The 72,089-nt window shown below is 41.8% G+C and overlaps 1 protein-coding gene across 1 annotated transcript; it reads right to left on the bottom strand.

Annotated features, from left to right (window-relative positions):
• Nucleotides 1–30,976: 30,976 nt before the first annotated feature.
• Nucleotides 30,977–32,404, bottom strand: MAGEH1 (MAGE family member H1). Its single transcript, XM_061137489.1, has one exon. The coding sequence runs from the start codon at nucleotides 32,169–32,171 to the stop codon at nucleotides 31,512–31,514; it is 660 nt and encodes a 219-aa protein (XP_060993472.1). The 5' UTR covers nucleotides 32,172–32,404; the 3' UTR covers nucleotides 30,977–31,511.
• Between the last annotated feature and the right edge of the window lie 39,685 nt (nucleotides 32,405–72,089).

The following is a 72,089-nucleotide window of genomic DNA, read 5'->3' as shown; positions in this document are numbered from 1 at the left end:
TAAAAAATTTTGCTTTTACAATGAAAATAGAAGCAGAGACACTTAATCAGATTATGTGAATTGGTTTTTATTGTCATTGTGGAATGGCTAAATACTCTACACTCCATTCACAGGAATTAGGGCTCATCTCTCCATGTCAGTTTTTGACCCACATACAACACTCCAGTCCAGGGAACTGTGTCTAAGTTACATCCACAACCCTTGTTTTAGTGTACCTGAAGAACTGCAGTGAATCTTGGCAGGATTCCTTGGAAAGTTTGTTCTCCTCTTCCCAAGAGGAAAGAATCTTACACATGTCCCCACATATTTCCAGGAAACAAAGGCCCCTTGGACCCAGTCCATTCAGATCTTACTAGGTTCTCCAGGGAACAGTAGTAGAAATTGGACACTAGTGTGTCAACTACCGTCTTCACCTTTGGGAGTCCCTGCCATCTCCTCTTTGTTTTCTATTTAAGGAAGGAGCAGTCCCACCTGACACTTCTCATCTAAATAGGCTCACTAGTGGTGGCAGAAGCCAAGGGTAGTCAGCGTGATGGTATCACCATCTGTTGCTTTCGATATTGGCTACTTTCCAAAAGCAAACTTGTATATGGGGACATATTTGAAATAATAAATGCAAGTATTTGCCATTATGTTTACAATAAGTATTTTACCTTCTAGCAGTCACAATGGCCCTGGGATGGGGGAAAGTGTCTACGTCCCCTTGAGAAGAAGGATGCCATGATATGAGAGTTAGGTCAGTGACTCTTGAATAGAAGAAATAAAAAATCATGTTTCCTACTCAGAAGTGTGGGAAGGGGAGAGAGAGAAATTGGGTGGGAGGAGGGGAGAGGAGAGAGAGAGAAGAAAATCAGTTAGATGTGTGTGTCCTGGCACGTTCCAAAAAATCCTGTAAGTAATGACATTAGATAGATGGGAAAGCTGGGTACAGAGGTGGCATGTGCCAACAGCACTGGGCCCATCATGATGATTGGTAGATGAAAGATTTTCTGCAGCCTGTGAAGACACTTTATTCAGAATGGATAGTGAGAGAACAGACCTATGTCTGCACTCCTGAACCTTCCTCGGCTCCCATTCGCTTTAGAAGAGATCAAGAATATCTCACCAGTGTCATGGAAGGGTACAGGAGGCAGTTGCATGTTTGTTGCTGAGCACAGCAGAGGCCCTCTCATGGGGATGAAGGGATATTGGAGCACGTTGGTCTACAAAGTGGGGTGTGTGCACACATACGAGGTGGCTAAGAAAAGTGACTGAGGTGTCAGAAGGAAACATTAGAAAATCTAAGCATATAAAAATCACATATTTTTCAATTTATAACATTAGTGTATGTTTTATGATGAGTATTGCATACTAATATGTGTCAATGGTATGTAATTTGTAAATTGATATACGTATATTGGAGGTATGTGCTCAAAATCTTTTATTACTGGTGCATGTATTAGATTCTCAGGCTACTGTAGCAAGTTACCGCGAACGGTTGGTGAGAACATCAGGAATATGCATTTTCTCACATTTCTGTAGGCTAGAAGTCTGAAGCAAGGTATTGGCAGGGCCAAGCTCCCTCTGAAGGCTCCAGGGCAGGGTCCTTCCTTGCCTCTTTCTACCCTCTGGTGGTTGCAGCAATCCTTGGTGTTCCTTGGCTAGTGGACATTTCACTCCAATCTCTGCCTTTGTCTCCACATGGCATGCCCCTCCATGTGAGTCTCTATATTTGATGAAGACAAGAGTCATACTCAATTTAGGGTCCACCCTAATCCAGTATGGCTTCAGTTTAACTAGTTACATCTGCAAAGGCCCTTCTTCTAAGTAGAGTCACATTCTTAGGCTCTGGATAGGCATAAATCTTTGGGGGCACACTATTCATCTGAGTCAGTGTGAAGTGAAAAGTGATTAGAGACTTTTGTTTCAGCAATTACTACACTGGGCACCCTCATTGGAGTCAACTGTAAGTTGCCACCAAATCTCAGGGGGATCCACATGTCTAACAAGAGAGCAGTCCAACAAGAAATCAGCGTTCATGTTGCATAGGCACATAAACAGAATCCAAAAGCAGCACTCAAACTCTGGGTAACTCTGTACTGCCCCATGATACAGCTTAAGTGGAATCATTTCCACCAGTCACCAGATATCATTTTATAGAGGAGAAGAGGAGATAAGTAGAATTTAGTCTTGACTCAATAAGTGCTGAAATGAAGCAGCCAAACTGGAAGAGCCTGAAGAATCTTTAATCGTGAAATGTAAGTGGCCATCCCACGGGAGTGTGTACTCAAAAAGCAGGATTATTTGTGGGAAACAAAGCTGTCATTTTGTCTTTGCACAACAGAGCATACCATATTAGGTTTTTTGATTCTTTTAACAGATAGCCTGTGAAAATGGGCCTCCCTCTCAATTTATGGTGTCTATATCCCTCTAGCGGTTTCAAGCTTCACCTAAAAATTGGCACCTCTCATAACATATGCATTTTGAACCAGTGCACAGATGCCATTTAATAGGGACCTTGCATGGCTCTGCATAAGCTACCCAGCTTCTCTGAGGCCAAGTCATCTCATCTGGAAAATGGGGGATTATAAACCCCATTACATAGGGTTGGCCTGAGGGTGAAAATTATATAATACAAATATAAATACACACCTAGAGCATAAGAGATTCTCACTTACTATAAACTGTAGCTATGGGTTGCATTCCTTTCCTATTGAGGAATCTGTCCCAGGATCAGGGGGAGAATCCTGTACCACTTTTGGGGCATCCTAGCACCTCTCCTGGCTGTGCTACTGTGCAATTTACTCTTAGCTTACTGTTTCATCACACGTGCCCCCTAAACTTTGGTGATCTTCATATTTTAAAATAATACCTCACTCATCTTCGTTTAAAGACGAGTGAGGCAATATTCTGCTGTTGACTGATTTCCCTGTGGGAGCACCTCAGTAACTTAAAGGTTTACATCATCACTATCATTGACATCTTTTTCACTAGCTGTTCAAGAATATTCATTCATGCACACATCTAATAGTTTTTGACCATTTATTATGCATGAGGTACTGTTCTAAGAACCTGGGATAGAGCAGTGAACTAAGCAAGCACACAAACAAACAAACAAAATCCTGATCCCATCCTAGTAAAATAATGATGAGAGGATTGACCTGTGGACAGTCCCTCTGGCCATAGACTCTGCAGTGATTTCCAGAGAAATCAGATAGGAAAGATGCTGTGGCCAGCACAGCAGGTTGGGGTTGAAAGTGGTCAACGAACAGTTTGGGAAAAAGGAACTAGAGACAGAATTAAAGTTTTAAAAATGGGACCGGGAGACTCAAGACCTCTTGGATCAAGAGCCTGGTTCCTCGGAGCCACATCACTTTTATTTAGTGTCTTGGCACACAGAAAGCATCTGTTGTGCTACGATAAAATCAGCCTCTTGTGTCCCTGGTCATGTCTCTCATTTTACTGATTACTTTGAGCTATCTTTGTTATTTTCTTGTACAAGAGGTATCACCCAGCTGGAGGTCATAGACCCACATACACTTTGGGAAAACATCTTGGTGTGTGAACAAGCAGCGTTCTGAACTTGTGCTGACCTGGCGTTTCAAGGTCCACACTATGCTTCTCCTTAGCTTAGCAGGGCATGACGACCCCCAATTAATCAACCCGATGTACTTTTGTTTAGATTATACTGTATTGCTATATTTTGCTTTTATTCTTTTCCCACGGTGTTTTTCTCATGGCTTAGCCAGAGCAACAGGTGGCTGATTATTAGCCCCTGCACTTCCCCCTTTTTGTTCTTGTAGCAGACAGTATGTCAATCTCGCGACTTCTTTCTTCTTTAGTTCTCAGAGGGCTTTTCGCGTACATCTGAGGACTAAGCAGAAGATTATAGTGAAACAGCAAAACATAGCTAGTGTTCCAATGAGACCACCTCCCACACCTTTGATCCACTCGAGAGGATTCAATGAGTTAAGGCCCTCTGCTATCCCTTGAAGTGTATCTGTACCTGGTAATAGTCTAAGAGAAGCATGCTTCATGTCAATGATTCTTGCTTGTAGCTTTTTGATATCTAGAGTAAGGTTATCAGCCATATGGCCCTGCAAGTGCCGTCTAACATTTTCCCAGGTGTGTTCAGATTGGTTATATTCCTGGGGGGTTACACAGAAAGTAGTAATGCTCGAGTCACAGTTTAAATGTATTTGTAATTTAAGATTTTGTACTTCTTCTCCTCAGAGTAGCACTGTGTTTTCTAAATCCACCAACCTGTTGTTAATCTGCTCATCTATATGGGTTTGGGCTCCCCAAGCAGAACTGGCACTTTTATGCCACTCCTGCACAAAAGTGGTGGTATGCACCATCTGTTGGAGAGCTACTCCCGCCACTGCCGCTGTGGTGGTGATGGCAATAATGCCCATTATGGCGGCAATAAGGAGCCCAATAAAACATTTGGATCTCTTCAAAATAGAATTTAGTAGCGTGAGCAAAGTATGCATGTCAGGGGAGAGTTCCCAAGGCCTATTTTGAGTTACTGGCAACCAAACTCCTAAACGTCTACGTAAAATCACATAGGAATGGTTAGAGTTGAATAATGAACTGTTCAAGCAGGTACGCAGTTTGCAATCCTGGCAGGTTACGTTCCTTTCTGTCTCATTAATAGTTATAGTGCCAATCATAATCACATATGGATCCCTAACACAGGCTTGAGTATAAAATGTCCAATTTGTTGATGTACTGAATGACAGAGTATAATTCGTGGAATGAGAATAATTTCCATCCCAAATTTGATATTTTTTCAGGCTTTAGGCCAACTTCCGTATTTCTGTTTGAGCCCTACCTAATTTGAGCTGTGGCTGTGGCAGAGACATGCCACTGCCATGCCAGATAATGGGATATTCTGAATGTGCAGTAATATTAGTGTGATTGTATACAGGCACCTGCCAATGCAACTTCTTATAAGGACTGCAGGATGAGTTATGGTGTGAGCAATTAGAGACTGCATACCCCTTAGGGGACCAGTCCCAGACAATTCCATAGGAACCATTAAGTAAGATAACCTCTCAGTCCTGCGAGAATTATCCCAGTGTATTTGATCTTGTTGGTCGGCCCATATGCATCTGCTCTCACACAAGGGTCTATCTGGCTTGATTAAATTATTTTGATCAGTCTCTTGATACACAAAGCTCAATCCAGGAAGTAAATGCAGCTGAGCCTTAGTGTGATTTCTATTCAAAGAATTTACAGAAAGTCAAGCCTGCATTGATAGATTAAGACAGCCCTGGTCAGCACCCAAGCAAACAGGCCATGTGTCAAAACCAAAAGTACTATTGAAAGGGATCCCCTCTTCCTTTTTATGAATGGGCAAACGCTTGTCTTCTGGACCAGGGATCCAGGAGGAGTCATGAACATAAACAGGGATAGATATGTCACCCTAATTAACAGGTCTTAGCAATGGGGGATTAGGTACATAGGCCCAGTAGGTATAATTCTTTGCTTCTGCCAAGCCAAGGGTATACTCACTGCAATGGTTATCATGGCAAACATAGCCATGGTCAGGTTGCCTGGAGTCACTGTTTCTGCTCGGTTTTACTCTACAAGCTGGAATCCACACAGGTTCTAGACCTTCTCCTGGAGAGATACAAGCAAACCCTCTTCCACATGTAATTAACTTCCCCGGTGACCAAGCATCTGTTAGTGGATCTTGCCACCAAATCACAGGCTTAGTTGTGTTTGTGGATGTATCCTGAAAATGTCACTCAGCTGCAGCTTCCATAGTTTGTGCCAAAATATTCAAAAATTGAGAGTAAATAAAGCTTTATTCACTATTGCTTGTTGTCCTATGGCATCTCCCCCCTTTTGTTTTTGTATCCCATGTTTAAGTGATTGATTAGCCCTCTCCATTATGGCCTGTCCTTGTGGATTACAGGGAATGCCAGTAGAATGTTTTACAGACCAAATTCTAAGAAATTGTTGGAATGCTTCACTGGTATAAGCAGGGTTGCTATCAGTTTTTATAGCTTTGGGTAGTTTTATAACAGCAAAACAGGCATATAAATGTCTTTGTACATGTTTTGTAGTCTCACCGGATTCAGTGGTGGTCCATATAAATTGAGAGAATGTAGCAACAATCACATGTACATAAGAGAGCTTACCAAAGGAAGATATATGAGTTACATCCATTATAACTATGGATTTTATGTGGAACTGCATACCATCAATGTCCCCATCACACATTTGATAATGTAGGGGACAACACCTTTTGAAACAGGCAATATAGAAAACAATACAGCTAGCAGTAATAGTAAAATCATAAGTAAGAACTTAAGAACTTCCATTAGGTATAGCCCAGTAACATCTCCAGGTCATCTGACTTAGTTTGTTAAATGCCTATAGCCTGTTGGTAATCTCCTGGTTGTAGACCTTGAAGCATCTGATCCTCATTCAAAGATTGTTTACTGAGCTAAGCTTTAGAAACAAAGTCAGAGTGTCCTTTTTAATGGGGAACCTTTCTAATTTAACTTAATGAGTGCCCTTTTTAATTTAACTTAATAAAGCCTCTTAGCAATGTAACATAACCACAAGGAACTATCTAAGAAGTGAGTCTTAGTGAATACAGGCCTTAATTAACAAAACTAGAACTTAAGATTCAGAGAAACATGTTAGATGTCATAGGCCTGACATCAGTTGGGTGGATATTTCTTTTAGGGCTCCCCAGTATATTCTGAGATTTTGGTATATGTCTGGATACAGCCTTTTTTACCTTGATGAGGCTTTCAGAACCCAAATGTCTCCAATTTTTGGAGAGACGAGGCAGAGAGAAAAGAAAAATGTTTTAATTTTACCCACAGGTGTAAATCACTAAATTGTTTTAAACCATCAGTGACTTGAGGAGAAGAGCTTTTTTTGTATCTGAAAACAAAGATTAGAAGCCAGTAATATGTCAGACAAAAAGTCATGAAAATTGTAGTCATATTTAGCAGTCTGTTCAATCTCATGTAACCAATCTCTTTGTTTTGTGGTCCTTGCCTGACGACAAAGGACATCAGGGAAAGTGAAGGTCTCCAAGAAGCTCATGAATTTTTTGCCAGTGTCTGTATGACCTGTCCAGCAAAGTGGGTGCCAAAAATGTCACTGGAGGTCGCAGAAAATGCATTTTAACCATTTATTTTTCACTGTGAGGTATTAACCCTGCAGCCAGGAAAGGCTTTATCCTATCAAATAAAAGTGAGGTTTGTCGGGGAGCCGGGAAAAGCCAAGCAGCCGTCTTGGATTTCCCATAGCCCTGACTGTTTGGTTTATAGCTATTATTTATCCATTTTAAATTTCCTGATGAGGGGTTAATTTTGTAGAAGCAGAATGAGCTTTGTCTATGTGTGTCATAGTCTCCATGGATCACTGTGAAATAACACTCATTCATTTTATCAAAGTAACAAAAGATTTTAAAAGCAAGTATGAATCCCTTAAAGACAAATTTACATAGTCTGTTATCAAAAGCCATATTCCAAGAAAACTGTTCTTTTAACAGGAAGAGAAAAACCAAATTCCGCACTGGTACCAGCTTATATTCACTGTGAAGCAACAGTTATTTACTTAGTCAAAGCAACAATAAGACTTCAAAGGCAGTTTAATGTCTTTTTTTTTTTTTTAGAAAGAGATTTATTTATTTATTTATATGTATTTTATTAGTCGGAGGCTAATTACTTCACAACATTTCAGTGGGTTTTGTCATACATTGATATGAATCAGCCATAGAGTTACACGTATTCCCTTAAGAAACTTGTACCAGGCACAAAGCTCTGTTTTCACTTGTCATAAACCATTTTTTTTTACATTTTCTGTAGTCATCACTTCATTTATCTATTTAGAAAATAGCCACCTATAAGTTTAGATTTACTTTCTTCTTCTCTTAATAGACTGTAATTTCATTTCTCATATCTTTTTTACTAAAAACATAAATCTTATTTTCCTTAAGCAACCATGAACTGTCTTTTATATTAGCATGTTGTAGACTGGTGAACATAAGTACCAGTTTTAATTTTTAAAAACACTTTTTTTTTTAATTTATAGAGAGAGAACATCTCAGGATGGCACCAAATATATTTACTAATAGTCCAAAGTCTCTTTAATTTCTCTGTTAGTGTTCAGTAATTAATGTTTCAAAATCTTATTTTATTTGGAAATGACCTAGCTATTTAATAAGAGTTATCATTTAGTTTAATACAACCCTAGAAATTTAAGTTACCCCAATCCTCAGAGATTATTTTAGATAGACATTTCTATTTTTAATAGAGTTTATCTAAAAGTTTTCCTCTCATTTATATTTACATATTAAGTTTTGTCACTCAGGTTACTTTCCTTGTTGACAAATTTAGCTTACATTAAATCTAGGTACAGTAAAAGTATTACACGATGTTGATGACTCAAGACATGTCTTTATTAGATTAGCAAATAAACATTAATGTTAGATATGTAATGTTGGATATTTTTCAGTTCACGTGAACCTGAAATTAAACAGAGCTCATTTATAAATTAACCTCATAGTATCCAAAAACAAAGACACACACTGAGACACAGATAAATTTGGACAGTTTTCCACTTGAAATTTAAGATGTCTTTTTGCCCTTTCTTCTTCTTCTTTTTTTTTTTTTTTTTTTTTTTTGTCTTGGTTTGAGTTCTACCAATTTGTTCATGGCTGGAGTCCCAGATAGAGTGGACTGTGTATTCCAAGGACATGATAAGAGTTAACCTCAGGTTTTTTTCCCAGGCCTGTTTTGGTTTCTCAGGCAGAATTGGAGCTCCCAGAAAGTGTTTTAACAAGCCAACTTTTTCTTAATTGCATGTGCAAGAAGAACCGGTTTTGCGACTTGCAAAAAGATTTTATTTTAACCAGTTTTCTCTGCAGTCTAGAGAATATCATGGCCATTCAGTGTCAAAAATGTCATCTCTCTTTTTTGTAGTCATAGTTTCACAGCATAGCTAAAAATTAAACCAGGAAATGTTCTAATTGGCTCTGAGGACCGGGGTAGCCTGACTGCTCAGATGTTGTCCCAGCAGGGATTGCCTCTCTGTGGAGCTGAGGTCTTCTCTTGAAGTAAAGAAAGCCTGTCCTTTAACCTCTATTTTCTCCCAGGCTCTTACGCAGTATCGCCTCACCTGTTTTATAGCTTGATCTTCCATAAGCACTCGATCTTGAATTCTCCCCCAATTTCCACTGCCTCTCAATTGACCTAAAGAGATGGGGATCTGCCTGGCTTGCTTATGAGCCACCAAACCCAAATGGGAGCCCTCAGCTAGTCCCTGCACTATTTCCAAGTTAAAAGGAGAACTTACTCCATAGTTCTGAACAGCTTGCTTAAGTTCCTTTAGTATTTTGAAGGGAATCTTGTAAGGCGAGTGCAGAGCAAAAGAGAGCAAGCTGGGCAGTCAGGCAAGAAAAGGGAAATTTATTAGAGGGAAAAGAGAGGGTGTCTGGCCCTTAAGGAGAACCAGCTCTCTCCCCTTCTGATGGGGTCTTTCTTATACCCCACCAATGAGAGATTCTCTGAAGGGATGGTTAAATTTTATCCTGTAGTTGAGCCCTGTGGTCACATAGCCGGAGGTCTGGAATCTAGTGGTCTCGCAGCTTTGAGAAGATAGGTGCTAGTAAGAAAACAGAATGTCAGTTGGGCAATTTGGTCAGTCTCAAGGATCACTGTGATCTTATTCGTTGTTTGCGAGGTCAACATAATGAGCCATCTTAACAATGAGACCCCATGCAGGCCCTATCATTCCAACCTTTTTGATTTAGGATAAGGGCTGAAGGTCAATCTTCTGTAACTGCTTCCTGTGGGACAGGGGCATTGTGGGAGTAAGATAAGAAAAGTCAGGAATGTGGGTCAAGGGGATATGTGTGGGGTCGAAGTTTTTGATAAACTGAATGAGTTAGAAGTAGCTCGTGGATAGTTCGGTTGGTGAAGGCTTGTAAGGGGTCCCGAAGAAATTTTGAAAAAAGACGCATTAAACATGGGCCAAAAGTTAGAATGAGGCTAAGCAGAAGGAGAGGGCCTAGAAAAGATAGCACCCAGAGCATCCAATTCCAACTGCTTAACCAGTTTTCCCATGAATTACTGAGGTGTTGACATAGTCTCGAGGCCCTGTCTGTCAGATTTCTTGCTGCTTCCTTTACAACGCCTGATTTATTGGTGTAGAAGCAGCAGGCTTCCTCCAAAAATAGGGATAGGCCTCCTTTTTCTGCTGTGAGGAGGCCTAATCCTCTTCTGTTTTGGAGGACCACGGCTGCCAGGGAACCTAGCTGGTTTTGGGTAGTGATAAGGCTGTTAGCTATTTCTTCTAGGCTGACAGTGAGGTCTTTAGAAAGGCTTTGATGGTAATTTAAAGAGGTTGTGAGTCCTGCAGTCCCTGTCCTAATCCCAGCCACTATTTCTAAACTGATTAATAGAGGAATGAATTGATTTGCCTGTCTGGGTTGGTTATGAGTTAGTGGGGTAGGAAGGGTCTGATTGTTAGAAGCAATGGAAAAATCTGGGGCCAGATATCTGGGGGCAGACATACCTGGGGCCAGAAATATATGGGGCCAGGTATAGTGGTATAGTTCCTAGTTGGGGGTAAGAATTGCTCATTGAATTTTGTCTGGAAAAACAGAAAGGAGCCTGTTGTTGTAGACGAACATTAGAGGTGTTGGGTCCTCCTATAGTTGGCCCTTTATGAGTAGAAGTGAGATCTGTAAGGAGGTAGGTCAGTATCTTGTCAGGATTGTGAATTTGATCAATTGAATACAAATAAGGTATGCATGATAAAAAGAGAGATTCTCTTCTATATGTGTGATAAAGAGAAGTGTTTACGTGAGTTCATTTATCTGCAGAAATGGGGAGTGCCGATCCTCCAGGCAAAGAGATGGATAAACAAATCCGACAATCATTGGCCAGAGTCGGGTTTGAGGTATTGAGTAAATGATGGGTCAAATTTAGAGTTCCGAATAGATAGGCAAGGTTTGCGGCAGGGTGAGTTATAGGCCGGATATTAATGTGAAGCTTGGACTGTAAAAGAAGAGGAAGTAAGAGTACAATCACAATGTGATGTCTCATGTCTAAGGGGAGAAAATGATAAAAATAAGAATCCAGGTGTAGAAATCAATGTGGGTTGGTGTGAACATTTCACGCAAAGATGGGTTCGATAAAGGACAGAAATGGTATGGACCTAACAGAAGCAGAAGATGTTAAGAAGAGGTGGCAAGAATAGACAGAAGAACTGTACAAAAAAGATCTTCATGACCCAGATAATCACAATGGTGTGATCACTCACCTAGAGCCAGACATCTTGGAATGTGAAGTCAAGTGGGCCTTAGCAAGCATCACTACGAACAAAGCTAGTGGGTGAGATGGAATTCCAGTTGAGCTATTTCAAATCCTGAAAGATGATGCTGTGAAGGTGCTACACTCAACATGCCAGCAGATTTGGAAAACTCAGCAGTGGCCACAGGACTGGAAAAGGTCCATTTTCATTCCAATCCCTAAGAAAGAGCAATCCCAAAGAATGTTCAAACTACCACACAATTGCACTCATCTCACATGCTAGTAATGTAACGCTCAAAATTCTCCAAGCCAGGCTTCAGCAATACGTGAACTGAGAACTTCCAGATGTTCAAGCTGGTTTTAGAAAAGGCAGAGGAACCAGAGATCAAGTTACCAATATCTGCTGGATCATCAAAAAAGCAAGAGAGTTCCGGAAAAACATCTATTTCTCCTTCATTGACTATGCCAAAGCCTTCGACTGTGTGGATCACAATAAACTATGGAAAATCCTGAAAGAGATGGGAATACCAGACCAACTGACCTGCCTCTTGAGAAACCTGTATGCAGGCCAGGAAGCAGCAGTTAGAACTGGACATGGAACAACAGACTGGTTCCAAATAGGACAAGTAGTACATCAAGGCTGTATATCATCACCCTGCTTATTTAACTTATATGCAGACTAAATCATGAGAAACGCTGGGCTGGAAGAAGCACAAGCTGGAATCAAGATTGCCAGGAGAAACATCAATAACCTCAGATATGCAGATGACACCACCCTTATGGCAGAAAGTGAAGAGGAACTAAAGATTCTCTTGATGAAAGTGAAAGAGGAGAGTGAAAAAGTTGGCTTAAAGCTCAACATTCAGAAAACTAAGATCATGGCATCTGGTCCCATCACCTCTTGGGAAATAGATGGGGAGACAGTGGAAACAGTGTCAGGCTTTATTTTTTGGGACTCCAAACTCACTGCAGATGGTGACTGCAGCCATGAAATTAAAAGACGCTTACTGCTTGGAAGGAAAGTGATGACCAACCTAGATAGCATATTAAAAAGCAGAGACATTACTTTGCCAACAAAGGTTCATCTGGTCAAGGCTATGGTTTTTCCAGTGGTCATGTATGAATGTGAGAGTTGGACTGTGAAGAAAGCTGAGCACCGAAAAATTGATGATTTTGAACTATGGTGTTGGAGAAGACTCTTGAGAGTCCCTTGGATGGCAAGGAGATCCAACCAGTCCATCCCAAAGGAGATCAGTCCTGGGTGTTCACTGGAAGGACTGATGCTGAAGCTGAAACTCCAATACTTTGGCCAACTCATGTGCAGAGTTGACTCATTGGAAAAGTCCCTGATGCTGGGAGGGATTGGGGGCAGGAGGAGAAGGGGACGATAGAGGATGAGATGGCTGGATGGCATCACCGGCTCGATGGGCATGGGTTTGGGTAAACTCTGGGAGTTTGTGATGGACAGGGAGGCCTGGTGTGCTGCGATTCACGGGGTCGCAAAGAGTCGGACACGACTGGGTGACTGAACTGAACTGAACTGAACTCTATGAAATCTCCCTGGAGTCAAAGATCAGTTATAAATAGTCAAGGGAGTAAAGGGAGATCAGTCACAGTGGTGTTTCCAGGAAAGGTAAGGGCTTGTGTTACTATGTGAAGGAAAGCAGATAATGAATTCATCTAGGCTGATCACAGTATGAGGAGGGCCATGCCCCCCAAAACAAGAACTATAGAGAAGTAGGTAAAACAGAGGGAAAGCTTTTGAATGATAGTCCACTCAGGGGGAGATACAGAGTTAAGTCCTATTTTGAATAGGGTAAGTAGGGGAAATCCCAGTCTAATTAGTAATCAATACAACTGTTTTTGTTTTATTTATCGATATTTTGTTTTTGGCTGTTCTGTTTCTTCAGGAATTCAATCCAGTCGAAGCCTGGAGTGTCCCAGAACAGTGCTGGTGTAGCAAGGAGCATCTGAGTGGGAAACGTTTCTTGGCAGAGATGACGAGTCTCCTTGGGCCCCCTTTAATCTAGAGATATGAAACCAAGAGGAATGATCTGCTAGTTTAGCACCTGTTGCTTGGGGTAGAATGACCTCAAACGAACCAGTCCACTGAGGCTGAAGATCCTTTCGGTGTAAGGTTTTAAGCAGGACTCGATCCCCGTGTTATGAGTTATTGTTATGTCAGCTGAATTCGTTTGATGAGGCTTTGGGAGAGAGAGCGATCTGCATGTTCTCCTATGAGGTATCTAATAAGGTTAAGGGTGGGAAGATAATCTCCCAGCAAGTGGCTGGCAGTAGGGAAGTGACCTAAGAGAAAAGGGCGTCCATCAGTTCAGTTCAGTTCATTTCAGTCGCTCAGTCGTGTCCAACTCTTTGCAACCCCATAAATCACAGCACTCCAGGCCTCCCTGTCCATCACAAACCCCCCGGAGTTTATACCCCACCAATGAAAAATTCTCTGAAGGGATGGTTAATTTTTATCCTGTAGTTGAGTCCTGTGGTCACATAGTCAGAGGTCTGAAATCTGGTGGTCTCGCAGCTTTGAGAAGATAGGGTACCAGTGAGAAAACAGAATGTCATTTGGGCAATTTGGTCAGTCTCAAGGATCACTGTGATTTTATTCTTTGTTTGCTAGGTCAATATAATGAGCCATCTTAACAATGAGACCCCATGTAGGCCCTATCAAATCTGTTTGTGTACAGCCTCATACATCCCATTAAGATTATTAGGATCTGTCCCAGGAGCTATCCGTTCATGTATTGTTACTGGCAATGCCATAGTCATAGTCTCCAAGTCACCCTCCTGTCCAGCCCGCCAAACACCTTTCTGGAGGGGTGAAAGAACTGATGTCTGTCATAAGGAAGGAAGAGCTTGAGCTGCTCCAGTGGTTAAGACAGGAGGGGGAGGGAGAGGAGGCAGAGGAAATTCCGCCTTCTCTAAACAAAGATGCAGAAGGAACAGCTGCTTTAAGAGCCTCCTGCATTTTTTGCTCTATCCCCTGGGGCTCTGCATAGTCAAGTCCTCCCTTTGATGGGGTTTCACATTCATCTTCACTCCCTTCTGAGCTTTCCCGGGTCTGAAGAGGTTCTAAAACAGATTTTATCAGTGCCCAAGTTGACCCAAGAGATACAGGCAAAGAAGTTTCTCTAATTCACTACCTACCTTCTCCCATGTTCCTAAATCTAAAGTACCAAGAGAAGGGAACCACGAGCAACGTTTCTCAACGGTTTGTAAAAGCTCCAATAGCTGGCCCTCACTTATATTTGTTGCCCTCGCTTTTAAAAGCTGCCTTAAGAGGCATATATATGGCCGGTATTGTTCCCGAATTTCTGAATTTCCCTTGCTTAACTCCGGTTTCAATGCCTGAGAGAGTGTTTCTTACCGCAAAGGGGGATTTTCAGAGGCCTCACTGCACTCTTCCTCAGGACCCTGTGCCAATATTTCAAATTTAGCTTCACTCTCCCGGTGATCCTTCACTCCCAAGCCCCACTTTGGGCGACACTTGCTGCGACCAGCACAGCAGGTAGGGATCGAAAGTGGTTAATGCACAGTTCGGGAAAAAGGAACTGAAGACAGAATTAAAGTTTTAAAAATGGGACCGGGGGACTCAAGACTTCTTGGATCAAGAGCCCTGTTCCTTGGAGCCACATCACTTTTATTTAGTGTCTCAGCACGCGGAAAGTATCTGTTGTGCTATGATAAAATCAGCCTCCTGTGTCCCTGGTCACGTCTCCCATTTTATTGATTACTTGGAGCTATTTTGTTATTTTCTTGTACAAGGAGTATCACCCAGCTGGAGGTCATAGACCCGCATACACTTTGGGAAAACATCGTGGTGTGTGAACAAGCAGTTCTGAACTTGTGCTGACCTGCCATTCCAAGGTCCACACTATGCTTTTCCTTAGCTTAGCAGGGCATGATGATCCCAACTAATCAACCCGGTGTACTTTTGTTAAGATTATATTGTATTGCTAAATTTTGCCTTTATTCTTTTCCCATGGTGTTTTTCTCACGGCTTAGCCAGAGCAACAGGCGGCTGATTATTACCCCTGCAGAAAGACAAGCTTTTTTCCCCTCCTTGGTGAGAATGTGACCAGCTTCCTAGTACACTTTTTTATCTATTCTTATATTTAGCAATGATAAGAATAATAAAATCTGCTCAGCTCCCCCTCACCCCACACTTTACAGAGCAGTTGCACACACTGCACCTCATTTATTATACCTCATATTGTTGAGTAGGTATTATCTTTGTTACATCCATATTACAGTGGCTGCAGTTGATGGTGTTGAGACTCAAAGAAATGAAAGGCTTTGTGCACAGTTACACAGCTCAGTGAAAGTGAGGAAGCCAATCCTTCTGATTCCAAATCCCATTCTTCTCCCATGGGTGGAAGTAGTACAAGCAGCCCCAACCCATAAGGATTGAGAAAGTGGATGATCATAAACTGGAGTGCACAGGGCAATGTGTGTGTGTGGGTGTGTGTATTTTCACCAGAAGACATTGTTCATCAAGGGATGAAAGGCAATTGCCTTAGTGCAATTAGTGATGTTTCTGCAGCCCTGTGGGTTGCTACCCACAGCCAAGCAACTAGTACCAAACCTGATGGCCTGCTGGTTGACTCTCAAGTTCTCCACCACAATGTCTGACCCACCTGAGGCTTACTCTCACTGTCCCGAGATCTCAGTGGCAGCAAGGCCCACACTCTTGATCACGTGGGACAGAAAAAGATAGCCATTTCCTACCTATATCCTTATTAAGAGATGAACACCCTCTACAGTCTTCCAGAGCTGGGGTGGGGTTGGGCATAGATATGGAGAAGGAGCTCAGCTGGCACAGCCAGTCCAGACTTCACTTCTCTGCCTTAGGAGAGAAACGACAGCACAGCAGCTGGCTTTGCATCCACCATTTGGTGTCCAAAAGCCACAAACATGATTCTTGGCTGCTGATTCCTCTTTACAATAGAGCAGTACATAATGGCGGTACAGTGGAATGGGAAAGTTACCTGGAGTGGTAAAAACGATGCATCCCACCAGTTCTCCCATGGCTTTCTCTTCTCCACTTTGGTGCCAACTGCACTTATGGAACTGTGTCCAGCCTGCACGTGGAAGCACAGAAGCTGATGTGGATAGACTGTGGGCTACGTTGACAAAAACTCTAGCACAGCGGTCTAATTGGGGCCCTGCCCTAGGTACAGCTTCTTTCACTCTCTGGCATGTCCACTTCTGGCAATTTTCTTAAAACTGATAATTCAGAGGCATTTTTTTTTTTTTTTTTTGCCTCAGAATGAGAAGAGAAGGTTCTGATTGGAAGCCTGGCTGAAGAATTTTTGGCATCATGGTTTTCCTGGTGCTTGGGACCTGGCGCGAGGGTCTGGCCTGGATGACCTCACTCCCAGCTGCTGGAGTTCTGTACCTTGCCCTGTGAGATTCTTCCAAGAGGTGGCAGTGGGCTTTGAGGGTATCATCCATGTGGTGAGGAGAAGGAGGCAGTATAAGCTAGATGACCAGGGCCCTATGTTGAGCTCCTCTGCTGTTGATGATCGTCAGAATTTTTCACACATTGTATTTCTTAGCTATATGAAGCACAAGCTGGGATCACGATGGCCAGGAGAACTATCAATAACCTCAGATAGGCAGATGACATCACCCTTATGGCAGAAAGCGAAGAGGAGCTAAAGAGCCTCTTGATGAAAGTGAAAGAAGAGAGTGAAAAAGCTGGCTTAAAACTCGACATTCAAAAAACTAAGACCATGGCATCCGGCCCCATCACTTCATGGCAAACAGATGGGGAAACAATGGAAACAGTGAGAGACTTTATTATTTGGGGCTCCAACATCACTGCAGATGGTGACTGCAGCCATGAAATTAGAAGACACTTGCTCCTTGGAAGAAAAGCCATGACCAACCCAGACAGCATATTTATAAATGTAGAGACATTATTTTGTTGACAAAGGTCCGTCTTATCAAAGCTATGGTTTTTCCAGTAGACATGTATGTATGCGAGAGTTGGACCATAAAGAAAGCTGAGCACCACAAAACTGATGATTTTGAACTGTGGTGTTGGAGAAGAATCTTGAGAGTCCCTTGGACTGCAAGGAGATCAAACCAGTCAATCGTAAAGGAAATCAACCCTGAATGTTCATTGGAAAGACTGATGCTGAAGCTGAAGCGCCAATACTTTGGCCACTGGATGCGAAGGACTTACTCATTGGAGAAGACCCTGATGCCGGGAAAGATTGAAGGCAGGAAGAGAAGGGCATGGCAGAGGAAGAGATGGTTGGATGGTATCACCGACTTGAAGGACATATGGCAGCTGGTGATGGACAGGGAAGCCTGGCATGCTGCAGTCCACGGGGTTGCAAAAAGTTGGACATGACTGAGTGACTGAACTAACTGATTTCTTAGTTGTAGATCCGAAGCTTCATACCAAAGGTCAGCATGCCTCAGCCCATGACTGAGGTTTTCTCAGGGACTCAGTCTGATTTTAGGGAGCTAGAGGGAGGAAAGGGGGTGCAGGTGATCCCTTGGGGGTTCTGAGGAAAACTTCACTGTGTTGGGAGCTCAGGGTCACAAGGTAAGATTGGCCAGCCTTCCCTCATCACTCTTCTTTTTCCTCCCAGATAACTATCTTTTGCATTGCATGATGATCTCCCATTCCCTGATCTGACATATGGGTCATTTGTTCTCCTTCAGCACTCCTTGCACAACACACTCTGTCTTCTTTTAGGGGGTGGGATTCTTGAGATGAATATTTGAAGAGAACAGCAGATATACCTGCTTTCTGCTCACAGCTGCATTCCTAGAGGGTCACGCCAGAGGGAAGGGCAGCCTCAGAGCAGAGAGAGGAAGGAAGCAGGGAAAAGTGAACATAAGGAGCTGAGAAACAGGCTACCATGTTTCTGGCCTTTGAAGCTATCCAGGCTGGGTATCAGGATCTGGATTTGTCTGTGCCCCAGGGTTCCAGGGAGGGTGTAAGTGCCATCCCCTCATGGTAATGGCTGCTCAGAGCCTGCAAAAGTGTCTCCCACCCTCAGGTTTCCCACCTTGACATTTTTGTGGATGATGATATGTGTGTGTGTGTGTGTGTGTAAGACAGAGAGAGAGAATGTTTGTGTGCATAAAGGTGTTTGTGTGTGTGAAAGAACATATGCCTGTGTGTGTGACAGAAGATGAGATGGTTGGATGGCATCATCGACTCAAAGGACGTGAGTTTGAGCAAACTCCGGGAGATAGTGAAGGACTTGGAAGTGCTGAAGTCCATGGGGTTGCAAAGTGTCGGACATGACTGAGTGACTGAAACAGCAACAGTTTGTCTGCTTGTGTGTGTTTGCGAGATAAAAAGAGAGACACACAGAGAGAGAAAGAGGCACACACACACACTCATGTGCATGCTAAGTCACTTCAGTTGTGTCTGACTCTGGGACCTTATAAACTGTAGCCTGCCAGACTCCTCTGTCCATGGGGATTCTCCAGGCAAAAATGCTGGAGTGGGTTGCCATGCCCTCCTCCAGGGGATCTTCCCCACCCACACAGAAACTGAAAACCTGTTGGATCATTAGCTTCACATCTATGTACTCTAGGCCTGGGTAGACTGAAGAACCAGACTTAGAAATGCATCTTTATCCTTTCTTCTTTCTCAAAATTTGGGTATATGGTATATATAACTTGATTCTGCTTCATGTGTGTGTGTGTGTGTGTGTGTGTGTGTGTGTGTGTGCATGTGCCCACATATGTGTGTGTTTGTCTTACTGAGTATACTTTCTTTTGTGCTAGTTGCTAGGTATCTGCACATGTGTACATTTCTGGGTGTCATATCCCCTGACCAGAGATTTTCTCTCTCCTTGTGTGGATATATACATGCAAGGGAGGGAGATTGGGTCTACAAGTTGCCTGTGTATTTTTAGATAAACTTGTGGGCATTGAAGAGTATGTGGTGTGCTTCTGGGGTGTACATATGGTGAGTGGGCCATGTGTACCAGTGTGTACACATGGGTGTGTGTTTGCCTGCCTGGGAATGTAAGTGCACTCTCAGAAGTGATGATTGGGTTCATATCCCATCTAGGAGAGTGTGGACACGTGTGAGGCTGCTGGCTGTGTGTATGGGGGTATGTGTGTGCACTTTTCAGGCATGCTTGTTGTCCTTATCTATGAGTTGGGAGGCAATGTGGAGTTGTCACCTGCTGGAGGGAAGAAATATTTACTTGATCAATTTTGGGGCCCAGAGCATGCCTATCAGAACCTGGTCAATGAGCAGAGAATGTGACCTGGGGCTACTCAAACAGGAAAAGATAGCAGAAAGATCAGGAGGGCCAGAGGAACATATAAAATAGGAGTAGTCAGAGAGGCTACCAGTAATAGGAGCACAGAGCAAATGTGTCAGGAGCAAACTTGAGGGTACTAGAACAGCCCATGGTATGCTGGCTTCTGTGAGCTGCCTCGGAGAATGAGGTGAGAGGGACAGCCCAGGCGAAATATCAGACATGGGCAGTGGACAACAGGAAGATGTTCTGAAGCCAAGGTACAGAGGAGCATGGTGGGAGAGTAGGCCCTAACAGAGAGCAGAAAATGAAACAGTTTCTGAGGATAAGGAGAACAATCCAACCTCTCCCCGCCCCCGCCTCCCCCCGTCCACCCCCAAAAGGCTGGGCTCTTCTGCCACCTTCCACTTACCTCAACCTGAGGGTCAAACCTTCATGGACTAGCCTAAGCCAAGCCCTGGAGTTTGTGTGACCGAGAGGTTCACAAGCCAATGGTGATATGTGTATCAACTTTGATGATCAGCCTTGGGACAAAGAGCAGTTCTATCTATCTAATGTTTGTAGGGTCTTATTTTGCTTATTGTTTTGTCTTTCCTTTCGCTCCTTAGTACAAGGCAAGGCAAAAGGAGGCAAATAATAACTTTGTCCCATATGACCTGAGAAGCGAGGTGATTCCTCTGCAACAAGGGTGGGGAGACCAGAGTTCAGAAACAGCCAGCTCCTCTCAACTGCCCTGGGTGCACAGTGAGCGGCAGCTGTGATCAGTGTCCTCCCTCGAACTAGGCACTTCCTCTTCAGCAATGCTGAATATGTATATTCATGAGAATACAAGTCGTGTGTGTGTGTGTATGTGTGTGTGTGTGTGCGTGCGCGCACACACACACACTGAAAACTGCCCAGATGAGGGTTTTAGAGCTTGCAACTGCCTGGTGCATTGTTTTAGAGACTGGAGACTTGTTTGCGGATAACCTTGCTTGATTGGCAGGGAAGAGGTGAGGGAGACTGGTATTCTGAGAGGGGCAGTGTGGGTTTGGCAGAGCTGGTTCAGAGTCCACATTCACGTGCAGGGCTGGGGCTCAGGACATCCCCATTCAGAATACAGCCTGACCCTAGCACCTGGCAACTGCTTGAGGAAAATCTCAAGGATCATTATCGAGGATCATCATCTTACTGGGAGGCTACTATGAAGCTCTCCCAGTGAACTTCAAGATTGCTCATTGGAGACTATAGTGAACAGATAGGTCTTGATAGAATCTTGCATCACCCTTTCAAACTCCCAGCACAACAACTGTGGGAATCTTTGCCATCGTGGCTGATGAGGTCACTAGTGATAACAGTGGGAGCTCTGAGTCACAGGAGTTGTTTGTATCGATACACAGAGAACTTCATGTTTATAAATAAAACTTCATGTTTATAAATATGTGTGTGTGTGTATGTGTGTCTGTGTGTAGCATTAAGAATGTATACCTATATATAGCTGTTACTATAATTTTTATCATATTCGCTATCATTATCAGCTTCCTAACTAATGCACTGAAAGGATACTCACAAATGTTAGCACAGGCAATGTCTGGATGGTAGGATTAAGGCTAAATATTTCCCCAAAGCTTCATAATTTTACGGCTTGTGGAAATGTGTGCCATGAGCATAAAGCTTTCCCACAATCATAAAATGCAAAAGGCTACAAAGTAAGTTTGATCCTTCCTTGACCATCAAGGCCCATCAGAAGTCTTGCCCACTGTGTTGTCTTCATTTTGAACTTCTGTGCTGCTTCTTGTGCACACTACGCTCCTGACACTTCCATGAGCAATCAAATCATTTGATTTTTTTCTTCTTTTTACTTGCAGCTTGTTATTTAATCTTTCTCATGACAAGAACTGTATTTGTATTAATAATAATTCCTTTGCAGTAGAAACCACTGATTGAATGCCTCGGATGGGCCAGGCACTGTGCCAGAGCAGAAAGGATGAAACCATAGCCGTGGACATTTGTTGCTTTGTCAAAGTGTGTTAATGACTTTCAGTAAGTACGTAATTTGCCCGAACGTGTTTAGAAAGTTCTATAGCATATGGTGACAGTCTCCTTGATGTTTAAAATAAGTGGGAGGGTGTGGAGAAAAGGGAACCCTCTTACACTGTTGGTGGGAATGCAAACTAGTACAGCCGCTATGAAAAACAGTGTGGAGATTTCTTAAAAAACTGGAAATAGAACTGCCATATGACCCAGCAATCCCACTTCTGGGCATACACACTGAGGAAACCAGATCTGAAAGAGACACGTGCACCCCAATGTTCATCGCAGCACTGTTTATAATAGCCAGGACATGGAAGCAACCTAGATGCCCATCAGCAGATGAATGGATAAGGAAGCTGTGGTACATATACACCATGGAATATTACTCAGCCATGAAAAAGAATTCATTTGAACCAGTTCTAATGAGATGGATGAAACTGGAGCCCATTATACAGAGTGAAGTAAGCCAGAAAGATAAAGAACATTACAGCATACTAACACATATATATGGAATTTAGAAAGATGGTAACGACAACCCTATATGCAAAACAGAAAAAGAGACACAGAAGTACAGAACAGACTTTTGAACTCTGTGGGAGAAGGTGAGGGTGGGATGTTTTGAAAGAACAGCATGTATATTATCTATGGTGAAACAGATCACCAGCCCAGGTGGGATGCGTGAGACAAGTGCTCGGGCCTGGTGCACTGGGAAGACCCAGAGGAATCGGGTGGAGAGGGAGGTGGGGGGGGCGGGAATCGGGATGGGGAATATGTGTAAATCTATGGCTGATTCATATCAATGTATGACAAAACCCACTGAAAAAAAATAAATAAATAAAGCGGAAAAAAATAAATTAAAAAAAAAAATAAGTGGGGTTTGGTTTTTTGTGTGTCTTGGCCATTTTCCTTCTTTCTATTAATTCACATTCCTTGTGTTATACAAATGTATTGATCCGAGAGTTACTGACTTGGGAAAAGACAAATACTCGCCCTGCATCACAGACAGTTTGAGAAGCAGCAGTCTGGGGACTTTGTGAAGATCAGCTGATTTATTTTCCACAACATGTCCATGAAGCAGGAGGCATTAGGCCTGGTATGGTGGTGTACATGGAGGTGGACACAAGTTAGATGACTTCAGCTAGGTCCCCAAGCTATCGTCTTAGACACCATGGGTTTGGGACCAGCATGTTCTCACTCAACTTGCATAGTTTATCTCAACTGCTGCTGCTCCATTGGTGCCTGGCAGTTGTTTATCTTATCCGGACTTCAGAAGTACCGATTACACAATCCTGGCAGCTACCCTCCACCTCAGAGCATCTTATGGACAATGCTGCTTCAGGGCCAGCTCCACGTCACCCTTTACTACAGTCGCTGCAGCAGGCCTGGGATCATCTTGGAGGAGCTAGCCTCTGCAAAGTGGGACATAGTTTCAGGCATGCAAACTAAAGCCCTGTTTGAAGGGAAAACAGAGTAGAAGGATACTAAATGTCCATTTGCAGAGGAGTGGGCACCTAAAGGCCTTGATCACCTTTTCTGGGTCAGGGCTACTGGAGAGGGTAGAAAGTGGGTCTGTGCCTTAGTGGAGTACCTCTATACAATAAGCCTCCCTCCACATCTGTGTCCCCTGTGGCCCCAGTGCCCTCTCTTCTCCCTTTGTTCCTTTCTTCTCATGGAATCTGAGCTCATTCTCACTGGCTCAGATTAGTCATAAGAGTATTCTCTTCCTGGGATAGGCCTGGACCCTGTGACCTGAGACCCAGTCCTGTGAAAGCTTTATCTAGCCTCAGGTTTACCCTGCAGATGGGGCTCCGCCGCACAGAGAAGCTCATTCCCTGGGGTCATATCGTATGGGCTCTTTTGCCAGATGGATTTTGTAGGCAGTGGACATCAGAATGAAGCTGACTAGAGGAAGCCCCATGGAGAACAAAGAGACCGTGAGCCTGCACACGTGTGCGTTCGTGTTGCATCCGTGTGTGTGTGTGTGTGCGTGTGTGTGTGTCCACTTGTCCAAGAGTCTAAATTATAGGGTCCCAAATAGCGCAGTGGACAGAGTATGATCAGAGTTGTTAATGTCTCCAGGAAGTTACTGTCCTGGCTTGGACTGGCCACAGCCTTCAGGGAGTAAGGATGCACTAAGAGTGAAGGAGAGGGCAGCTCTGAGGTTCTGGTATGTCTGTTCCACTTAAAACTGGACCAGCCTTCAGAGGAGGGGTCTGTTTTAAGCAAGTCAAGATCACAGGGGTTCTGCCACTCAGCCTCAGACTTGGAACAGAGCTCCATTGCTGAAGTAGCAGTGTCATACAAGAAACTAAGGCTGGCTGATGCTCTGATATGTGGTTACTGTGTGGTCATTTGAAACTGTGGTGGCTCACTGGGGAGGCTTGTTACCAGTGTAAGGGGCAGCAAGAGTAACTCCACACTGAGACTTGTCAGTAGGTCTGAACCTATGGTTATAAGACTGTCTTGAGAGTCAGACTGTTTGGGCTCAAAACTTTACTCTTCCCATCGTTTGCTAACTGCTCTTGGCCAGTCCACCTGACCAACGTACATAGCACATCTCTAACTTGTAAAATGGGGATCACGATATAACCTCCATTAGTGAATTGTTTGGAGTATTAGAAATTATTGAGGTGCTCCGAAGTGCATCTGGCACATAATAGATGCTCAACACACATGGAGGTTCAACAAATTGGCAGGTACCTGACCTGAGCTAGAGGAGTTCAGGCAGGACAAAAAGCCTCACTGACCTCTACCTGACCCAGTAACAATATCATTCCCAACTCCTTGTGCATGTTCTAGCCCTCCTCTTTAGGCAAGGGCCATGTAATCCCCTTCCTGTTCCAAGTTACTGCTCCAACAATCCTCTCTGCCTTCCCTGTGCTGTTGATTTCACTCCTCTCTGCAATGCTACTTCTTCCATCTGAAGGAAATCTTCTCATGACTCTCTCTTACTCCACCAGATGCTGCCCAATTTCTTTGCTCCCCTTTGCAGCAAAACTCCTTTCAAGACTTGTCTATACTCACTGACTCCCCCACCTTCCATTCTCTCAAGCCTGCCCAAAGCAGGTTTTATCATCCACTCCTCCCTGAAGCTGCCCTCATCAAGGTTACTAGGGACTTCTGAATTGCTAATTTCAGTGGTCAATTTTCCTCTTATTTCACCTGGCATCAGCATTTTGAGCATAGTTGACCACCGGCTCTCCCTCGATACACTTTGCTTCACATGGCTCCTGGGACTCTACACTCTTAGTGTGTAGTGCAGCTGGCCACTTCTCACTCAGACTCCTCAGCTGGTGCCTCCTTGCCTCCTCTTCTCCCTGATCCCTTTATGCCACAGATCTCTGTCCATGATCTTCTTCTCTTCTGTACATACTCTCACCCCTTAGCCAACCTCAAACAGTCTCATGGCTTTCTAATACGATATATACAGCTTATGCACAACCTTTCAGACACACTCCTGACTTCTGTGAACTGAATTCTGTGCAACTTCCTACTCAACCCATATGAGTGTCAAACAGACATCTTAATTCAATATGTCCAGAACTGAATTCTTGATATCCTCCCTCTCCTATAAAGCCTGTTCCAACTAGAGCATCCCTTGTATCAGTTGGCTGCCACACCATTCTACTAGCTGCCTGGGCAAAAAACTCTCGAGTCAGCCTCAACTCCTCTCTGACACTCTACATCTAAACCATCAGGAGTTCTGTTAGATCAGTCTCATAATGTATCTAGAAAATGAATGGTTCTCATCATGTCTACTGTCACCAGGATGATCCAAACAGTATCATCTCCAGTCTGACTTATAGCAATAACTTCCTACCTGGTCTTCCTGCTCCCACCCTTGCCTGTTTTCACTCTATCTTCAACATAGTAAGTAATCAAACTGATCCTTTCAGAAGGTGATTCAGACTGTGGTACTCCTCTGCTCAATCCCCTACTGCCTCCCTCCTTCTGTCCCTTTCACATTTCACTGCAAACAAGAGCCTAGTTCCTTACAATGGCCTACTAGGCCTTACATAATATGGGATTTGGTTCATCTCTCTGACCTTATCTCCAATTCTTGTCCTTTATGCTCACTCCACACCAACCACACTGGCCTCTCCATCCTTCCCCAAATATGCTAGGCGCTCCCAGGACCTGTGCCAACTGGTCCTTCTACTTGAACAATACTTCCTTTATGCATCAGCAAGGCAAACCCCCTCGCCTTCTTCATTTCTTTGGTCAAATGTCACCCCACCAATGAGGACCACCCTGCTCACCCACTGGTATTGAACTGAATCCGCCCTTCCTTTCCTGGCATGTCCCCTTTGCTTTACCCTGTTCTGATCAGCTTACCACTACTCCTGCCCCCACCAACCACAGAACTTACCACCATCGAGGTCCAGTATAATCTGTAATTTTGAAGGTTTACGTTCTATTTTCTGTTTTTGTGCAAGAGAGCTCATGATTTGTTCGTATATGTTTCTCAGGCGACTGGCACAAGTGGACCTTTGTAAATATATGTAGAGTGAGTGAATAGATGAATTGTTAGATAATCACAACGTCCAAAATAACATAAACCCAGCTATTTTTGAGAATTCACAGGTTGAGAATGAATCAGAATGATCATCGAATAAACTTTGATCAGAGTTACGGGAGGGGTTTCAGGCACTTCTCATGTGTTGCCCATTTTGAGATAACATTTGCAAGGGCTTCCCTGGTGTTTCAGACAGTAAAGAATCTGCCTGAGATGCAAGAGACTCCAGTTCAATCCCTGGGTCAGAAAGATGCCTTGGAGAAGGCAGTGGCAACCCACTCCAGTATTCTTGCCTGGAGAATTCCATGGACAGAGGAGCCTGGTGGTCTACAGTCCATGGGGTCCCAAAGAGTTGGACATGACTGAACAACTAACACACTATGTTACAGGTCCTATAACACATTGGCACAAGAACTGAGGCACGAGCTGACCAGTCAAGAAGCGGGCCTGATTTTCACCAGCTATTGATGGACTCTACCTTCTCCCCCAAGTCACCTTATGTGAGCTTTATGCCTATTGGGTGATGAGCAGTACAAGCCCAGAGTCCACTTTTCCTCCCCAAACCTGTTACCAAACCCTGGATTGCTCCAGAGTTATTCTTATAGTGTTACCTGAGCTGAGACTCTCTTTTGTGCAAGTGTCCTCACACAGATTTTCAAAGAAATTCCATTAGCTCTTTGATGTTTACCCGTTTCATGACCTGCAAGGCCTAGAGTAACCTGTGAACCAGTCTCAGTACATCTTCATACAAATCATCTTTCTCCACTGCCTCCCTGATTCCAAAATCATTTCCTCCAGAAAGCTGGATTTCTATGTTTCTGCCAAATGAAGGAGACAAGAGGGATCCTGACTGCTTCCCATCTCACGAGGGTGAATGTGAGCCCTGGCAGAATCTGCACCTGTCTTTCACCATGACCGTGGTCTGCTGTGCACCTGACTGATGAGGCCAGGGCCACAATACTGGGCCCGAGGAGAATGTCCTTCAAAGACAGCCTGTTTTTGTTTGTTTGTTTGTTTGTTTGTCTGTTTTTGCACGGGCAGGTACTCACTGCTTGCTGTGTCTACTCCGGGCACTCTATTCTGCTCAAGTTAAGAAGTCCTCCTGGTCTATTTTCCCTTTCAGGTTGGAAACAGCATCAGTGAGCAATGTTGCAGGCCAAGAAAGGATGCTGCTTGGTTGGTCCACTGTGTGACAGCCAGGACCTAGGATTCGAGGATTTATGGAGTGTTCAGTGTGGCGAAGTTTATGAGCAATGCGTTGTGCCAGGGAAGACACAATTGTTTTGGATGAAAATACTCATTCTACACATAGCAATGCCTTAAAGATACCTGGCAGTTGGGGCCACGACAAATGAGAATAAATGGGCACTCACAGCTACTCCCCAAATGGCTTCTTATACTTACTTTCCTGCGCCTCCTCACTCTACTCCAGCAGGCGCCTTCTCACTTTTACCCTGGGTTGTGGTGAAGTCTGAAGACAAAAGACTTCCCCAAGGCTGGGTGGAGCCCCAGGTGTCCTGGTGATGATGCAGCCTGTCTGCCATTTTCATGTAACAGTCTGGGCTTTAGACTTGGTCCATGCTGGGTCATTTGCCGGGCAGTCACTGACCAACCAGGTTTCCCTAGCAACTTGCTTCTGGTAACTGATCCCAAGTTTCTTCCTCCATACACTTGTCCTAGTGGCACCTACCTTGCCAGACTGTTGCAAAAGTTAGAGACAATGTATGAAAACAGCAATCAGAGTTCCTGGCACAATTTAGGCACTCAGGAAATGGCAGCTGCCCCTCTTGCCATGCATGGGGGACTTTTGGGCTCTTTACCTGAGAGTTCCCTAAACAGCTAGATTTTCCTAGGACCCAGAAATTCAATCCACTTCAGAGGCATCTTACCAGCTGAAAGTGCAGCTTCTCCACTCACTTTGTGGAGACTCCGTTGGGGTGGGGTAGGCTTAGGTTGCTGATTTATGAACACAAAGCAAGAGGCTCCCAGCCTGTGTCCTATCTGGATACTGCTCAAAGCTGAAAGAAGTCACAGAACTGAAACAATGAGTCTTCTCTTTTGCTCACCACCTTCCAGAGGCCCCTTTCCCTGCCTCTCCCTCAGCCCTGTCATTCATTTCACAGCCAACAGAAATCCTGCCCTTATTCAGTGTTCACCTGAGCAAATGCAGATTAACTCTTTGCAGTACCAATGTAGTGTGTTGGGAATGGGGAGGGGTGGGAGACTCACTAAACTTCCAGGCCAAGGTGGGGACTGAGCCATGGGCCATTTGCTGCTCCCTTCCTGGGCTGGGGAAGGTCACCCATTCCTTGGCGCAGCCCCAGGGAGCCTCCTACCCAAGACCTTTCAGGATTCCAGCAATCATATCTCTTATAGTACAGCTTGTGGTGTACTCCCACTCTTTTCTCCCTTTATCCTGGGCACTGCTGATTCCCTGACTGAATTCAACTTCTTGGCCCATACTTGCAAATAGTCATTTTAGACAACTCGGTGATTATTCCCACCAGGGCCAAAGAAAACCTGGACTCAGACAGGTTTTGGAAGGACACTATTTCTTTCCCTGAGTGAGCTGGCACTTCCTGCAAAATAGGGATGCTGCTGGTGTCACTGACCTGACAGAAATAATGTGTGGCAAGCCCCCAGTACAAAGGAGATGCTCAACAAATCTTTGCCCTGCAGGTTTTCCCACTTACTAGTTGACTAACCTGGAGGTGACTGACTTCTGTGGGTCCCTTCCTGTAAAAGAGGAAAGGTTTACGTCAGCCTTGCTGCCCAAAACATTTGAGGCTACAGTTGGGGTTACTGAGGACTATCCCACTGAGTTCACATGTTTCTTTTGATGACAGTGACTTTGTGAGTACATTGCCAGGCAGAGAAAGACAGCAGGGTGACCTATAGGGAAACACTCTGGATTTGCTGGGAGTGGACAGGGGGTCTTGTCTAGCATCTGTCACTTGCTACCTCTGTGGTTCTAGACCGGAAAGTCATTCAGCAATCTGAACCTCAGATTTACACCTTGTCTACCTCTGGAGCCACTATGGACAAACATGGCCCCTCCAGGCCCCCAAACATGCCTTTTGATCTTCTGCAGCCCAAGAGGTTCCCACTATTTTCTCATTTGCTAAATGAATTTGGAGCTGCTGAGGGGTCATGCTTCCTACTTTTGTCTTTGCCAGCAGGCTGATGTCTGTGGGTCCTTAGGCCTTTGCCAGAAAGTCATTTGCTAGCTTACCCTGGCCCCAGTGACTTTACCTTGCACACAGGTGGAAGCAGGGTAAGTCTGCCTGAGGCAAAGAAAGAAGATGTGCCCTGGCCACTCTTTTGTGTGTGACAGCTGCTCCCTCTGAGACCCAGGAGACTAGGTGAGGCACTCTTTCTTAGTGCTCCCTATTAGGGGACTTAGTTCTTACTGTGTTTAGCTCTCTGGGCAGTATGGTTGTCCTTGGGAGTGGCCAGACCTTCTTATGCATGTAGCTGATTTGAATATGAGGGATGACTGCCACCTCTCCAGATGTGCTGCAGGGCAAGGCAGATGATTCAGAAGCCCCTGGTGATAGAATGGACGGGAACAGCATTGAACTCCTTAGCACAGGGAGGAAAGAAAGTGTGAAAGCTCCAGAGGTGGAAAGAAGCCTGATACCACAAGACTTCCTACACCATGGGCCACCATGCCAGGTAGCCCTCTGGACTTAATACACTGGTGAAGGGGAGAATCAAAGTGTTAACTCTGCCCTACTGCTCCCCTCCCCTGCCAACACACACACACACACACACAAACACACAAACACACAAACACACACACCCCTTTAAAACAACCTGTACACCTTAACAAGACAGCTCCTCAGAGAGGTACCAGTTTACCTTTCAGAGAGCCCACAGATCGACTCCTTTCTTTCGTTTTTAGAAGCTCTGCTTTTAAGAAGCCTTTTTCTTTTCATTATTCCAGGATTAGTGTTATTATTAACCATTTTTGGCCTCATTAAAATTAGTCACAACTCCTACCCTTTGGGAATCTAGCCCCTCCTCCTCTCTTCCCCATCTCATTCCTTTTTCTCCACTTTCCCCATGACATGACCCTAATAAGAATTTGTGCTCAGTTGCTCAGTCGTATCTGAGTCTTGGCGACCCCATGGACTGTAGCCTGCCAGGCTCCTCTGTCCATGGGATTTTCTAGGCAAGAATACTGGAGTGGGTAGCCATTCCCTTCTCCAGGGGATCTTCTCCACCCATGGACCGAACGAACCCAGGTCTCCTGCATTGCCAGCAGATTCTTTGTGGTCTGAGCCACTGGGGAAAGAATTTGTTTCTTCCCCAATGTTCATGCTGCCTTTAGTGCCTCAATATTTACTCCTTTCCTCATCTCCAATATTACTTTCAGACCTCAGGTTTTCACTAACCAAGAATTTTCTGACAGTCCCATCTTTTTAATTTCTGTAGTACCATACAATGTCCTTTTGCCTACAACCACCCCTTTCCCCTCTGCCCTCCTCTCAAACTGATTTAAATGCATTTTCTATTTCCACAGCACCCTGTGATGTGTCCTCCCCTTTGCCATTACCCCTTCCCCCAAGTTGGGTTAAGTTTCAAAAAAATACCTAATACACAATCTTTTCATAGTATGCTCTAATGCCCCTTTCAGACTCTCCCAAGCTTTTTTAAGCATCTCTTGGATTTTCATAGCACCCTATGATGCCCTCTTTCCTGTCCCATTGTCCAATAGAGGTCACATAAACTTTTATACATTTTCATGGTACCCAAGGCTGACTCCCTATTACAGTGTTTACCACACTGCCAGTTTACATATTTGTCTCTCTCACATAATCTAGAACATTCTTTACAATTGAGAGCTGTGCCTCATGAGTATCCCCAAAACCTACATTGGTGCCTCACCCATAACTCGTGGCCAATAAACGGACAAAGTGTCCTCATCACTAAGCTTTTATTTTTTTTCTATATTCTGCAGTAACTATACAAAATTGAGATGGTTGTCTGTATTCTTTACACAATAGGAGACACAGAGGTTTCAGAAAGGTAGGACATAAAATAATTCTCTCATTCTTCTGTCACAATTTACCGGTTATATCATCACTTTTAAAAGCAGCCTATTTTAATGATAGAAAATATGTGCCCGATCATAGAATATAATGGATAGGCTTCATTTTAAAACGTTAGCAAATCTGTTATACTAAATCTCAATGACAGAAAATAAAGGAAAGTATCTTTTCTTCAATCATATTTTAAAACATATTGTGATCTTAATCAACACTGTATTAAACTGAATAAAACTTACAATGTTTAAAGGAAACGTTCTATTTCTCAAACAGTTTGATGATCACAAGTACGAAATACAGTGACCCCCTCCCCATTATATTCAACTCAGGACCCAAATGATCTACCTCTTGGGGAGTACCTTAGAAGCTCTTTCCAACCCCCCTCATGGGTGTGCTGCATATTTCCCTAAGGAGCAGAATAACCTCTCGCACCTGAATTGAGGATAGCCTCAACTTCTGCATCATCATCAGAATCCCAATCGTAATTACACGGCCAGTCCTTGGAGCATCGGTTACGCACCCTTGCCACAAAGTGCATGACTTTCAGCTTGCTTGATTCCACGTGTGCTCTAGGTCCCCAGAAGAACTCGTACTCCACGGGGCTGCTACGGGGCACCGGCTTATAAATCAGGTACCCTCTGCGCACAAACTCTTCTGTAACGACCTTCTTTGGATCTCCAAAGATGCTGTGCTGCTGGCCAGGCTGCATCCCCAACTTTCCTAGCACTTTCCAGACCAGGGCCTCCTTGGCGCTGTTGCCCATGATGAAGATGAGGGCTAATATAGACATCAGGAGGCTTTTCTTGGTGCCTTGAAAGTTGCTCCGGGCTACCGAGGGCTTCTGCGCTTGAGCAGTGCTCAAGGATTCCTCAGGAGTAGTGGAGGTCTCCTCTGGAGTGCTTGGGTCGTCCTCTGGGCAGCTCAGGTCGTCCTCCGGGGTGCTTGAGACCACAGAGGCGGCCATCGGGGTCTCAGAGGTTTCGGAGGCCTGAATCTTACGACTGTTGCGGTTCTCCTCTGCGGCCCTTGCGTTACGGCGACGCCGGCTCTTTCGTCCCCGTGGCATGTCTTCTACTAAGGGCACGGAGGCTATAGAAATCCTAGAGTAAGATGCCTGCAGAAAGCAGCTATCTCTACTTTAAAGGGGGCCCGCCGCTAAAGCCACCAACATCAGTAGAGTCTTTGTAACAAGCGAGACCTTCTCAGCAAACAAGCTAACACCCACGTAAGCCGACTTGACGGAGCAACCGCCCCCAGCGCTCGCCCCAGCAGAAAAGCGCGAGAATGCAAAGCTGAATTGACTCCGCCTAACCTGCCACGCAATCTCCAAACTCGAAAAGGAAGTGGGCGGTTCGTTCAGGCAGACTTCCGCTGTCAGATAGAAGAACGGACAAGCCAAGGCAGGGGTGGGACTAAGGCAGAAAAGATGGTTTGGGATTGGCGAGGGCTGGTGTATGCAACGAGAAATAAATATATTAGTCTTCCTTCATTTTTCAGTCTTGTACGAGATTGGTTGGCAGGGTGTATATGAGACAGTGTGGGAGGCGCATGAGTGTATTCTTGGAAGGAATCAGCTAGTCCCAGCCCTCCTTCCCTGTCTTGGAAAGTGTCTATAATTCCAGGTTCAGAGCCTTTAAAGTGTTATATATTCACGAGATTATTAAGCAGGGTACTGACAGAATCAGACTTGCATTTGTACAGCCACAAAGGAACAGACAATTGTCTGGCAGGAAGTATTTAGAATAACAAGCAGGAGAGAATGAAAGTGAGCCGTAAGGCGGTTGCCATGGGGATGGAAAGACAGAAAGACGTTTTAAAGGTGATCATTGACAGGCTTTAGAGACTGATTGGATGAAAGTGGTGAATACGGAGTGGGTGGTGGAGTTCAGGTTGGCTCCAAGGTTTCTCTGCTCCCGTCTACCTGAATACCTGACTTGTTTTTCTTCCTTCTTTCATTCTGTTATCCAAATACAATTCAAAGCATACTCTGAATTTTATCCATTTCAGGTCAGTGAAACAGTGGCTCACTGTTTCCTCTGTATGAATTGCCTTTTCTCTCATCTCTAACTACCTAAATTCTAACTGCTTGCTCAGAGGGCTCTTCCTCCATGAAGCTCCTCTTCATCTGTGCAGAAGAGTAATGAACCCGTTTTTGCTCTCTATAGCAAGCACTCTGTACCTTACTTATGTCTTTCTAAGGATATTATTTGGCACAAGTCACTTGACTTCTCTGAGCCTCCATTTCCTCACCTATAAATTGGGTTAATTAAAGTACCAGTGGTTTCATAGGGTTGTGGGAATTAAATGAGATAATAAACACAAAGCACTTATCACACAAAAAGCACAGCCTTTGTCTCTCTGGTGTTTCAAGCAGTGTGTGAGAGCAGAATTTAATAAACAAATGAACGTTGAAAGAATACATGACAAGGAAGATTTTGCCCATGTTTTCACCTGAACTTTTTAAAAGGAAATGAATATTTATAACTGGAAGAGATTTGGCTGGAAGAGATTAAATGTTTGCTTGACAAGATTTCAGATTGTACTCGCAAAGCAGGAAGGGACCCTAACTCTCCCCCTGATATGCCCTAACCCTTGATAGAGTTGGTGGAATAGGATATGACTTCACCCAGTGAATAAGTTCATGACTGGGGAAGTGTGTCCCTTTAAGAAAGCAGAATTGCCAACTGCATCTCACCCAGCAAGGTCCTCTATACATGTGTAGAAAGGGAATGCCTGGTATTGAAGAACAAACATTGAACCCAGACATGGGAATGTGAGTTCTGGCCCAGCACCTGTCACTTACAAGCTTCATGAGTTTACCTAACATCTGTGTTCTGTGACTTGTCCTCTGAACAAGCAGGAAAGGTAATTGCTCTGGCTTTGGATGTGAGGCTTCTTCTCAGGTTCTCTGCAAATCCAACAGCATATATGGGCGACCCTGAGTTAGAGCAGTTTCCTCTGAGTTTGGTTGTTTCTTCTTTGTATGCTTTTTATTCATTTGTTTTGTGTTTGCAATTTGTGAATCTGTGTGACCAGAGTATTACAAAACCACCCATATTGTTTCAAATAGCCTCTCCATTCTGATGTTCTTGCTGTTCAGTCACTCAGTCATGTCTAACTCTTTGCTACCCCATGGACTGCAGCACGCAAGGCTTCCCTGACCTTTACTAATTCCCAGAGTTTGCTCAAATTCATGTCCATTGAGTTGATGATACCATCCAACCATTTCTTCCTCTGTTGCCCACTTCTCCTGCCCTCAGTCTTTCACAGCACCAGGGTCTTTTCCAATGAGTCAGCTCTTCTCATCAAATGGCCAAAATATTGGAGCTTCAGCATCAGTCCTTATAATGAATATTCACGGTTGATTTCATTTAGGATGGACTGGTTGGATCTCCTTGTAGTCCAAGGGACTCTCAAGAGTCTGCTCCAATACCACATTTCAAAATCATTCATTCTTTGGTGCTCACCCTTCTTTATGGTCCAACTCTCACATTCCTACATCACTACTGGAAGAAACACAGCTTTGACTATATGGACATTGTCAGCAAAGTGATGTCTTTGCTTTTAATACACTGTCTATGTTTGTCATAGCTTTTAGTTGAAGGAGCAAGCAACTTTTAAAATCACAGTCCGCAGTGATTTTGGAGCTCAAGAAAATAAAGTATATAACTGTTTCCATTTTTCCCCCTCTATTTGCCATGAACTGATGGAACCAGATGCCATGATCTTAGTTTTTTGAATGTTGAATTTTAAGCCAGCTTTTCAAATTTTTATTTATTTTTAATTGAAGAATAATTACTTTACAGAATTGCCTTGGTTTCTACCAAACATCAACACAAATCAGCCATAGGTTTACCCATGTCCCCTCCCACTCTCCTCTTTCACCTTCATCAAGAGGCTCTTTAGCTCCTCTTTGCTTTCTGCCTTTAGGGTGGTGTCATATGCATATATGAGGTTACTCATATTTCTCCTTTCTGATGGAAATGCAAACCAGCAAACTTATTTTCTTCCAAGAGTCACTTTCTAACTCAAGTTTTCTTTATACCCAGAGCCTACCAAGACCTCCTCTTGGTGAATGCTCTCCATAAACCAACTTGAGGCAGTGTATTCTTGTCTGCTCACTAACCAGCTGACTGAGGTGGGGGTACCATTTCCCTGACACTCCATTCAGCTTAGTGAACCTTTGCTCCAACCTGCAACAATGACAAGGCAACTCTGCACAGCTCCTGGGCAGATCAGAGCCTATGCTTAAGCAGAGCACAACCTCAGGCTGCAGCTCTTAACAGCTTTCCTAAATGGAACATGCTTTAGGTTGTGAGCTACTCTCAGTGTTCCCAAAAGCTTAACAGAAATCACATTTATGTAAGACAGGCCACGGAGGTTATTAGTCAAGAAGCACAGTGTTTTCAATAGCAAGAATATTGCCAAGCATGATATTAACAGGAGGAAATCATAAAACCATGCCTTGGGACATTGTGGACCACAGGTCTGTCTGGAGTAAGTAGCACATGACAAAAGAAGCACAGTGACTTGTGAGGGCCTGAGAAGTACAAAGAGAGGAGGGAGACTAACATTGCTGTGGTAAGCTATGTGCCTAAACTATCTCCAAACTGGAATCTTTATAGCAACTTTCAAATACCAGTGAACCTAGAGAGAGATTAATTCTCCTGTTGAATGTCAGTATTGGGGCTCACACTTTCAGATTTCTAAGTTCCACCTGCTGCCAATAGCATACCTCACAACTGCTCCAGTTGAGTGCACATTTGGTGGTGCAAGGAGGCTTAACACGAAAGGAAGTGTTGTTGATCCCTTGGGGTAGGAACAGAAGGGAAAGAGATGAGAAAAGGGACAGATGTGTGGAAGGTGAAGGCAAGGCTCCTTACACACATTGCTAGGTTTTCTATACTTGGCTTCACCTCTTCCAAGCTGTGTTAAGTCCATCACATTATTTAACCTTCATAGGCCTCAGTTTCTCCATCTGTGAACAAGCATATCACAGTGATATTGTGAAGATTAAAGGGAAATAGCTCATGCAAGATGAGGTAGGTTAGTAATTTCCCCCTAGTTCTCAAAGATGTCCACATCCCTATCCCCAGAATCTGTGAATATGCTACTTTATATGGCAAAAGGGAATTTTGCGGGTGTGATTAAGTTCAGGATCTTTAGAGAAGGTTTATCCAGGACCCAAGGTAAATACAGAGTCCTTACAGAAGGAGGATAGCAGGGTTAGATTCAGTAAAAGACATAAGGGTGAAAGCAGAGATCAAAGAGGAGAGAAGATGCTACATTCCTGGCCTTGTAGATGGAGGAAGAGTGTATGAGCTTAGGAATGTAGGAGGCCTCTAGAAGCTGGAGCAGACAAGGAAATGGATTCTCCCCTAGAGCCTCCAGAAGGAACACAGACCTGCAGGCACATTTTAGACTTCTGACTCCCAGAACTCTAAAATAATAAATTTGATTGCCTTAAGCCATTAAAGTTGTAGTACTTTGTTACATCAACAAAAGTAAACTAATGCATAAGGCATATGTGTACCTCACTCCTCAGGAGTGCCTAATGAATAAAAACTATGATTACTGTTCAGGTGAATTTATATTATTGCCATATTTTCAGTGAAAGTATTGGGAGGGACTAGAGAGGGTTACGACACTGGACTGGATACCTTGGCAGTAATTCTTGTGGGTGTCAATGCACCCTGTTCTTCCCTGGGGTTGTCTAGTAACCATCCTATTCCAGACATTGTCCTGTCTATAGTCTAAGTTTCCTTAGGCATTGCTCTCACCTGGGTAGACATTGCCATAGTCACGACCTGGTTGTAAGTGCTGGTGGTAGGATAGAGATGGAAATTCAGGGGTCACCCACACCACTCCTAAGCTCTAACTAATCATCTTTCAGTTGCCTGTAGGCCCTGCTCTGATTTTTGCAAGTGCCTCCCAAGGGCAGAGAGGGCACTTGGGCCAGTTACTTCATTTACAACAACCCTTGAACAGACTACAGGCCACTACTACTTGAACAAGTGAGTCTGACCCCATCTGATGGCTCTCTTTCAAGGACTCCGCACTATTTCTAGTCTGTTGAAGAAAAATTTCTCTGAATCATTTCACAGTGTAAGTGTGGGCTTATTTTACAATTTCCCAGAATTAGGGTTTGTCAGGAAGTCTATAGCCTGTGAATCCTACCATCATGAAACAAAAGCCATGTAGTTACTTTTGAGGATTATTTGCTGGGTTTGAGGATAGAATGTTTTACTGCAAATTAATCACAAACGTAAGGATAAGAATAAGTTTAATATTGTGAACATCTGCATAACCAATGCCCTGCTATGTCAGATTTAAAAATTAGGCCCTCCCTTGGTCTCATTTTTACATTGCATGCATGCTAAGTTGCTTCAGTTGTGTCTGACTCTTTGGGACCCAATGGACTGTAGCCCACAAGGCTCCTCTGTCCATGGGATTCCCCAGGCAGGAATACTGGGGTGGATTGACATCTCTCCTCCTTGGATCTTCCCAACCTAGGGATCGAACCCGTGTCTCTTATGTCTCCTGCTTTGGCAGGCGAGTTCTTCACCACTGGCGCCACCAGGAAAAAGCCCTAAGCCTTCATTTTACCTCTTCTGAGACCGACACCACTCTCTCCTTCTTTAGTGGGGTTTGCTATCATGAATTCAGTAACTATTATATCCAAGTCGATTTGTACATATTTGCTACCTATTTCTGTGTTAGTATACATTATATAGGAATTTTTAGAATGTTTTTGCAAGTTGGCAAATGTAGCTCGAGGTCCTTTTCATGTTGTATACTATTTCTGTCAGTATTTGCAATTTATCTTTCTCCTGATGATCCAGACTTTTGCAGTTTCCTTGTTTTTTTTCCAGAAAAATAAAAACAAACAAAAAAAGCAGAGCTCTTATCAGTCTTTCTGTACCCGTCCTCTAAGAACACAGCACAGATCTCTAGGGTCACCATTTAAGAGTGGACTTACTGGGTGTATCTGCATGGATGTATTTAGATAGACCACAAGGTTTTCTGCTCCATTTCATTTATTAAAAATAAATAGATGCTTCTATATACAATTTTCAGTTCATTCTTTTTCCTAATCAGCAATAATATTTACTTGACTCGTATCTGTAATTCTTTCATTATAATGACTGAATGATGTCCCTTGCAGTAATTTTACCATAATCTCTTCAGTCATCCATCTGTTGGCGTGGTACACTGTGTCTCCTAGTTATTTGCCCCCTCTGCAAGCAATACTGCAATAACAATTGAATCACTTGTGTACTGGAATTTTGTTTAAAAGAGTGGTATATCCAATGGAGTATGAGAGCCAAGTTTATGTTCAGGATTTTTGATAAATGATTAAAATCTTACCTCTACTTCAGTTGAAATCAAGGTGGTTTACCACTTTCTCTGAATCTTTTTTTTTTTTTTTCATTTATTTTTATTAGTTGGAGGCTAATTACTTTACAATATTGTAGTGGGTTTTGTCATACATTGACATGAATCAGCCATGGATTTACATGTATTCCCCATCCCGATCCCCCCTCCCACCTTCCTCTCTACCCGCTCCCTCTGGGTCTTCCCAGTGCACCAGGCCCGAGCACTTGTCTCATGCATCCAACCTGGGCTGGTGATCTGTTTCACTATAGATAATGTACATGTTTTGATGCTGTTCTCTCAAAACATCCCACCCTCGCCTTCTCCCACAGACTCTGAATCTTAAATAGGAAACGAAGATGTGTCTGATCAAATAATTCTATGATGTATAAGGGTGGTTGAGTATTATCCCAAAGCCACTAAATGGGATAGAACTTAATTATTTCCAGTGAGGGACTGATCAGGTCAGATCAGTGATTTAGCAAAGCTTCTTTGGCTGCAGTGTAGAGAATAGACTCTGAGGGAGGTGGGAGTGGTGGATGGAAAACCACATTAGAGGCTGTTGCTTTCATCTTGGCTAATGATGTTAGTACTTGAAAGAGAGGGTTGGCGGTGAAGATGGAGAGAAGGGAATGGATACCAGAGTGATTTGAAGACCAAATCAGCAAGTCTTGGAGATTGCTTGGATCTGTTTAGTGAGGGGAATAAACAGGTTAAGGGGGCCTCCCAGTCTTCTGGTTTGGGTAAGTGATGATATTAGGGATGCAGGAGGAGAAGCAAATTGGTTGTCTTGCTCTTCTGTTAGGTGCCTTGACCTTTTAGGAGAAGAGTGGAAGGGCTTTGTTAGGTTTAGTAGGATCATTGGATTTCAAATGGCTGCAGAAACTTCACTATTGTTCAGCCTCTCCCAGCACAGTGGTAATTGTGGGAAGACTAGATATCATCCATAGCATTTGTGCCTTGGAGGAAATTCTCTTGGTTTTCCCTGGTGGATCACCTGGTAAAGAATCCACCTGCAATGTGGGAGACCTGGGTTTGATCCTTGGGTTGGGAAAATCCCCCAGAGAAGGGAACAGCTACCTACTCTGGTATTCTGGCTTGGAGAATTCCATGACTGTTTAGTCCATGGGGTCTCAAAGAGTCAGACACAACTGAGTGACTTTCACTTCATACATGGCTTCCCTGATAGCTCAGTTGGTAAAGAATCCACCTGCAATGCAGGAGACTCTGGTTCAATTCCTAGGTCAGGAAGATCCACTGGAGAAGAGAAAGGCTACTCACTCCAGTATTCTGACCTAGAGAATTCCATGGACTGTATAGTCCATGGAGTCGCAAAGAGTCAGACATGACTGAACGACTTTCACTTCACTTTAAGCAAGGATAAGTCCATACTGTCTTTCCTACACTTTTCTCAGAATCACAATTCCCCCTGCCCCAAAACCCAAAGTGCATCTGTTAGTTGACTCTATATCATCACAGGAGTGATGGTGCTGCCTAAAATTCTTCCTGAGATTCTGTGAGGTCTACAGTGTGCCTACTCACCTCAAGTGACATCAGTGGTAGTCTGAACAAAAGATGCCAAGTATCACACCCATGAAATCAGTCTGTGTGCTCTTGTGAGCCCTAGGTGAATGCCACTGGTAGACTTTAGGGTGCTTCCTTGGCTACTCCTGGACATACCAAACATTTTCCTATTGGGAATTCCCCCCTTTGTGCTTTCTGTTTAAGGGTGGGAATGACTCTGAGGGATAGGTGGAATATCTGCCTCTGGAAAATAACCTAAGCATGCAGTCACATTAAAATTCCCTCAGATGTTAACTGAAATGTCACTATTCTTAGGCAATTGACAACTGTTGCATTTATTTTCTCAAGATATATCCTAGATCCAGCATATTATTATTGACATTGTGAATAATAATATGCTGGATCTAAGATACAGTATTCTTGCCTGGGAAATCCTAAGGACAGAGGAGCCTGGCGGTCCAGGGAGTCACAAAGAGTCAGACATGACTGAGTGACTGAGCACAATTACAAATAACTTCCTTCTGCTATTTTTATTGTGCATTATCTCAAAATTAAAATTAATCATTCAGTCTCACTAGGACAGGGGTCTCCAGCTTCCAGGATCTAATGCCTAATGACCTGAGGTGGAATTGATGTGATAATAATAGAAATAAAGTGCACAATAAATGTAATGTGCTTGAATTACCTGAATGCAACACCCTTGCCCCCACAGTCCATGGGAAATTTGTCTTCCATGAAACTGGTTCTTTGTGCCAGAAAGGTTGGGGAGTGCTGCATTAAGATGCTCGATGTAGATATGAGGCATCTGAGGTATCTGAGGCCTGATATCAAATCCCTGACAGGTGATGGAGTCAGGACTTTTGACCCATTTCCCTGATCCCACTGATATTTTCATTTTATCTTCAGAGTCATTAAATGAGGTTGTTTCTGTTACCACACCCTTACAGGGTTTCTTATTGAGATTTATGTAGAAAGAGAATGCTGCTTTCTCTGACTTTATGCCACCTCCCTTTTCCTTATCCAACTTTATCTTGCATGTAGACATAGGAAATTCCTCTGAAGGGTGAGTCCCTACTCACTTTTCACCACCAGACTAAACTCTTCAGATGTTGCATCTGACTTCTTGCTACCTCAATGGGGCCTGGTAGTACATAGAAAGTCCTCAAAAAGTGAGACTTGATGTACCGAATGAATGAATGAAAGAATGTATAAATGAGGTAACTTGCCTTCCTACCTCAGCATCCCTAGCTGGAGCCATACTGTGTTTGACATTCGGATCCCAGATTGCCTAGATCTTGAGCTTGTCCTGGCCAGGGAGGGGGAGACCTTGTGGACTCAGCCTCCAGTGTGTATGCACACCTGTGTGCACAAAGGCCTGTAGTTATCCATCATTTACAGATGCACACTCGCCATGTCGTTTCCATTTCTGTGTAGTTTCCAAGATTGGTCCCTCTGGTTTAAGTCATCAACTTAGTACCTATCTGGTCAGGACTTGACATACATTGTCTCATTTAATCCTCAGAACTTTATTTAAAGTTGAGCACTGTCATTTATGTCTTATAGATGTGGAAGCCTGACTTCTTACATAGGTAAGAGGCATGGATACAGAGGAGGAATGGAGTAAAGTATCTTTAATAATTGTGATCATTTCCTGACTAGCTTCTCTGTGCCAACCATTTAGCATACATTATTTTACTTAATACCAACAGTAGCCCTATAAGGTAGTTACTATTATGCCCATTATTCTGCAGATGAGGCATGCTAGACATAACAAGAGTATACGACTTACTCAACATCAGAGTTAAATTGTCTCGTCTGGGTTTGAGCCCAGGTTTGTCTGGTATTACAGACCAAACCCTTATCACAGTACTAGGACTGAGGAATGGGAGCAGTCTAAAGGATCAAGGGCTGGTTGTGTCAAGGATTGAATGGTAACAGGCAACTGAGGGAATCCCAGGTAAGCATAACCTCACTCCTTACCTCAGAGTGCTCAGGTTCTGGACAGATCTTAGGCTGGGTCTTATCTGCAGGCCAGTTTCATCTATTTCACTGTTGCCAGCAGTTAAAAGTTTCTGATTTTTATAAGTTTAGTAGCCTAGGTGTTATAAAAATGTTTCACTTCCTTGTTAAAATATATTGATGATGGAGGTATATATATATATAGTTCTTTTGGCACAGACTTTGTTGCTATATGCAATCTCTGATGTTCTAGTTCCTGAAAACATTGTTATGAAGAAATACCCCTGGATAGCACTTATATAGGCTTCAGGGCCAATGTGGTTCCATTCCCTCAGTGACCAGAGAAGCAAAGCATTGGATAGGCAATTAAATGTTATACAGTGAGCAAAGAGCAGTAAGCAGAAATCAAGAAATTTTCAAACTTGGTCAAGAATGTAAAGTGTGGTTTTAAACAGGTAAATGAATCATATCAAACTCTGTTCATCAAGCATGGAATTTTATCGATTAGGGCTGCCTAATAATAGGACATAATATCAATTAGGATTTTCTTGTAGTAGTTCAGGTATATCAGGATGAGGCAGGTTATGATGGTATAACAAATGCTTCTCAAATGTCAGTATCTTTAAACAATATACAAATGTTTTATGCTCATGTTATATGTCTACTTTTAGTGGGAAGAGTGCTATTTTTCAACACTGTTTTCAGTTAGGATCATTTGCTGAGAGAACCTCACTAGTGTATTTTGCAGGTCATTGTGTCAGACATTAAAGGAATGTGGCACCTAATGCCCCGTTTCTGAAAGTCTTCTCTCCAGAAGTGACACAAATCACTTTTGCTCAGGTTTCATAGGAAATCTTTTCATGAAGCCATCCCTAACTTTAAGTGGCTACTGAAGTGCAATTCTATCAGATTCAGGAATTAGAGTCTAATGTATTTAGTGGACAGAATTTTCATCTGCCAGTCAGGCAATAGAAGATGATTAGCTTATGTAGCTGGTTATTTAGATGTTTCAACACTGTTGATAATATCTTCACCTCCATACATTGCTTTCTGCTGTCCTCTACTGTGTCCTCTTTTCAATCCCTGAATTACTTCTTTGGTGTCCTCATTTTTAATTAAAATATAATTGACATATATCATTGTGTAAGTTTAAAGTGTACAATACATTTGATTAGATATGTTTAAATATTGCAATATTATATATACATTTATATATTACAATATTTGATTACAATTATATAGTATTACCTAACACCTCTTTTCCATCATATAATCATCATTCCCTTTTGATGTGGGGACTTAAGATCTATTCTTTAAGAGTTTGCAGTCAAGATGGTGGGTAGGAAGACCGTGAGCTCACCTTCTACCATGGGCACACTAACAACTATTTACAGACCAAGGGTTGATGATAAAGCCTGAAATCTAGCAGAAAAGATCTACAACTAAAGCTATAAAGATGGAACCATAATGAAATAGGTAGGAGGGAAGGAGTTAATAATAATCAAGTTGATATAATCAAGACCCACAAATGAGAGGATAATTAAAATGACAGAAGTTCTCCACAAGGATAGAGGGATCTGAGTCCCACACTGGGCACCCCAACCCAGGGGTCTTGCACCAGAAAGATGAGCCCCCAGAACAATTGCATTTGAAGGCCAATAGAGTTTAATTTTGGAAGACCCACAGAGTTGTGGAGGGGCTTCTCAGGTGACTCAGTGGTAAAGAATCTGCTTGCCAGTGCAGGAGCCACAGAAGTGGGTTCAATCCCTGGGTCAGGAAGATCCCCTGGAAGAGGAAATGGCAACCCACTCCAGTATTCTTGCGTGGAGAATCCCATGGACAGAAGAGCCTGGTGGACTACAGTCCATGGGGTCTCAAAGAATCAGACATTTCTGAGTGACTGAGCATGCACATATAGGGCTCCATAGATAATAGAGATTCCACTATTAAAGGACATATGCAATATCTCACATGCTTTAGGAGCCAGGAAAGAAGCAATAATTTGGAAAGATCATAGTTTAGGCCCACCTGCTGTTTTTGGAGAGCCTCGCCTAGAGGTAGCATACAACTCAACATAGACACTGGTGGGGACATAGACACTGGTGGCAGCCGATTTTGGGAACTTGTTGTACCAAATGGATGTTGAGACTAGCAAGGGCCATTTTGGAATCCTTCCTTCAACTTATCAGCACTGGAACCTGACCCCACCCACAAGCTTGTTTGCATCAGTACTGGAATGCCTCAAACCAAGCAACTAGCTAGGAGGTAACACAGGCTTGCTCATCAGCAGGACCACTGCTTTAAGATCCCCTGATCCCTCAGCTGAATGAGACATAGTCCTTTCCATCAGAGAGCCCAGAACCTAGCCCTGCACACCAGTGGGCCAGCACTAGCCCTGAGACCAGCCTCGCCTGTTAGTTAGCAAGTACCAGACCCAGGATTCCCTAGGCCAAGGCCCAATCCAACAACAGGCCAATACCAACTCTTGGGTCCCTTAGGCAACTGTCTTGGCATCTTGTTCCACCCATCAGGGAACTGATACAAGCTTTGGAACATCCCAGGGCCCTCAGCCAGCTGTGTCAACAACTGGCTCCACCAACAAGCATGATAATACCAGCTTTGGGAATCCAGAGTTCTTTAGACAGAGACCATGGGACGTGGTTCAGTCTACCAGTAAGTGAATACTACCCCTAGGAACCCCTAGTCCCTGTCCACCATTAGGCTGACACTAGCTCCCAGATACCCTGGACCAATTCAGACACATAGAGATCAAGACCTACCCACTCATGAACTGTTATCAGTTTGGGGACATACCAGATCATGCAGCCAGTGATGTCAGAAAGCAGATCCACCCACTAACAGACCAACCCTAGTCTCAGGACCCCTGGTGCCACAACCACCCAACTCAGAAGCCAGCTCTTCTCACCAGTGGGCCAGCACTAGCCCTGGAGTCTCTCAGGGCTCCACAGCCAGCTCCTTTGTGACCTGAGTTGTCCTACCAATGGCCAGCAGCCCCTCACTTCATGGCAAATAGATGGGGAAACAATGGAAACAGTGACAGACTTTATTTTCTTGGGCTCCAAAATCACTGCAGATGGTGACTGCAGCCATGAAATTAAAAGATGCTTACTCCTTGGAAGGAAAGTTATGACCAACTTAGATAGCATATTAAAAAGCAGAGACATTACTTTGCCAACAAAGGTCCATCTAGTCAAGGCTATGGTTTTTCCAGTGGTCATGTATGGATGTGAGAGTTGGACTGTGAAGAAAGCTGAGCGCCAAAGAATTGATGCTTTTGAACTTCGGTATTGGAGAGGATCCTTGCCTGTCCCTTAGACAGCAGGGAGATCAACCCAGTCAATACTAAGGGAAATCAACCCTGAATATTCATTGGAAGAACTGATGCTGAAGCTCCGATACTTTGGCCACCTGATGCAAAGAACTGACTCATTGGAAAAGGCCCTGATACTTGGAAAGATTGAAGGCAGGGGGAGAAGTGTACAACAGAGGATGAAATGGTTCGATGGCACCACCGACTTGATGGACACGAGTTTGAGCAAGCTCTGGGAGTTGGTGATGGACAGGGAAGCCTGGCGTGCTGCAGTCCACAGGGTCACAAAGAGTCAGACATGACTGAGTGACTGAACTAACTGATGTGGCTGGATGCTAGGAGTTTAGCTTTTTGAATGCTGAGTTTTTTTAATTAATTTATTTAATTTAATTGGAGGCTAATTACTTTACAATATTATAGTGATTTTAGCCATACATTGACATGAATCAGCCATGGGTGTACATGTGTTCCCGATCCTGTCCCAACTCCCACCTCCTTCTGCATCCCATCTGAGTTTTAAGCCATCTTTTTCACTCTCCACTTTCACCATCATCAAGAGGCTCTTTAGTTCCTCTTTGCTTTCTGCCATTAGGATGGTGTCATCTGCATATCTGAGGTTATTGATATTTCTTCAGGCAGTTTGATTCCAGCTTGAAGTTCATCCAGCCTAGCATTTTGTGTGATATACTCTTCATATAAACAAAATAAGCAGAGTGACAATATACACCCTTGACGTACTCCTTTCCCAATTTTGAATCAGTCTGTTAGTCCCTGTCCAGTTCTGCCTGTTGCTTCTTGACCTGCCTACAGGCTTTTCAGGAGGCAGGGAAGGTGGCCTGGTGTTCCCATATCTTCAAGAATTTTCTGTTTTTTATGATCCATGCAGTCAAAGGGTTTTACATAGTTAATGAAGCAGAAGTTGATATTTATCTGGAATTCTCTTGCTTTTTCGATGGTCCAACAGATATTGGTGATTTGATCTCTGGTTCCTCTGCCTTTTCTAAATCTACCTTGTACATCTAGAAGTTCTTGGTTCACATACTGGTGAAGCCTAGCTTGAAGGATTTTGAGCATTACCTTGCTAGGATGTGAGATGAGAGGCAATGTACAGTAGTTTGAACATTCTTTGGCATTGCCTTCTTTGGGATTGGAATTGAAACTGATATTTTCCAGTCCTCTGGCTACTGCTACTCTTTCCAAATTTGCTGGCATATTGAGTGTAGCACTTAATAGCATCATTTTAAGATTTTAAATAGGTCATCAGGAATTCCATCACCTCCACTAGCTTTGTCCATAGTGATGCTTTCTAAGGCCCACTTGAATTCACACTCCAGGATGTCTGGCTCTAGATGAGTGACCACACCATCATAGATATCTGGGTCATTAAGATCTTTTTTGTACAGTTCTTCTGTGTATTCTTGCCACCTCTTCTTAATATCTTCTGCTTCTTTTTGGTCCATACTGTTTCTGTCCTTTATTGTGCTCATCTTTTCATGAAATGTTCCCTTGGTATCTCTAACTTTCTTCAAGAGAGCTCTAGTCTTTCCCATTATGGTGGGTTTATTCTAAAACATAAAATTATTTCATATTTGTTTCTATCTCTTATGTTCTAACAAGTATAAACCCTATACTTGTATTTTTAAATTAATGACATATCTGCTTTTTACCTTTTAATGTGTTCTAGATTTGTTAGGAATTTCCTCTTGATATCAAGATGATCTCCACAATTACCCAGTCTTTTGCAGAGCCTGTTCCTACTGGTCAGTTCCATGTCTGGGCCTTAAAAAGTTTATCACTTTAAGCATAGCATGTAATACAAACAAGTAAATGATAATATTCATTCCCTTGTGTGCACGCATGCTCAGTTGCTTCAGTTGTGTCTAATTCCTCGCAACCCCTTGGACTATACCCTCCAGAGCACTCTGTCCATGGGATTTCGCAGGCCAGAATACTGGAGTGGGTTGTCATTTCCTCCTACCGGAGATCTTCCTGACCCAGGGATTGAACCCTCATTTCTTATGTCTCCTGCAATGGCAGGCTGGATCTTTACCACTGGTGCCATGTAATAAGAGCCTGTGGGCTAGTATCCTAATAAATGTGATTTGTGCGAATCCCAACAACATTATGTCAGGAGTCTGTTGCCATAAATAAAGGAAGCAGAGGTTTATGGATCTTAGCACTTTTCTTGTCAAAGACTGCCTCACAGACAACTTAGTTAACCCCTGTACTTATCTGTTACTATAATTATCATATGAAATCAGTGATAGTATTTATTATTATTATACTAATCACATTAACTGATTTGTTAATATGACTAGACTGTGAGCCCAAGGCTGAAATCATGTTTCTCTTCAGTACTTAGACCCAAAGCACCTAATATATTACAAGGCATCTATGTATCTATTTATCATCTATCTATGTATCATTGAGAGAGAGAAAGAGAGGAAGAATTATATTTTCTAAGGATAAAAAATAAATCTTCAAGAATAGATAAAATTCATTGTAGTAAGGTACAACACTTGGCTGTAAACTCTTCACTTTTCCCACAAATTTTCAGGCAATGTTTGAGATCTCTTTCAGTTATTTACTTTCCTCCTTTTACTGCTGTCATAATGCATGATGCACAATGCATGTCATAATGCATGTCATAATGCATGATGCACAAATACATTTCCTCTACTCATATGCATTGTTCTACCTTCAACCATCTCTCTTCTGACCAGGTGTAATATCATGACTTTCAGTTGGGCTTCTGGGTGTGAATGGGTATGAAAATAAAAAGTCAGTAATATAAATACTGGGGCTTCCCAGGTGGCTTGCTGGTAAAGAATCCACCTGCCAATGCAGGAGTTGCCCTGGATCAGGAAGATCCCATGGAAGAGGAAATGGCAACCCACTCCAGTATTCTGGCCTGAGAAATAACATGGGCAGAGGAGCCTAGAGGGCTACAATCCATGGAGTCCTAAAGAAACTGACACTACTTAGTGACTGAGCGCAAATGAAGTATGAATGTAAATATACACCACACATGTGTGCTAAGTCACTTCAGTCATGTCTCTGTGCGACCCCAATGAATTGCAACCTGCCAGGCTCCTCTGTCTTTGGGACTCTCCAGGCAAGAATACTTCAGTGGGTTGCCATGCCCTCCTCCAGGGAAGCTTCCCAACCTAGGGGTCCAACCCCTGTCTCTTACATCTACCTGCATTGGCAGGTGGGTTCTTTACCATTTGCTCCACCTGGGAAGCCCACACCACACACACACATATATATCTAATCATAAATATGTCTAAAAACAATTTTTCAGAACTATTTGATATATTTTAAATAAGGTGCCAGTATAATTGAGCTTATGGTAAAGGACCTCTTCCTGGTTTACAGATGACCACTTTCTTGTAACCTCACATGACAGAAAGAAAGATGGAGAGGGAAAACAAAGTCTTTACTCTTATTTAATTTCATGGCTGCAATCACCATCCATAGTGATTTTGGAGCCCAGAAAAATAAAGTCAGCCACTGTTTCCACTGTTTCCCCATCTATTTGCCATGAAGTGATGGGACCAGATGCCATGAGCTTAGTTTGATTTCATTCATATGCCAAAATCACTGCAGATGTCGACTGCAGCCATGAAATTAAAAGACACTTGCTCCATAGAAGAAAAGCTATAACCAACCTAGACAGTGTATTAAAAAGCAGAGACATTACTTTGCTGACAAAGATCCATATAGTCAAAGCTATGGTTTTTTGAGTAGTCATGTATGAAGTGTAAGTTGGACCACAAAGAAAGTTGAGCACCGAAGAATTGATGCTTTTTAATTGTGGTGTTGGAGAAGACTTTTGAGAGTCCCTTGGACTACAAGGAAATCAAACCAGTCAGTCCTAAAGGAAATCAGTCCTGAATATTTGTTGCAAAGACTGATGCTGAAGCTGAAGCTCCAATACTTTGGCCACCTGATGTGAAGAACTGACTCATTGGAAAAGACCCTGATGCTGAAAAAGATTGAAGGCAGTAGGACAAGGGGATGACAGAGGATGAGATGGTTGGATGGCATCACCAACTCTATGGACATGAGTTTGAGCAAGCTCTGGGAGTTGGTGATGGACAGGGAAGCCTGGCATGCTGCAGTCCATTGGATCTCAAAGAGTCGGACAGGACTGAATTGAACTGAACTGATGGAATATTCTATGAAGTCAGAGATTTGTACCTACAACACACTAATAAGACACATAGAAGGTGATCAGAAATCTACTGATGATGAATGGCTGGGAAATTTGCCATTTACCTGTCTTGCTAAGATGTGCAGATACTTTCCAATATGGGCAATGACCCCATTTTACTGATTATGACTCATGCAGAATCTGAAGGACACAAAAAAACTCTAGTCTAGATTTTGCAATCATGTTTTTCAAGCTTCAAAATCTGCAATTCCTAGATGTGGGGATATCAGTGGGCCTTACAATTTCTTTATTCATTCATCCATCAATGAATGCATACATTGTTTCCACACCTTAGCTATTGTAAATAATGATGCAATGAACATTGGAGTGCATATTTCTTTTCAACTTACTGTTTTTATTATCTTTGGATAAATACACAGAAGTAGACTGCTGAATCATATGGTGTTTCTATTATTGTTTCTATTATTCATTTTTTAAGGAATCTCCATACTATTTTCCATAGTGGCTGTACCAATTTACATTCCCACCAACAGGGCACAAGTGTTCTCTTTTCTCCACTTTAGGCCAACACTTATTATTTCTTGTCATTTTGATTATATGCTGAGGTGAAATTTAACATCTGAAAGCGGGATATAGAAGGGCCTCATTCATCCTGTGATAAATTGGAACTGAGAATTTGGTTGGTTTCAGGAGTTACAGGATAAACAAAGCTCAATGAAATCCCCAAAACAGACATCAAAGAAGCCCTGTACTGTATGGAGAGTGAGGTGACCCTAAGTGCAGAGGAGGGATGAAGATCACATAAATATAACATTAGTAGGCAAAGGATCCAGACTCACAGGGATTTAGTGTGAACAAATTCACAATTATGTCAGACCAATTTCTCACTGCATCTTTGGACACTGATCAAACTGGTAAGTCAAGCCAAGGCCACAGTCACTTCCTTTCTTATATTTTGGGTGTGACAATGTCATTCTGCATACAGAATGCCAGAAAATTTAGAAACTTTACAACCAAAGAACTTATAGATTTCACTTTGAATTTACTGTTTTGGCAGTTTTGTGTGTAGTTTGGTAAGGGACTAGTTTGGTAATGTCTGTTTTGTACCTTGAGAATGACACAGCCATTCCTACCACCCATATCGCTGCTGTCTATCAATCTAATTTATCTTGACCCACCCACTGAACATAATTGTCACACGCTATACTCACTGACTTTCACTGCTCCCTTACTCCTATTATCCTTCATGAAAGCCCAAACATTCACAGGCTGACTTGGCCAACCTGGAGCCTGTCTCCTCAGGAATATTATGTTCCATTTCACCTGATTGTCTCATGGCCACAGTCATGCCCTTATCATCAGGAATAAAACATAGCCATTGAATGCCATCCTCTACACCCCCCTCTCTCATCACCATCAACACTATCCAGTTCTAGATCCCTTCCTCTAATGTCCCTGTGCTGACAGCTGTCAACCTCATGAAGGCCTCTAATCTACTAACCACACATGTTTGTCACTATTTATTGGGACTTCATGTTCTTTTTCCCTTCTTATCTCATTTACCTGTTATTTGAAGCCACCTCCTAGACTTTAAAGGCTGTTTCTCTTGTCTTATGCCATTTTGCTCATGTGGCAACACCTTGATAAACTGTAGTTTATCTTCCTATTTGTATGCAAGAAGCTGAGAAATACTCAGCCAAACTTAAAACATAGTTGGATGGTTTCACTTAGAATTTGTGACTGTGTAACATTATTTCCAACATTCTCTACAGTGACCTGTGAATTCCCACTCTATTATAGTATAACTAAGGAAATAAAACAACTGTAAACATACACACTGAACCCTAGTCACCCACTCAGATTCTGAATTTGTTGTATCTGATCCCTGACTCTCGTCAAATAATAAGCTCTGATCTTGGTCAACCATTAACTTGATCTTGATCACATACCAAGCTCTGAGCTTGAAATACACTAAGTTCTGATCCTGGTGACACACTGCATGATGGCTATATTCATACAGTGATCTTTACTCTGGTCATCCATCAAGTCCTGAGTCATGTCACACACTGAGCCCTATTTGGTCAGAGCCTAAGCCTGGTAAAACCTCACACCTTGAGACTACTACTGGTCACATGCTGAGTCCTGACCCTAGACATACATTGAGCCCTGACCCTAATCACATGCTGATGCCTGACTTGGGTCCCACATTACTCCCAATGCCGGTCACACACATTCTTAGCCCTGACCCCATAAACTCTCTGGGCCCTGATTTGGTCACATATAAGCCATGAACCTGGTCACATACTGAGCCTTAAATTTTGCCACACATTGAGCTACGACCCCAGTTCCATACTGAGTCCTGACTATGTTAACACACTAAGCCTTGACCCAGTTATTACACTTGTGCACTGACCCTGATCACACTCCTATCAGGGGCCCAGATTACATGCCAAACCTTTAACTTGGTAATAGTCTTGACTCAGGTTGCAGTGGAGATTTGACAGGTCATACAGTGGATATTGAGCTGAGTCACTGGATGTGTCCTTATAGTGGTCAGCCGATGAGCCATAAGCCTAATAACATCATGAGTCCTGAATCTGGTCACACACTGAGTTATGACCCTGATCTCCCTGTAAGCCCTGATCCTGATCAGGTGATGAGCCTTCACTCTTGTTACGTGTTGAGCCCTGACTCTGTCACACATTGAGCAGTGACTCAAGTTACATAACAAAACCTGACTCTTTTATCATACTGATTCTTTGCTTGATAACAACTTGACAGAAGTCATCCCAGGCACATCCTGAGCCCTTAGCCTATCCATACACTGAACCCATACAATGATAAGTCATTGAGCCTTATGCATATCACATAAAGAACCATGACAGCAATCACACATTGAGTTTTATCCTAATCACACAATTGATTCTGACCCTGGTCCTAATTTAAGCCCTAACCCAGGTCATATGCTCAGCCCTGGCTTTGCTCTCAAGCTGAGCATTGACCTTTGATAGTTGATGAAACCCAAAACTGGTCATACTCTGAACCCTAATTGTTAGTCAAATTTTCAGCCATTTACTGACTAATGAACTGGAACCCTGGTTGCAACCGATCCAGGACCCTAGTCAGCTGCTGAGCTCTGACCCAATCACATGCTGAGCCCTGACTTCTGTCACCTACTGCTGTGCTCTGATCATGGTTAGAGCCCTGATCCTAGTCAAATGTTGAGCAATGAATCTTGTCACTCAGCCCTAGCTCCATCAGTCATTCAACTCTGATTCTGACCTTATGATGCACCTTGTTTCTGGTCACCTGCTGACCACAGATCCTTGTCACTCTGTGATATCTGATCCTAATACTCTGTTAAGCCCTGACTCTAATCACATGCTAAACTCTGACCCTCTCACCAAACTGAGAGCTAATCCTATAAACACACAGAGCCCTGTCACTGGTCACACTCTGAGCACTGACTCTAGTTTGATGCTGATGCCTGACTGTTCATATACTAAGCTCTACTCCTGGTCACAGAATATGCCCTTACTCTGGTCTCCCACTGAGTCTTGACTCAGATCACAAGATGAGCCCTTAGCCTGGTTACTCTGATCAAAGATATTGGTCACACAGTAAACTCAACCCTGACTATACTGTGAGCCCTAATCCTGGTCACAAGCTGATCCATGAACCTTGTCACACACTGAGCCATTACTCTAGTTAGATGTTCAGAACTGAACTTAGTACATACTCAGCCTATCCCTGCTCACACTCTGATTACAAAACCCAATCATCCAACAATCCCTGACACTGTTATAATGATTCCGACCTTAATAAATTTCTGAAATTTGATGCAGATCATTTACAGAGCTGTGATCCTGGTAACATAGTAAGTCCTGAATGTGGTTACATGTTGAGCATTACCCTGTTTATACAATGAGTCCTGATGCTGGTATCACACAGAATTTGGACTCAATCATTCCTTGTGCCCTGACCCTTGTTGCCTAGTGAGCCCAGAAACACACTGGGCTGATTCAGTCCAAACATTGAGCCCTCATCTTAATCACACTGTTAGGTCTGACCTCTGTCATGCTCTGAGCCCTGATCCTTGCCACATGCTGAACTCAAATCACAAAAACATTGTGACCCCAGAATCCACATGCATGCTAAGGCATGATCATAGTATAACTGTGAGGCCAGATCTTGATCACACACTGAGCTGCAATCTGGGTCATAAACTAAAATCAAACCCTAAACACATGCTGAACACAAACTCTGGTCACAAGCTGACTACTACTCCAGCTCTCATGCTGATTCCTTACCCTACTGACATGCTGAACTCTAATACTGGTTGCACACCAATGGTGGTCATAGGGACCACTGATTTTGGTCACAGATTGGTTCCTGACCCTAAACTGGACAGTTCCTGTTCTCTTGTATGGCCATGCACTGACCCTGAAACTCTGAGTCTTGCCCCACTGACCTGCTGAGGCCTGATCCCACTCATTTTCTGGGCCTTGACCCTGGTTATACACAGATACTTCTCACTCTTTAAATACTGAACCTAGTCATATCCTGCACACTGGCACTAGGTAACCTATGAGCCTTGAAAACATTCAGACGCTGAGCATTGAACTCCGTCAATTTCTGTCCATGGTCACACACTGAGCACCAACCTCAGTAACACTATGAAAACTGATCAAGATCACAGTGAATCATGTTCCCAGTTGTCTTCTGAACACTATCCCTGGTCACAGTTGCATGCTTAGCCCAGTCTTGTCAGGCACTGAACTCTGACCTTCATCACATTCTAAACTCTAACCCTGATACACACTAATTCCTGACTCACTCGGCAGAAAACTGACTTCTGTCACACTATGTGCCCTGTCCCCTGTTACTGACTTTGTTCTCATCTATGGTCACCTACTGAACATAAATACACCATGTTTGTGACTCTAGACACATGTTAATTCTTAAAACTGGGCAAACAGTAACCAGACAAAAACACCAAATATCTATCTATGATTTATCTATCATCTGATGTTTATATCTATATCTATACCTCTGTATATTAAAAATATATATTCTATATCTAATCCCTCTCTAAATAGACATACATATACATATGAATACATGGACTTCCCCTGTGGCTCAGCAGTAAACGATCTGCCTTCAATGCAGGAGCTGTGGAAGACACAGGTTTGATCCTCAGGTCAGGAAGATCCCATGGAGGAGGGCATGGCAATCCACTCCATGGGATTGTCCTGGAGAATCCCAAGGACAGAGGAGCCTGGTGGGTTATAGTCTGTAAGGTCGCAGAGTCTGACATGACTGAAGTGACTTAGCACACATGTACACATATATGAATACATATGATTATATTCATATACATATGAATATATACACTAATTGCATTTGGAGAGTCTATTTTTCTGAGTGCCACTCAAAGCAAGCAACTTTTGGGGTCACTTGGTAAATGGGTCCAGAAAATGCCCAAAAGAAAAAAAATGTTGCTTCTAAAATTAGAAGGCCCAATTAGCATTATTCCTCTTTTTTTCTCTTGAAGGAACAGACCATTTGGAACAATTTACCCTTTTCTTTTGTTGATGTTGTCCAGTTGCTAAGTACTGTCTGACTCTTTATGACCCCTTGAATAGGAGCATGCAAAGCTCCACTGTCCTGCACTGTCTTACAGAGTTTGTCAAATTCATGTCTATTGAATCAGTGATGCTACCTAAACATCTCTTCCTCCACTACCCTCTTCTAATTTTGCCTTCAATCTTTCCCAGCATCAGGGTCTTTTACAGTGAGTTGGCTCTTCACATCAGGTGACAAAGTATTGGCGCTTCAGCTTTAGCATCAGTCCTTCCAAAAAATATTCAGGGTTGATTTCCCTTAGGATAGACTGGTTTGATCTTATAGCAGTTCAGGGGACTCTCAATAGTCTTCTCCAGCTCAACAATTTGAAAGCATCAATTCTTCAGTGCTCAGTCTTCTTCATGGTCCAACTCTCAGATCAGTACATGACAATTGGAAAAACCATAGCTTTGACTACAGACCATAGTCAGCAAAATGATGTCTCTGTTTTTTAATACACTGTCTAGGTTTGTCATAGCTCCCCTTCTAAAGAGCAAGCATCTTCTAGTTTCACAGCTGCAGCCACCATTCTCAGTGATTCTGGAGCCCAAGAAAATAAAACCTGTCTCTGCTTCCACTTTTTCTCCTTCTATTTACCATGAAGTAATTCCCAATCCCAAAGAAATGAAATGCCAAAGAATGCTCCAACTACCACACAGTTTCACTCATCTCACACACTAGTAAAATAATGCTCAAAATTCTCCAAGCCAGGCTTCAGCAATACATGAACCAAGAACTTCCAGATGTTCAAGCTGGGTTTAGAAAAGGCAGAGGAACCAGAGATCAAATTGCCAACATCCACTGGATCATCAAAAAAGTAAGAGAATTCCAGAAAAACATCTATTTCTGTTTTACTGACTATGCCAAAGCCTTAGACTGTGTGGATCAAAATAAACTGTAGAAAATTCTGAAAGATATGGGAATACCAGACCACCTGACCTGCTTCCTGAGAAATCTAGATGCAGGTCAGGAAACAACAGTTAGAACTGAACATAGAACAACAGACTGGTTCCAAATAGGAAAAGAAGTACATCAAGGCTGTACATTGTCACCCTGCTTATTTAACTAATATGCAGAGTACATCATGAGAAATGCTGGGCTGGATGAAGCACAAGCTGAAATCAAGATTGTCAGGAGAAATATCAATAACCTCAGATATGCAGATGACATCACCCTTATGGCAGAAAGTGAAGAAGAACTAAAGAGCTTCTTGATGAAAGTGAAAGAGGGGAGTGAAAAAGTTGGCTTAAAGATCAACATTCAGAAAACTAAGATCATGGCATCTGATCCCATCACTTCATGGGAAATAGATGGGGAAACAGTGGCTAACTTTTTTTGGGGGGGGGCTCCAAAATCACTGCAGATGGTGATTGCAGCCATGAAATTAAAAGACGCTCCTTGGAAGGAAAGTTATGACCAACCTAGACAGCATATTAAAAAGCAGAGACATTACATTACCAACAAAGGTCCGTCTAGTCAAGGCTATGGTTTTTCCAGTAGTCATGTACTGCTATGAGAGTTGGACTATAAAGAAAGCTGAGCACTGAAGAATTGATGCTTTGAACTGTGGTGTTGGAGAAGACTCTTGAGAGTCCCTTGGACTGCAAGGAGATCCAACCAGTCCATCCTAAAGGAGATCAGTCCTGGGCATTCATTGGAAGGACTGATGTTGAAGCTGAAACTCCAATACTTTGGCCACCTGATGCGAAGAGCTGACTCATTTGAAAAGACCCTGATGTTGGGAAAGATTGAGGGCAGGAGGAGAAGGGAACAACAGAGGATGAGGTGGTTGGATGGCATCACTGACTCAATGGACATGAGTTTGAGTCAACTCTGAGTGTTGGTGATGGACAGCGAGGCCTGGCATGCTGCAGTCCATGGGGTTGCAAAGAGTCAGACACGACTGAACAACTGAACTGAACTGAATAGGACTGGATCCCATGATCTTCATTTTTTTGAATACTGAGTATTACTGAGCTTTTTGAATACTGAATACTGAGCTTTTTAACTTTCTTCTTTCAACACCATCAAGAGGCTTTTTCGTTCCTCTCCACTTTCTGGCATTAGAGTGGCATCATCTGCATATATGAGGTTTTTGATATTTCTCCCAGAAATCTTGATTCCAGCTTGTGATTCATCCAGCTGGCATTTCACATGGTGATTCTGCATGTAAGTTAAATAAGCAGGGTGACAACATACAGCCTTGTAGTATTCCTTTCTCAATTTTGAACCAGTGCGTTGTTCAATGTCCTGTTCTAACTCTTCTTTCTTGACCTGCATACAGGTTTTTCAAGAGACAGGTAATGTGGTAACTCTGTCTACAATCAAAACTTTAGTGTAGACAATGAAGCAGAAGTAGATGCTTCCCTGGAATTCCCTTACTTTCTCCATTATCCAAAAGATGTTGGCGATTTGATCTGTCATACCTCTGCTTCTTCAAACCCCACTTTTACATCTGGATGTTCTCAGTTCATGTACTGCTGAAGCCTATCTTGAGGGATTTTGAGCATAACCTTGCTGGCATTTGAATTGAGAGCAATTGTATTGTAGTTTGAACACTCTTTTGCATTGCTCTTCTTTGGGATTGGAATGAAAACTGACCTTTTCCAGTCCTGTGGCCACTGCAAAGTTTTCTAAATTGAGTGCAGCACTTGAACAGCATCATCTTTTAGGATTTGAAATAGCACAGCTGCTATTCCATCACTTTCACTAGCTTTATTAATAGTAACATTTCCTGAGGTCCACTTGTCTTCACACTCCAAGATGTCTGGCTGTAGGTGAGTGACACCATCGTGATTATCTGGGTCGTTGTGTGGGCAAGTCACTCAGTCAGGTCCAACTCTTTGTGATCCCACAGACTGTAACCTGCCAGGCTCCTCTATCCATGGAATTCTCCAGCCAAGAATACTGAAGTGGGTTGCCTTTCCCTTCTTCCGGGGCTCTTCCTGACCCAGAAATCAAATCTGGGTCTCCTGCATTGCAGGAAAATTTTTCACCTTCTAAGCTACCAGGGAAGCTTCTGGGGGCATTAAGACATTTCTTTTTTAATTTTTCTGTGGATCCGTGCCACCTTTTGTTAATCTCTTCCACTTCTGTTAGGTCCTTACCATTTCTATCCTTTATCATGCCAGTCCTTGCATGGAAGTTTCCCTTGATATCTCCAACTTTCTTGAAGAGATCTCTAGTCTTTTACATTGTCTAGTTTTCTTCTATTTCTTTGCATTGTTCATTTAAGAAGGCCTTATCTCTCCTTGCTGTTTTCTGGATCTCTGCATTCTGTTGGGTATATCTTTCACCTTCTCCCTTGCCTTTTGCTTGCGCTTTTTCCTTACCTATTTGTAAAGCTACCTCAGACAACTACTTTGCCTTCTTGCATTTCTTTTTCTTTGGGATGGTTTTGGTCACTGCCTCCTGAACAGTGTTACAAACCTCTGTCCATAGGTCCTCAGGAACTCTGTCTACCTCCTCTAATTCCTTGAATCATTAGTCTATTACTATTCTAGATTACTAATCTATTATATGTAACAGTATGTTGGAAATTATTATTTCTTATTAAAAATTTTACCATACATCTTGCCTTGAGATAATAATCTGATTTTACCATATATTCTCATTCAGAAGCAGTTGGCCTTATAGAATAGTGGAAAGATTTATTCAACTCTCAGTTACAGCATCTTACTAGCAACAAAAATTTTCAGCTCACATGCAAATGCACCTATAGATCTATTGTTATTTTATCAGTTCATTTTACCCTCCTTGGCTCATTAGTGCATTTTACCCCACTTGGGCTTTCCTGGAGGCTCAGATTGTAAAGAATCTCCTTGCAATGCAGGAGACCTGAGTTCAATCCCTGGGCTGGAAAGATCCCCTGGAGAAGGAAATGGCAACCTACTCCAGTATTCTTGCCTAGAGAATTCCATGGACAGAGGAGCCTGAGGGCCATAGTCCATGGGATTGCAAAGAGTTGGCCATGATCGAGTGACTAAAGCTTTCACTTTCACCCTACTTGCACCTTTTTTTCAGCATGTCTTATTGTTCCACCTTTGTTTCTGCTCACCAGGCTGCTTCTTTTTTCTTTTTGACTATTTCATCTTTCACCTCACATCCCACATCACTCCCATATTACTGGGTTTAGTGTTTCTGCTAGTGGTGTAGCTGTTGTTAGTTGTAGTTGTCCAGTGTTTCCACCAAATTAAGACTCTTTACTACACCCCTTCATGATCTATTCAGTTTTGTTGTTGAATAGTCCAGCACCAAGATCCTAGTTGCCTAAGACTGCTGTGAAATGAGGCATTGCCACAGATCCAGCACTGTGGCTGCCCTTGCCTTCCAAGGCAAAGGATTAAGATAATGGAATTTTGGGGTGTTCATGGTAATACTTTGGGATAAGTGCTAAGCCATATGCCAAGGAGAAACTAAAAGCCAACGGTAGTATCATCCATTAGGTTGTTGTCCCCTGGTGGCCTACAGCTAAATAGTCTTTGCCCACTGAGGCAGAGGCAGAGTCTTCTGAGTGAGGCTTGAGGAAGATAATCAGTAGGAAAGTGAGGACAGGGCATCAGATCCAATCCTATGTCCGCTGTGACTTTGGAGAAAAAAGCTGAATTGGCTCCTCCTTCCACTTTCTCACTCAAGGCTAAAATAAGGCAACTTGTTTGCCCAAGGAGTTCCTTCCCTCCACTTTAAAGACTTTCCTTTGAAGAAGATCTCAAAGGCAGATGAGAACTATCAGGTCTTGAGCACAGTAAGGCCTCCAAAGAGGGTGGTAAGGCCACTTTGTGCGTTTCAGTGCTGTACCTGGAGCTTAGGCTAGCTGGTAGGAACCAGCTGAAGAGTAAGATATTGAGTGGCAGAAGGATATGATGGGAAACAGCCTTTGGGAAGCCTAGACTAAAGAGATTTCTGTCACCTATCAGTATCAGTTCAGTCACTCAGTCGTGTCCGACTCTTTGAGACCCCATGAACCACAACATGCCAGGCCTCCCTGTCCATCACCAACTCCCAGAGTTTACCCAAACTCATGTCCATTGAGTGGGTGATGGCATCTAACCATCTCATCCTCTGTCATCCCCTTCTCCTCCTGCCCTCAATCTTTCCCAACATCAGGGTCTTTTCAAAAGAGTCAGCTCTTCGCATCAGGTGGCCAAAATATTGGAGTTTCAGCTTCAACATCAGCCTTTCCAATGAACACCCAGGACTGATTTCCTTTAGGATGGCCTCTTTGGATCTCCTTGCAGTCCAAGGGACTCTCAAGAGTCTTCTCTAACACCACAGTTCAAAAGCATCAGTTCTTCAGTGCTCAGCTTTCTTTTAGTCCAACTCTCACATCCATACATGACTACTGGAAAAAACATAGTTTTGGCTAGATGGACCTTTGTTAAGTAAAGTAATGTCTCTGCTTTTTAATATGCTGTCTAGGTTGGTCATGACTTTCCTTCCAAGGAGTAAGCGTCTCTTAATTTCTTGGCTGCAATCACCATCTGCAGTGATCTTGGAGCACCCCCCCAAAAGAAGTCAGCCACTGATTCCACTGTTTCCCCATCTATTTCCCATGAAGTGATGGGACCAGCTGCCATGATCTTAGTTTTCTGAATGTTGATCTTTAAGCCAACTTTTTCACTCTCCTCTTTCACTTTCATCAAGAGGCTCTTTAGTTCTTCTTCACTTTCTGCCATAAGGGTGGTGTCATCTGCATATCTGAGGTTATTGATATTTCTCCTGGCAATCTTGATTTCAGCTTGTGCTTCATCCAGCCCAGCATTTCTCATGATGTACTCTGCATATTAGTTAAATAAGCAGGGTGACAATGTACAGCCTTGACATACTTCTTTTCCTATTTGGAACCAGTCTGTTGTTCTATGTTCAGTTCTAACTGTTGCTTCCTGACCTGCATATAGGCACTTCCAATTCTAGAGATGGTGTTCCTCACAGAGCCAAAGAGGAAAAACCCATGATGTGGCAGTCTTGTCAGTTTCTGCATCTTCTTCACTAGAGGCTTATTCTGGTAGCCAACTCCCACTCCCAGATGAGATGACGGAGTAAATTTTCAAGAAATTTTGCCAAAGAGAGGACCAATCCTCTCTTGATTTATTGATGTGGTACAAGGAACCAGTTTATTGAGAACTTATCTACAACAATGAATCAGTTTCAAAAATACCTGTTTGATTTTGCTTTAGAAGTGCCAATTTATGTTTGTTTATCTCTGTATGAATTTCATCTTAAATCATCTGCACCTCCCATTCCAACAGGTAAGGGAACACTAAAACCTTTCCTATTCTTGACTTTAATTTTATCTGTTTATTTTTAGTGATTTTATTTTATTCAAAATGTAGATATCCCTTGTCAATTTATTGACAAGACTAGTGAACAAACTAGTTGGGTCAATAAGGAATGTCAAATCAAATGAAAAGGACCATAATAGGAAATTTAACTGCTATCTAAAATTATTAAAATAATGTGTCATATGAAATAATCATATAAATGAGTTGGTCTTATAATGTTTTAGTTCACTAAAATGTATTCTGTCAGGCAGAGTTATATAAAACATATAAGACTCTCTATCTCATTCATGAATGCAAGAAAAAAATCAATAATATAGTTTAAAAAATCATTGTAATTTTAGGTCATTTAAATAGAAACTTTTCAATTCATGCTATTAGTAATAAAAAACAGGAACCTTTTCTTGTATGTTTTCTTTTATAAGATTTAGAATTTTACATTCTATCCTCAGGTTTGTAAGATCCACTTTGAATTATCCTTTTATACAATGCAAATTAATACTCTTTTTCTTTTCTTCTTTCTTTGCTAAACAGATATCTAATTATTCTATGACCATTTGTTGAAAAGTCTACACTTTTTGCACTTAACTTCCTTTGCACCTTTGTTAAAAATCAGTTTATATATATGTGGAGGTTTATTTTTTACCCCTCTATTTTGTTTCATGGATCTACATATTTTGATTCTAAAACTACAATGTCTTGATTAGTGTAGCATTTTTAAAGATTTTTTTAATCCAAACTTTTTATAGAGTATATTCCATTTAATGTTATTTTGAAACATTGGCTATATTCCCTGTTTTGTACAATATACACTTGTAGCTTATATATTTTATATACAGTGGTTCATACCTTTTGATCCCTTACCGGTATATTGCTCCTTCCCATCTTCCCTCTCTTCATTGGTAATCACTGCTTTATTCTCTGTATCTGTGAGTCTGTTTCTGTTTTGGTATATTAATCTGATGTTTTAATTTTTAGATTCCACATACAGATGAAAATGGGCTTCCCTTGTTGCTCAGTTGGTAAAGAATCCGCCTGCAATGCGGGAGACCTGGGTTCGATCCCTGGGTTGGGAAGATCCCCTGGATAAGGTAAATGCTACCCACTCCAGTATTCTGGCCTGGAGAATTCCATGGGGGTTGCAAAGAGTCGGACACAACTGAGCAACTTTCACTTTCACTTTCATAGATGAAAACATAACTACTTGTCTTTGTCTTACTTTTTTCATTAAGCACACTACTCTCCAGTTCCATCCACGCTTTACCAATGGCAAATTTTCGTTTCTTTTCATGGCCAATTAGTATTTATGATTAGTTTATGAATATATGCTATACTTTCTTGATCCATTCATCTGTTGATGGATACTTAGGTTGATTCTATATCATGGCTATTAAAACAATGCTGTTGTAAACATTGGGGTGCATGTGCTGTGCTGTCCATAGTCATTCAGTCATGTCCAACTCTTTTTGACCCCATGAACTGCAACCCCCCAGGGTCCTTTGTCCATGAAATTCTCCATGCAAGATTACTGGGCTTCTCTGGTGGCTCAGATGGTAAGAAATCTGCCTGCAATGCAGGAGATTCGGCATATAAATAGAGAAACAGCAATTCACTGCAAAATGTGTAATGGTGAAAATACACAAAGGAACAAGATGATATAGAAAAAATAGTGATGCCCTTGGCTGGGTCTAAAGAAGGCTTCCAGTGGAGGTGACTTCTGAGTTGCAGACAAATAAGAACCCAGTGACTTCCATTTGACCCAGAATCATGCCTGCCATCCAATAGCATCCAGAGTCCCAGAACCACGTTTTGGCCTGAAGTCTTCAGTTTTCCCTTTAACCAACATTTTGCTCTCTTTCCCATCAAGTTTCTAGCTTAGATATTCCAATTATTTACTTGCTATAGTAAATAAATATGCTTACTGAGCTACAGTCCTCATTTTGCCCCCAATAAAGATTAACTCACAGTTCTTACATTGTACATTTTTTGGTCAGCAAAGAGTAGCATGAACATGTCTGCTAACAAATTGTATAACTTTGATGAGATGAATAAATTCTTAGAAACACATAACTTACTAAGATTGATCATAAATAGCCTCAATCAGCAATTGAAAACCTCCCATAAAGGGAAAACCCATAATTAAATTACTTAATTTGTGAATTCTGACAAACATTCAAAGAAAAATTCACATGAATCCTTCACAAACTCTTCCAAAATAACCTCTTTCCAAACAGGAAGTAGCCAATCTGAACTTATTCTTTGAGCCCAGCATTTCCCTGATATGCAAACCAAAGATACTACAGAAAAATATCCTTTGTTAATGCCAATGCAAAATTCTTCAACAAAATAGTAGCAAACAGATTGGAAGAGCATATTTATGATTGTACACCATGACCAAGCGGTATTAATTCCTGCAATGCAAAGGTGGTTCAACATAGGAAAATCAATCAAAACTACAGCACATGAATAGAACAAAAGAAAAAATCCCCATGATCATTTTAATTGATGCAGAAGAATACTTGATAAAATTCTACAAATTTTCATGAAAAACACAATTAACATACTAGGAATAAAGGGATATTACATCAACATTCAAAAGTCCATGTCACAAAGCCTATACATAGCATCACATGCAATTGTGAAAGGCTGAAAATATTTCCCCTAAGATCAAAAATATGACAAAGATCCCTCATCTTGCCACTTTTATTTAACATTGCAATGGAAGTTCTAGAAAGAGAAAAAGAAAAAGAGGGGAAAAAAAAGAAGAAAAGCATCCAAAGAAAAAGAGAAAAAAAAAGCATCCAAGAAAAAAAAAAGCATCCAAATTGGAAAGGAAGAAGTAAAAGTATCTCTGTTCACTGACAAAAACATATATGTAGAAAGCCTTAGAGATTATACACACACACATGCTCACACACTGAAACAAATTCAGCAGAGTTGCAAAAATTAATACTAAGTTGCTGCTGCTGCTGCTACTAAGTCGTCTCAGTTGTGTCCAACTCTGTGCAACCCCATAGACGGCAGCCCACCACGGTCCCCCGTCCCCGGGATTCTCCAGGCAAGAACACTGGAGTGGATTGCCATTTCCTTCTCCAAGGCATGAAAGTGAAAAGTGAAAGTGAAGTTGTTCAGTCGTGTCCAACTCTTCACGACCCCATGGACTGCAGCCTACCAGGCTTCTCGGTCCATGGGATTTTCCAGGCAAGAGTACTGCTGCTTGGGCTGCCATTGCCTTCTCCTAATACTAAGTTAATACATAAAAAATTTAAGTCATATTTCTATACACTAACAATGATTAATCCAAAAAGGAATTTCAGAAAGCAATTCTATTTACAATAATGTAAAAAATATTTAGGAATAAATTTAACAAAGAAAGTTAAAGTGGCAAACTGAAAACAAAACATTGCTGATAGAAAGTAAAGAAAGCATAAATAAATGAAAAAAATCTCATGCTCATGAACTGAAAGATGTAATGTTGTAAAGATATCAATAAAATACAAAGCAATATACAGATTTTGTGTAATCCCTATCAAAATCCTGATAGCATTTTTTTTTTACCAAAACAGAAATATCCATCCTTAAATTCATATGGAATGACAAGGAATTCTGAATAGCCAAAACAAAGTTGAAAAGAAAAAAAGTTGGTGCTTTCATGCTTCCTGATTTCAAAACTGCTTATCAAGCTAGAGTAATCAAAACAATGTAGTACTGTCATATAAAAGCATAAGTATATACTAATGGAATAGAATGGAGTATGGAGGTGAGAAATAAACCCTGAACTATATGGTGAAATGATTTTCATAAAAGAAGAGGACAGTTTTTTTAAAAAATATTATCATATGTGAAACAGATCGCCAGTCAAGGTTTGATGCATGAGACACGGTGCTCAGGGCTGGTGCACTGGGATGATCCTGAGGGACGGGATGGGGAGGGAGGTGGGGGGTGGGTTCAGGATGGGGAACACATGTAAATCCATAGCTGATACATGTCAATGTATGGCAAAAACCACTACAACATTGTAAAGTAATTAGCCTCCAATTAAAATAAATAAATTTCAAAAAATACTGTTGTGAAAACTGAATATTTAAATGCAAAACAGTGAATTTGGACCCCTGCCTTACATGATATACAGAATTTAATTCACAATGGGTCAAAGACCTTAATGCAAAAGGAAAAAGTATAACTCTTAGAAGAAAACATAGGGGAGAAGATTTAGGCATTGCATTTGGCAGACATGACTTAATGAATATGATACAAAATCACAGCAACACTTTAAAAAATGATAGATTTAACTTAATTAAAATTAAAAACTTCTGGCAACAATCCCTCAACTCCCAAACCCAGCCTCTAACCAAGACATGCACACCATGTAAGGGTGGGGATGAAGGAGTGTGAAATCACCACAGAAGTGAAGTCACAAGCTCTCAAGCTCCAGGTATGTCCCCAACCAAAGCAGAGACTGCTATCAAGTCTGGGAGAAACCCAAGTCCCTCAGAACTCCTGATGCAGCCCCTCAGGACCTTCCCTCTACCCCAGTAGCACCAGCTTGCACCTGACCTTTTCTCTTGCCCGTTCAACTCCAACACTAGCTCCCACCAAGGCACTGGCTACCAACACACCCTGGGGGAAGATTTAGCCCTTGCTCACATCATATTCAAGCTATTCTATCAAAGCCACTGGACACATACAAACTGTTTAGGGATGTTCCAACAGATGGACACATGTAAGACCAGGATAGGTAACTGTTTCACCTAATTTCATAGAGACAGACAGTTAAGTAAAAGGAAAAGGGAGGAGAATATGTTTCTAATGGAATAACAACAACAACAAAAAAAAACCTGTGGGGAGAAAAACTCCAATGAAACAGATAAATAACTTCCTTGATAAAGAATTCAAATCAATATTAATAAGAAAGTTTACTGAAAATGTAATAAGCAGAGAACACAGTAAGAATTTTAACAAGGACCCAGAAAATGTAAAAGGAACCAATCAGAAGTTAAGTATACAATAACTGAAATGAAAAATGCACTAAAGGGAATAAATAGCAGATTAATTAATTTAATCTTCTGTACCTTTTCTTATCCATAAGCAAGCTAGAAGATAGAATTATAGATATCACTCAAACAGAACTACAAAAAACCCAAACAAAAGCAAAACACAAAAACACCAACAAATTATTTTTAAAAACCAGTATAGTTTAATGGGCCTCTGGGACATCAATCATACTAACATTCAAAATATATGGGTCCTAGAAGGAGAAGAGAAAGAAAAGTGGGTCAAAAACGTATTGGATGAAATTTTGACTGAACCCTACCAAAATTAAGAAGTAAACAGATACTCAGGGAAAGAAAGCACAGGGTCTCAAACAAGATGAACTCAAGAGAGTTACATTGACATATAAATAAAATGGGAAAAGATAATGATAAAGAGAATATTGTAAAGCAGCAAGAGAAAAACAGTTACATTCAAGTGAACCCCCATAAGGCCATCAGTTGATTTTTCAGCACAAACTTTGCAGGCAAGAAGGTAGTGTCATAACATATTTAAAGTACTAAAAGAAAAAAAAACCTACAACCTAGGATACTATACCCAGCAAAGTTGTCATTCAGAATTGAAGAAGAAAGAAAGATTTTTATCAGACACACAAAAACTAAGAGAGTTTATCAATACTAAACTGATTTTATAAGAAGTGTTAAAGGGTTTATGTGTATGTGTGCTCAGTCACTCAGTTTTGTCTGACTCTTTGCGGCCCCATGGACTGTAGCCTGTTGGCTCCACTGCTCACAGAATTTTCAAGGAAAGAATACTGGAGTGGGATGCCATTTCCTACTCCAGGGGATCTTCCTGACCCAGAGACTGAACCCACATTTCCTGTGTCTCCTGCATTGGCGGCCAGATTATTTACCACTAGCGCCAACTGGGAGGCCTGTTTAAGTGAAAAAGTGGCTACAAAAAAGAAATAAACAAATTACACAAAGGAAAACACACCAATACTAACAGGAAATATATAGTAATGACTGTGGGTCAACCACTTAAATAAGCTAGTAGGACGGTTAAAGACATAAATTATAAAATCAAGTATAGCTATAAGCAGTCAAGGGGTAGATAAGAAGATCAAAAGTATGACATTAGCAACACAAAACCTGTGTGTGATGGGTAAAAATGTAGTGTTCAGAATGTGTTTGAATCTAAATGACTTTCAGTTTAAAACAGATAGATATTAGAGATAGGTTCAAATATATGAGCTCCATGGTAACCATAAATCAAAACTCCTAACAAATACACAAAAACTTCAGAGAAAGGAACTGAAACATGATAATCAAACTACAGGGGAAGAGACGAAGAAAAAAAGAACAGAGGAGAACTACAAAAACAACTGGAAAACAAGTAACAAAATGGTATTAAGTATATAACCATAAATACTTTAAATGCCAAAGACTAATTATTAAAAAGCAGACAAATCACTTTGCTGACAATGGTCCATATAGTCAAAGCTATGGTTTATCCACTATTCATGTACAGATGTGAGAGTTGGATCATAAAGAAAGCTGAATGCTGAAGAATTGATGCTTTTGAACTGTGGTGTTGGAGAAGACTCTTGAGAGTCCCTTAAACTGTAAGGAGATCAAACCAGTGAATCCTAAAGGAAATCAACCCTGAGTATTTATTGGAAGGACTGATGCTGAAGTTGAAGCTCCAATACTTTGGCCACCTGATGGGAAGAGCCAACTCGTTGGAAAAGACTCCAATACTGGGAAAGATTGAAAGCAAAAGTAGAAGGGGGAGGCAGAGGAAGAGATGGTTAGATAGCATCACTGACTCAATAGACATGAATTTGAGCAAACTCTTGGAAATAATGGAGAACAGAGGAGCCTAGCAGGCTGAAGTCCACAAGGTCACAAAGAGGCACATGCAAGTTAGTGGCTGGGCAACAACAAGAAGACTAATGCTCTAATCAATAGACATGTTACCTTATTGGATTAAAAAAAAGACCCATCTACATGCTGCCTATGAAAGACTCACTTCAGAGCTAAAGACACACAGACAGTGATTGTATATTTAAAAGAAAGTAAAGCTTAAGCAGCAATACTCATAGCAAACAATGGAAACTTTAAAACAAAGAGCATTAAAAAAAGACAAAGAAGGCCATTACATAATTATAAAGGAAGCAATTCAAGAAGGGCATATAATATTTGTAAACATATATACACCTAAAATAGGGTACCTAAATATATAAAGCCAATATCAAGACAAAAATAGACATTGACAATAATAAAATCATAATAGGGATTTTAACACCTCTCCTTAGATCAATAGACAAATTATTCAGGCTGAAAATAAATGAGGACTCAGTGGCCTCAAATGACACATTAGAACAGATGACTTATTAGATATCTACAAAACATCCAATTCAAACCCAGTAGAATACACTTTTTCTTAAAGTACACAAGGAACAATCTGCAGAATTGATCACTTATTAGACCTCAAAATAAGCCACGTCAAGCTTATGAGGATATAAATTATATCAAACATTTTTTTTCAACCAGAAGAGTACAAAACAGTATCAGTTACAGTATGAAAAAAGGGAAAAACAAAGACAGGAGACAAAACAACTTGCTACTGAAAAACCAAGAGGTCATACAAGAAATCAAAAGAAAAATCAGGAAATAACTTGAGACAAATGAAAATTAAAACATAAATTTTCCAAATTTTTTTTAAGATGCAGCAAACCAGATCTAAGAAGGAAGTTTATAGCATCACAAGCCTACCTCAAGAAGCAAGAAAAAAAATATCAAAAAACAGCCTAGTCAACCATTTAATGGAATTAGAAAAAGAAGAACAAACAAGCTCAAAGTCAGCAGAAGGACTGGAATAATAAGATCAGAACAGAAATAAATAAGAGATAAAGAAACTTCTCACAGAAAACAATAGAAAAGGTCAATAAAACCACGAGAAATTTTTTTAATATAAGCAAAATTTATTTTAATGAAGCTCATTAATAAAGAACAGAGACTCAAATAAACAAATTATGTAATAAAACAGAAGAGATTATGGTCCATATAATAGAAATACAATCACAAAAGCATACTACAAATAGTTACATGTCAACAAACTGGAAAACTATAAGAAATGGATAAATTATTATTAACATATAATCTTCCCATACTGAATCAGGAAGAAATAGATCATCTATATAAAATTATTACAAGTGTTAAAATGATATCATTAGCCAAAAATTTTTAAGAATAGTTCAGAACTGAACTTCACAAATTAATTCTACCAAACATATAGAGAATATTTAAAACCTATCCTTAATACATTATTGAAAAACACTGAAGAGTATTGGCAAAACTTGACCTCTGTTCACTGGTGCAGAATAGAAGAATGGAGAAAATTTTTGGGTGAGGTAGAAAATAACAGCCCTTTATTGGTTTGCCAGGCAAAGAATCCCACAGTGGACTACCACCCTCAAAGACTGTGCCCTCCTTTGGGAGAAAAATAGGAAGGGACTTTATAGTTAAAGAGTGGAAGGAAGTGCCACAGATAAAGATAAGGGCAAGCTTGCATTCTTCTTTCCTTCAGGAAAATTTCAACGTTGTCAAAGTTGACGTCAGGCAGTCCTGGGAGGTTTCTAGTCACCCTTGAGGTTATCACACTGTGTCATTTCTGGATGAAGTATACTCACAGAGGAAGGAAGTATTAGGGAGTGTTTCCTCTGAGAAGCAAACACCAGGTGCATAGTAAAACTCTAATGCAGGGAGCCGGCCTGAATGTACAGGCCCCTTACGGCCCTAAGAGAAAATAAAAGGTCTCTCTTTGTCCTGCCACCCCTTCTTGTTAAAGTATAGACTGGCATTTGTCTTCTTCAGGGAAAAAACACCCCGGTGACCTTTTGCCTGTTTTCCTGGTGCTGATAAACTCGTCATGCCTGAATCTGTTTTCTATCTAGTTAATGTTCTATTGATGAAGCCTGTTTTCTATCTAGTTCTATTGATCTTAATCATGTTGGGCGCTAGGGTAATTAATGCTTTACTGATCTTAAGTGTGGGAATTTAAAACATCTGTAGCTCTGCACGTATGCAAACCCCCGATCTATTCTTAGTAACTCCTGTTAGCGTATATATAGGTGTGGTATTCTTCAATAAAGTTGTCGGAGTTGGACGCAAGCGGACTCCGTCCCTCTCAACCCCATCTTTCTGAGTCTTATTTTCCTAGGTACTCTGGTAATTGCGTTCTCGACCAGTTTGTTTGCCGGCAGGCTCCGGCACTCTAATTAGAAAGCAATCATTTTTCAAATGTGATTAAATAAGAAATATATGTGAAATTATGGCTGAATGGGCTAAAATAATAAAGACTAACATAATGGAAGCCTCCTTAACAAGTTTCTATGCTAATGAGGGGTGAACATTCCCAAATTCATTCAGTGGCTACTCTCACTAATACCAAAACCAGACAGAGACACTACAGAAAAGAAAACTATAATCCAACATCTCTGATGAATTTAGACGAAGAATCCTCAACAAAATATGAGCAAACAAAATTCACCAATATATAGGAAAGATCATGCGCTATAGTCAAGTGAGATTTGTTCTAGGGATGCAAGGATTGCTCAATATCCACAAATTAATCAATGTGAGGAACATTAACAAAACAAATAATAAATATCACATGATCATCCCAATAGATACAGAAAAAGAATTTGACACAACTAAGCATCTACTCTTGAAAAGAATCTCAGAAGAATTTTGGTGTAGAGGGAACATATCTAAACATAATAAAGACAATATATGACAAATCCACAACTAGCATCATACTCAGTGGTGAAAAACTGGAAGATTTTCCTCTAAAGTCAGGAACTACACAAGGATGTCCACTCTCTCCTTTCTATTTAACAGTATTAGAAGTCCTAGCCACAGCAATCGTATAAGAAAAAGAAAGAAAAAGCTTCCAAATTGGAAAAGAAGTAGTAAAAGTGTCACTATTTGCAGATGACATGACACTATATATAGAGAACCCTAAAGTCTCTGCCAAAAAACATAAGAACTACTAAATGAATTCAGAAATTTTGCAAGATGCAAGACTAATATACAGAAATCAGTTGCTTTTCTATACACTAATAATAAACTAGTGAATATAAGATAGAAAGATCAAGCAAATGATTACATTTACAATCACATGCAAAAGAATAAAATGCTTGGGAATAAACTAAACCAAGGAGGTGATAGAACTGTATGCTGAAAATTAGAAGATACAGATGAAGGAAACTAAAGATGATACAAGTAAATTGAATGATAATATGTTCATGGACTGGATTACTGTTAAAATGTCCATATTACCCAAAGAAATCTCAGATTTAATACAATCCCTACTAAAATACTTAGAGCATTTTTCACAGAACTTGAACAAGCTATCCTAACATTTTTATGGAATCACAAAAGATTCCAAATAGCCAAGGCAATCTTGAGAAGAAAAGAACAGACCTGGAGATACCACAGTCCACATCTTCAGACTATACTACCAATTACAGTAATCAAAACATTATGGTAGTGGTACAAAAACAGACATATAGATCAATGGAAGAGAATAGATATACCAGAAACTAACCCATGCACATATGGTCAATTAATCTATGATAAAACAGGTAAATATATAAAATGGGATAAAGATAATCTCTTAAACAACTTGTCTTGGGAAAACTGGACAGCTACGTGTCAA

Source organism: Dama dama, chromosome X, assembly GCF_033118175.1.
Source record: "Dama dama isolate Ldn47 chromosome X, ASM3311817v1, whole genome shotgun sequence".
Classification (NCBI taxonomy): Eukaryota; Metazoa; Chordata; class Mammalia; order Artiodactyla; family Cervidae; genus Dama; species Dama dama.
Note: the sequence above shows the minus strand (reverse complement) of the source record. Positions and strands in the feature narration are given on the sequence as shown.

What these genes read in the sequence shown, in the direction of transcription:
- MAGEH1 (XM_061137489.1), bottom strand. Translation starts at nt 32,171, where the DNA reads ATGCCACGGGGACGAAAGAGCCGGCGTCGCCGTAACGCAAGGGCCGCA.